Source organism: Ascaphus truei, chromosome 1, assembly GCF_040206685.1.
Source record: "Ascaphus truei isolate aAscTru1 chromosome 1, aAscTru1.hap1, whole genome shotgun sequence".
NCBI lineage: Eukaryota > Metazoa > Chordata > Amphibia > Anura > Ascaphidae > Ascaphus > Ascaphus truei.
This window is the reverse complement of record NC_134483.1, coordinates 168,703,989-168,776,077: the sequence shown is the minus strand read 5'-3', so window position 1 is coordinate 168,776,077 and position 72,089 is coordinate 168,703,989. Positions and strand designations below refer to the sequence as shown.

At 45.1% G+C, this 72,089-nt stretch overlaps 1 protein-coding gene across 2 annotated transcripts; it reads left to right on the top strand.

Annotated features, from left to right (window-relative positions):
- The first annotated feature begins 25,839 nt into the window (after positions 1-25,839).
- Positions 25,840-47,668, top strand: ZFAND5 (zinc finger AN1-type containing 5). 2 transcript variants are annotated; one of them, XM_075598055.1, is made up of 6 exons: positions 25,840-26,268; positions 35,090-35,246; positions 38,635-38,746; positions 39,529-39,632; positions 44,636-44,761; positions 45,119-47,014. In XM_075598055.1, the coding sequence occupies exons 2-6, from the start codon at positions 35,099-35,101 to the stop codon at positions 45,265-45,267; spliced, it is 639 nt and encodes a 212-aa protein (XP_075454170.1). In that variant the 5' UTR covers positions 25,840-26,268; positions 35,090-35,098; the 3' UTR covers positions 45,268-47,014. The 2 variants fall into 2 exon arrangements, with proteins under 2 accessions (XP_075454170.1, XP_075454179.1); XM_075598064.1 differs by lacking the exon at positions 25,840-26,268 and adding an exon at positions 27,214-27,426 and having other exon boundaries at positions 45,119-47,668.
- The last annotated feature ends 24,421 nt before the right edge of the window (positions 47,669-72,089 follow it).

Sequence of the window (72,089 nt, the reverse complement as noted above, 5' to 3'; positions counted from 1 at the left end):
TCTTCTCCCCTATCAGGGCTTCCCTTGGGCCGGACCTCCGCCCCTCCCTTTCCCCTGATAGGTTCCAGCCCACTATTTAGTCTCCCCTCACCATTACCACATTGCTCTGCATAGCTTCTGTACCTTGGTGCTGTCTGCTTCTGCTTGGCTCTCTTGTGTTGCAGTTCCTGTCCCTGGATGCTCTGCTGACCTCCCTGGATTTTGACCTTTGGCTTTGGATTTCGACCACGCTGCTCTCTGGACCCCCTTGGATTTGGCTTTTGACTCTCTACCTTGCTGTCTTCTATATCCCTTGGACTCGGCTTACGGACCCCTACAACGCTGCTCTCTCCGCTCCACGACCCAGGCTTACGGACACTCTACCACGCTGCTTGCCCTACACCTTGACCATTGGCTTACGGACTTTACCCTTCTACGCTGGAGTTGGCAAGTACTGAACTCTTTCTATTTTTGTCCCCTGGACCAGCTACGCTACTTCCACACTCCGGCCGTGCCCCCTTTTACTGTTAGGTGTGTGGTATTTCTCCTTTCCACCTCAGTCCCGGGGTCTCGTCTGCCTTGTGGGCAGGCCGAGCGTTACATTATGCAGAGCCCATCAGACCCAGACCACCCTGAGGTGGAAGATACCCTAACCACTATCTCCAAAAACTTCACCTTTTTGGACAACCAGGTTGCCGCTCTTAACCAACAGGTTGCTACCTTAACCTCTCAGATTTCCCAGGTTAATGTCTCCAGTTCCGCTATCCATCCCACTGTCTCCTGTGAAGGAACAGGCTCTTCAGAGTTGCGAATCCCTACGCCTAGTAAATACGCTGGAAACCTGCTTGCATGCCGTGGGTTTTTAAATCAGTGCGAGATACAATTTGAACTGTCGCCTTCTCGCTTCCCCACGGACCGAACCAAGGTAGCTCATGTTTTCTCCCTTCTCACCGGGGACGCCCTGGCCTGGGCTTCACCAATCTGGGAGCTAAAACCTGAACTCTCTTACAGCTTCCCCAATTTTAAAAGAGAATTTCGTTTAGTCTTTGATAGCCCTGGACGTAGTGATATGGCTGCTTCCTCCACATTTCACAGGGTCGGAGATCAGTGGCACGTTACGCTCTGGAGTTCTGGACAATCGCAGCTGAGACTGACTGGAACGATGGGACAATTTCCGCGGCTGTCTGGCAGGGACTTTCGGAATCCTTAAAGGACGAACTGGCAGCTCGTGAGAAGCCATCCTCATTGGAGGCCTTAATCGCCTTATGCATCAGGGTGGATCAACGACTTTTGGATAGGCGGCTGAACGTCAACGTCCTCGTATTTCTGTTTCTATGCCTTCTGCTTCCAGGTCTCCTGCTCCTGCTTTACCAGCATTGGACGCTCCTGAACCCATGCAACTGGGCAGCCATCAACTTTCTTCTACAGAGTGACTACGTCGGAGGAACGAGGACCTGTGCTTCTATTGCGGATCTCCTGGGCACATCTTGCCGCGTTGTCCCTTGAGGCCGGGAAAAGCCAACACCCAGTGAGGTATGAGGGGATCTCACTGGATACCATCTCTTCTTTCCCTTCTCCCGCACAGGATCTCCCCAAGCGCATCTTACTGCCTGTCCTCCTTAAGTAACCCCAGTGTTCAAACCCCTGCTCTGGCCTTCCTCGATTCTGGATCCGGAGGGAATTTCATGAAGCATGCTTTTGCTATCCAGTACAACATTCCTCTCCGGGAGAAAGCCATTCCGGTCGGGTTGGAGGCTATCGTTGGTCGACCTCTTCAGCCAGCCTTTATTTCCTTGGAGACACTTCCCATTGAACTTTCTATGAAGGATGGACATTTGGAACTCATGTCTTTTGATATCATCCATTCCCCTTCGGTTCAACTCATTCTGGGCTTACCATGGCTACAACTTCACAATCCCATTATCGATTGGACTGCCGAGTTCCCCGTTCAATGGAGATCACCCTATGGGGAATTGCCTCCTCCGTCCGCTGCGGTATTGGCCGTCTTGGAAACCTTTCCCCTGCAAGAAGCCACCCTACCGGACATTTATTCGGCGTTCCTGGACATCTTCAGTAAGACCAAATCCGAGGAGCTTCCCCTCATCGCCCTTTCGACTGCCCGATTGACTTAATTCCGGGTGCCCCTTTTCCTAAAGCCAGGTCTTATCCATTATCTTTACCTGAGACAGAGGCCATGGCCGAGTATATCGCAGAGAACCTTCAAAAAGGCTTCATCCAGAAATCCACCTCTCCCGCCGGAGCAGGATTCTTTTTTGTAAAAAAGAAGAAGGATGGGACGCTTTGCCTGTGCATCGATTTCCGTGGCCTAAATAAAATTACCATAAAAAATCGCTACCCTTTGCCTCTTATCCCCGAGCTCTTCGATAGGCTGCAAGGCTCAACGATTTTTTCTAAACTTGATTTAAGGGGCGCCGATAACCTGATTCGCATCCGCAGTGGCAACGAGTGGAAGACCGCGTTCAACACGCACAGTGGTCACTATGATTACCTGGTGATGCCGTTTGGGTTGTGCAATGCCCCTGCAGTCTTCCAAGACTTTATGAATGAGGTTTTTTGTGATCTATTCAATTCTTTTGTGATTATCTACTTGGATGATATCCTCATCTTTTCCAAGACCCTCAAGGAACACATTCTCCATACTAAGATGGTGCTCTCCCGTTTACGGGCTAACAAGCTCTACGCCAAGATGGAAAAGTGTGTCTTTCATCAATCCTCAACCACCTTCCTGGGATACATTGTCTCGGACCAGGGGTTCACCATGGATCCGGAGAAGCTCAATTCTATACTCGAATGGCCACAACCTAATTCCATGAAGGCGATTCAGTGTTTCCTTGGCTTCACAAATTATTATAGGAAATTTATTGCCGTATTTTCTAATTTGGTAGCACCCATTACGACGCTTACCAAAAAAGTGGCCGATCCTTCCTCTTGGCCATTGGAGGCCAGTCGTGCCTTTGAATCTCTTAAAAAAGCCTTTGTCTCGGCCCCCATTCTGCGACATCCCGTCCCCATCCTCCCCTTTATCTTGGAAGTTGACGCTTCCGACGTGGGAGTCGGTGCGATTCTCTCTCAAAGAACCACCCCGTGCATTTGTTCCAAAAAAAAATCCTGAGCAGAAAGACATTACGACGTGGGGAATAGGGAGTTGTTGGCCATGAAGATGGCATTACAAGAATGGAGACATCTTCTGGAAGGAACCCATTCTGATCCTGACGGACCACAAAAATCTTTCTTACTGTACATTGAGGGTGCCCGTCGTCTTGGGCCCCGTAAAGCCCATTGGGCATTGTACTTCTCAAGGTTTAACTTCACCATCTCTTATATTCCTGGGACAAAGAATATCAAAGCTGATGCATTGTCACATCAGTTCATCACTGAGGAGAAGTCATAGGACGTCCCGGAGAGAAATCTGCCCCCCCAATTGTTTATCTCTGCCGCCTCCTTTGACATAATGGATAAAATTTTGGAGTCTCAAGCACAGGTCCCCGAAGGACTGGAGGTCCCTGATGGACGTCTTTACGCACCCCCACGTTTTCATCTTAAAATTCTTCAATGGGATCAACTCATCCAGATCTGACAGCCATCCGGGTTTTAAGAAGACTACGATTCTGATTCGGCGAACGTTTTGGTGGCCCAATATGGTAAAGGACATTAGAGCTTTCACCTCCTCTTGCCCAGTCTGCACCCAAAATAAATACGTCACTCTACGCGTTTCCCCTTCTTTGGGTTCTCCTGAAGAGGAAATGCGTAGAGTGACGCAGACCATCCAGCCCTACAGCAGACCGGAACCTCGGAGTCCCGGTGACGTCACTTCCGGTATCGCCGAGACGCTGACACGCACCCGTGAAACGCACGCCTGACTACAGGGGAACCAGAGATCTGTCCGTTCCTGCTGCAGAGATCCGATTTATGAGATCTAAATGCTTGTTACCTCTTTTAATCATGTGAGTGCATTGGATTATACTTACTTTTTATACATTTTTATACAGTCTATGCTATGTTTGGTTCTCTTATCTGACATTAAGGTTACCAGAGCGTACATCTAGATTGAAAACTTCATTATCACCACTGAAAACTACAAAGCATCATCCAAAGATACCATTACGTGTATATATCCCATCTCACATTTGTGAGTATTCTATACATCGATTTAAAGATAAAGCCATCAGTTTATTACAACAATATTGCACTATCAGAATATATGTTCTTCTGTCTTCACATGTTTGCACTTCCCGACGAACGACTCCACATCTATCATACAAGGGATTGAGAAAGCAATCCCACATTGGGTTACAGCTGCATTCATCAAACGTGTTTGTATTTTGTATCACTGTTCAATCAGTACTGCACTTATTATTTATTGCACTTTGATAATTAGAGCGCCACCACTGATAAGTTCCTTTTTTCACTTGACTTAGGGAACATACCCTGTTATATATTAATAAAAGCAAATGATAATATTAATAGTAGCAATGAACATCATTCATAACAATAATAACAAATAATATAATTCCTAATTGTAAGAAGAAAACCAGTGCTGTACATATAATTCCTGCACTGTACTGTACCTTGTTGTATTTATTGTTTTTTTTTGGGAGGGGGGGAGTAGAGGGGGAATAAAGTGACTTGTCAAAGGTCACATTGAGATTTTAATCAAGCTCCATTGCAGTGTTATTGTTTGCAGAGTTAGTGCAAACACTACCCTCATAATCCATAAACCATAAACTGTGAGCTGTGGCCTAAACACCATACAGACATATGTAGCCTCGATAAATCTAATTCCAAAATAGAATTTAAAAAGAAATCCTACAGAGAGCGAAAGAAGAGGGAGAGAAGAATTGAGAGGGTAGCGGGAAAGAGAGTGAGAGAGCAAGAGAGAGAGGCGGGTGGAGGGAGAGAGAGGGAGAGAGGGGGAGAGAGAGAGGGGAAGGAGGGGAAGGTGACAAGGAAGTGGAATAGAACAGAATTGGGATTTTAGTGTTGATGAATGAATATTGTTCATAAATGTGGAGATGTTGGCGTGGTAGAGTATTTGTGTATCTGACTCTTGGAACTGTTTCAACCTCCTTATTCATTCTTCTCCACGGTAAGTATGCCGTATTAAATTAGACATTACGTTGGTTAAATGGACTGTTATTGTGTGTCCTGTAATTGCATGGTCAATGAACGATGTTTGTGTTCTCACTGTTCATATTTGTGAAAGTATAACATGTCACTTTGTTCAAGTGAATAACATGTATAAATGTAGTGTTTTCACTGCATGGTATACTACAATACAGGTAGTCCTCGCTACCCAACGTTTCACTTTACAACGAATGGCATATCCAACGCTTTACAATGCAACCCTATGGGCTGTTTTTCAACACCGGAATGCGTTATCCAACACTCACCACCACTGATTGACTCACTTTACAACGGTTTCACTATCCAATTCTACTTCCAGAACGGATTGCATTGGATAACCGAAGACTGCCTGTAATGGCTTAGAATTGATCATGTATGTAGATTTTAGTCATTTGTATTTTGTACTATATCTAAATATGAATAAATCTTTTAAGATGTTTTGAACACCAAATATAAGTGAGACTGTTTTTTTTTTAAAATTTAAAACTGTAAACATTTAAAATAACACTGTATAACTTTTTAGCAAGCCTTGCTTGGAGGCGATGTCTTCCGCGCTGCCTAGCTCGGCGAGATGTGGTTGATGTGGGGTTGTCTGGATGAGCTGCTGCCACCAGATACAGTGGTTGGCATTCTGGAGCCAGGATGCTGACCCCAGGGCCTCCTTACAGAGAACTGCTTTTTACAGTTTTCTGTGGGCCGTTGTGTGACATCCATGGACGAGACTGCATTGCATAGCTCCTGCCACAGACTTGCTTTCTCCATGCGTTTAGTCCTGGCTGCATACAAGAGAACAAATGCGGAGACACTGTTACTATAGGTTACTGTAGGTGTAGAGGGAGAAATTTTGAAGTAGTAGAAATGTGATAACTATTCTAACGTGTGTCAGTGTGGGCCATCCAAATAGTGTAAGTATCTGTGGCACATACACCAACAACATAGAGGTGGGAGGGGGAGCGAGGTTACATCCACCCCACTTATTATATTTAATAAGGGGGGTCTTCCTAAAATTTGGCATGACTCCAAAGTGTGAAAGCTTTGTGACTCCCTCACCCACTGAGTTACAGCATGTATGTAATTGTCATAGAAATGGGAGCGTGAAAATGTATGGTACATGTTATTGTTAATATTTATTTGTACAGTATATTTCATTGTTAATTGGGACCCTGTAATTCTGTTATTGGAATTTGTATGAGATATGCGCAGAGAGTAAAAAATTGAAGATGTTTTTAGGGCAAAATAAACATAGGCTTTATTAGCAAGCAGCTTTAAACAGAAAACAGCTTCCTATCAGCAAACAAAATAATAATAACCAGACCTTATCCCATGTAGGTGCAACAGGTGCTCACCACAAACTAGACGGGACAACGAGGCTGAGGTGGGGATGTTGATATCCACCGACCTACAACCGCGTAACCGCGCCCAGAGTGCAGAGTGGTAGACGTGTAGCTGGGTCAGGGTAGGAGAGGTCAGATTGGTCGTAATACTCGCTGTGGTCTAGGAAAGGAGAAGTCAGATAGTAATTGTGTGGTGCCGGAGTCCAGGAATATGGAAGGTAGGAGTCCAAATGCGAGCCGAGTTCAGGTATCAGAGAAGGCGGAGGTCCAGGTACAAGCCAGGTCCAACAGGAGCAAGAGAAGCAAGTCAAGGTAGAGCAGGGCAACTAGTGTTTGAGGCAAACACTAGTTACACAAACAGAAGTTTATGCTCAGCCAGTTAGCAGCAGGGCTGGCTGAGATTTTAAGGAACAGGCAGCCAATGGTAGAATAGCAGACAGCAGCATGGTAATGAATGAACATCGCCCATTAGACATATTCAGTCACTGATAGGCAGGGGCTGGGAGAAGTGCAGGTGAAGAATAATTATGGATGGAATTAACCCCTCGCGTACCCATGACAACGCGGCAGCTGCGCGTAGCTTGCGTGCGGTGCGCATCACCCGTGAAGTCACGGGGCAGAGCCTGAGCGTGGTCCGTGCTGTGTCTCCCAGCCTGGTAGCGCGGCATGCGTTGCGCGTCATGGGATGCGTCATGGGGCGGGGCTTAAGTGTGGTGCGTCTGTTGTCCCCCAGCATGGTAGTGAGGCGTGCGTCACCCGTCTCGTCGCGGGTCACTGAGGTGGGGCCGAAGGCCAATCCTCACAGTAGGGTACTAACTAACATTTCAGCAATCCCTATCTATGGGCTGGAAGGCTAAGGCTCTTGCCAACCTTTGACACAGTCTAAAGAGAGGTACCTGTAGGCAGGGTGCTCTCCACATCAGTCCAGGGTCTGTGGTGGTGTCTGTGGAGGGGACTCCCTCTGCGGGTTTCAGGGACCGATGTTGCCAGGAACAGTCTCTCTTCCCTTGGGATCTCTGTAGCAGCACAGACTCTTCTGTGCTAGAAATTCTTCCTGCAGTCAATGCTGCAGTCTTTTTAAAGGACTAAAGAGCCAGCTGATCAGGTTAATTAAGACAGTCTCCTCTGAATTAACCTGCTCATTGCTGGGCTCAACATCTAAACACAGGTTTTCCTGCAACACTAGTTCATCAGGGTAGGTACTCTGTTACAGTGTTCTTACCTGCTAAGCGGCCAAATAGTCAATCATAACGATGCCCCACCTGCTCCACCAGGACCTCATTCTCCTCAGTGGAAAAATGCATGTTGCGCACACCTTCAAGACGGTGCCTAGGGGCTGGAGGAGCTGCATCTTCTGCTGAAGCCTCTACCTCTGAGGCTTCAGAGGTCTACTGCTCTATTTCCCTCTCTCCATATTCACTCCTCCCTGAGCCCTGTTGCTGACCCTGAAGACCCTACTAAACTGCCTACCTCTACCCAACCACTAGGCCTCCTGATCTCCCCCACACCTCCACTCCCCACACCTCCCCTCACTCACACATCCACTCCCATGTCCACTCCTACTCCTCCCCTCCATGTCACTCACTCCCTCAAACACACACAGAAAACAGAGATCAAATTTAAAATACAAATATAAGAACAGAAGACTACTTACTACAAAACACATCACTGCGAAATGCTCAAAGAACTAGATTGGTCATCACTAGAGTCTAGGCGCAAAGTTCACCTTTCCTGTCTTGCATTTATATTCTTTATGGTTAAGCTACCCAGCTACCTGAACAAGCTCCTCACCTCTACCACATGCAGCACCTATCACCTGAGATCTGACTCCAAAAGACTGTTCATGGTCCCTAGACTCAACAAAGTATCCGGCCGTTCCTCCTTCTCTTACCGTGCACCCCAAAACTGGAACAACCTACCAGAGACTCTCACATCCACCACCAGTTTAAGTTCTTTCAAATCTAAGACTGTCTCACACTTTAATCTGGTCTGTAACTGTTACATACGCCCATAAGATATATTTTCTTTAACTGTGCATGCAATGTCTTGTATATAATGTATACCCTGCTCATTTATGTAACTGTATTTGTAACCACGTATTATTTGTCTTAACTCTGTGCCCAGGACATACTTGAAAACGAGAGGTAACTCTCAATGTATTACTTCCTGGTAAAATATTTTATAAATAAATAAATAAATACTCAAATCGCTCCAAATGCACACTCTCAAAAACCTCCAAACACCTAAGCCCAGTCTGATTCTCTCTCACTAAATTGTAAACAAATTGTACTTTGAATGAATTTTGTTGTTGGCAACATCAAGCCTCTCGCTGTCATTTATGAAATAACCATTACTAATATACATATACAGTAAGGTGTTCTCTTTTTCCTCTGTTTTTCAACTGACACTTTCCTCCCCATCTAAATGTATATACAGGAATACCCCGCATTAACGTACGCAATGGGTCCAGAGCATGTATGTAAAGCGAAAATATACTTAAAGTGAAGCACTACCCTTTTTCCCACGTATCAATGCTTCGATACAGGTAGGGAGCCGGTGTTGCTGTTCAGGACGTGCTGACAGGTGCATGCGCGAGTTGCCGTTTTCCTATTGGGCGAGAGGAATCAGCGCATCACTACTATGGCGGTCTGTAGGACAGAATAAGTGTCCGTACTCGCTAAGCGAGAGTACGGACACAGGCGTGTGGTGCTATTGAAAATATGTCTTTATTCCTGAGTGTACTTAAAGTGAGTGTCCTTAAACCGGGGTATGCCTGTACAACTATACATACTATGATAGTAATAAGAGATACAAGTCTAATCAAATACATTATTTGAGTTGTTTCAAATACACATATCATTATTATATAGATTTCATCTCCTTATTAATTTAAATTACATTTGAGTGTCTAAGTGTGATCTCATAGTGGTCAATACACTTAGTTACTGTTGCTCTCTTCCCCTTTTGGTGCACTGTATGTGCAAGATTTATTATATTTTGATTTGCTTAGACATTCATGTAGCAGTTGGTGGATTTTACCCTATGTCACTTACATATTAAATATTACAATAGCCATTAACAAAGTCTGGCAGTTTTCTGTGTGGGGGATGCTTTTCGGTATTTTTTGATGGCTCCTCTGTATACAGAAACACAGCTGTGAAATCGGGTTGATTCCTTTTATATTTATTCATCTTTTTTCATGTGATTGTGACACTGGGTCAGTTCAACGTCTCAGAATATTTACAACTAAGTTCTGTAAGTCTTGCATTACTTCTGTAAGAATATCAATTTGAGTTGTGTATTTATACATGTCATATTCATTCAATTTTTGGCATTTTGTTTTTGTTCTTGATCTTTGTGTTATAAGTTTGCTTTCAGCTTTAATAGACATCTGTGTTCATATGTGCTTAGTCGTGTTATATAGTCTTCCATCCAGAGGTAGTCACTGTCCATGACGAATCGTCGACCGCCTGGTCCATTTCCAGTTTCGGAGATGACACTACACCATGTGTGTCACTTCCGGTCATGGACTTTAGATATCTCGCAGACAGTAGATGGGGAATACACTCTTTGACAAAGCGCTGAGGTACCCCCACGCCGCCCTCCATGATGTGACCCACCCAATAAATTGTTTTTTAGCTATCAACTCTGTGCTTAGCCCCAATTTGTTGCCTGCTGTGCACCGCTTTTTTCCACCTCCGGATCCATTCCTCTACATTTTGCCAGCTGGAAGCATGCACCGGAGGACAGACCATACTACCTGTGAGTAGCATAAGGTGACCATTATTTGTACTCACTTGGATAAAGATCTATACATTAACATAAGCTCTAGGGGCTGTAGACCCGTACAATAGGAGGAGAACCAGCCATAACTGCCCATATAAGCAGCATTATCTCCTTCATTTCGGGTACACATACCTATCCCCATATTTGAACCATGAAGATGCAAGACAACCTTATATCAAGCCATACTTGCATCTATGGGTCTGCCCTCATCTAACCAACAAACAGCTGTATTCACATATGTTGTACTTGTTCATTACTCTGCAGCACTGGTTTTTGGAACTTTGTTCTATATCTTTCTCCCTCACTCCGAGTAGCACTGACACATGCTGTCTAAAATGGCTGTTTAATATAGTGTGTATGATGCATTGTCTCACGAGTATTCCACTCCTTTCAAAGTCAACAGAAAACAAACCCTACGGATTGGGGCTGTGCCATCTGACACTCAAATGTGACGTCACAGGCCTTATACAAGGCCTGCCCCGTATCATTTGACCTTAAGAAGCCGACAGGACAACATCCGCCGAATGGATTACAATGTACAAATTAAGATAAAGATGAAGATAAAGAAGAAGGACTTACCTGCTGTCGAGGAGCATTGTGTTGAGTGTCAAGAGGTTCCTGCTATTTGTTGCTGAACTTGGAATCGGAGGGTGAAGACGCCAAAAATAAGAAATACATTGATTGTATTTTTTTCATTTGTTTTTTTTGTTACTTGGTTTTTTTAATTGTGTATTTTTGATGCTTGATTTTTTTTTATTGCAACACTATACAGCAGGGGTCTCCAAACTCCAAACTCAGTCCTCAAGGGTCAAAGACTGAGCCACTGATTGAGCCACCTGTGCTGAAACAGGGATATCCATAAAAGCCGGCCTGGTGGCGACCCTTGGGAACTGAGTTTGGAGACCCCTGCGGTATAGTGATAGGCAGGGACGCAGCCCATAGCAGCTGTGGAATGTGATCCCGTTAACCCCTTGAGTGCCTGTGTCCGCATGGCATCTGCACATATTCCGCATGCGCTGTGCGCTATGCGCTGCCCCTGTTATGGAGGCGGGACATGGAGGCGGTGCCCACGGTGATAGTCTTGCTAGCGGGGCCTTGGCGCAGGTTGTGGCTGGCGCGCGTCATTGGTGACGGCGAGAGATGCGTGATGGGGGAGGGGCCTTGCACTGGTCCTCACACTTGTTTATTAAAAACTGAGTTATGAATAAAGGATTTTTACAAAAACATTTAGACCCTTTTTCAAAGTTTTTATAACAGACTAGCTTACTTCTATCTGTAAATTTGGCTTGTTCAAAAGCACTAGACACATCATCCTGTTGATAACCTCTTTGTTTAAATCTCTCACTTACCCGTATAGAATGTTCAAGAAAAGAATGATCCTCATAGCATAGTCTCATATACCGGAGAAATTGCCCTTTCAGGATTCCACGTACAACTGATCTCGGGTGGCTACTCTTGCGCTAAGGAATGAATTCTATAGATATCTGTTTGTATGATACTATACATATCTATATAGAATGTCACATCCAAATAATTAATGTGATTTACACTAACCATGGGTATTTCTGTTGATACTCTCTTCCCTCACAGAACACCTTACAAGCTGATCTATCGGCAGTAGATGTCTACTCTGCAGGTTCTTTTCTGATCCACATCCCTTTTCAGGCTTCGGTCGGTATTCAGGTAGACCCTTTAGTTTCCCTAGTACAACATTGGGCTCTGGACTCCAGCGGTAGGTTATTTTATGCTTGCCAGGTATACCCAGATTCCTGATAAGAACTCGGTCATGCACTTGCAATTCTCGGCCATGCACCAATTTGTCATACCTGTCTTTATTTCCCTGTTTAGTGTTGTCAGCTGCAGTAGTAGCCAATTTATATTTTACCTACCCAGAAATTACCCGGACCTAGCCCAGGAACACGGAACTAGGTACTGCAGCAGAAGAGGAGGAAAACAGCTGGCAATGGAAGGAGGACGTCAGCTGGTAGAGGACAACGGTGGGTGGTGGAGAGAAGGACGGCAGCCTCCAGAGGATGGCAGCAGACGGCTGTGGAGGCAGAGGAGGATGGCAGCCTGCCGAGGATAGCAGCAATGGTGGAGGGAGAGAAGGAGGAAGTCAGCCTGCAGAGGGCAGCAGCAGCGGTGGGAGAGAAGGACGGCAGCTGGTAGCGGTGGGAGAAGAGGAACATGTCAGCGGAGCAGGTGTGTCACAGGAGGACAGCTGGATTCCAAACAATTGAAATCGTGAAGTAAATACAGTATTTCCTGGCTAGGCACAAATGTATCTGTCAAAATGAATCGCCTGCCAAGAATAATGTACCTGTTTCGTACATTACCCATGCCGGTGGTGATTAAAGATCTGAAGAATCTCCAGTCGCATGTCTATCGATTTGTGTGGGGAGGGAAATGACCCAGGGTGAAGAGAACAGTTCTTTATAGACCAACGGACTATGGAGGCCTTGCCCTCCCAGACATTATAACATATAATAGGGGTTCTCAGTTTAGACAGATTCTCCTATGTAACTCTCAAAGGAACACGAAAGGTTGGTTTGACATAGAGCATTCAGAGCCCAGCTAATATTGAGTCCCTTTTTTGACTCTCAATACTTGGCAGGCCTCCTGGTGCCTCATCGCTCAAGTGATTAAGCACACTCTGGCCCTGTGGGATTGCCTAAAATTGAAGTTTAAGCTCATGACTAATAGTTTGGGAATCATTCCACTTTAATGGGTGTATGAAATGAAAGTAAGACACAGGTCAGCGCACTAGAGGAGCTAGTAGAGATAGCTGGCGTGGTAAGGTATGAATCATACAGCTAAAGACCCGACATGCTGCATGTTTCGTCACTTCCTGTGACTTCATCCGGGGTGGGCGTTGCTTGGTTCCCGGTCGCTTCTTTATACCCTGTAGTTGCCATAGCGATCATGGGACGCCAAATGCTGTAAAGTGGTGATGCATGAGTACTGCATCCTAAACTGACCTAAGTTATTGTATGTAATACAAGTAAGAATTAACTTTGCTGGATTTCAAAAAATTGGGTTGGTGGTGACAACACTAAAATGAGTTGAAATGTGACTGTGATCTGACATAGGTTCATAGGAAAGAGTTAAAGACAAAACCTTCGTTTAAGCCAGATGGATAGTGGGTATTGAGCAGATAAATCCACCTGGCCTCCCGTTGCAGGAGTTTCTTATCCCAATTCCCCCTGCGAATGCTGGGGGGAACATGGTCTATGCCTTGAAAGTTAAGCGTATCAAGTTTCCCTGCATGGTGGTCCCTAACATGACGGGAGACCGGGGTGTCCAAAGCATTCCTGATAGATCCTATATGTTCCAGGATGCGTCTCCGGAGTTCTCGCTTTGTCTTGCCAACATACTTTTTTCCACATAGACAAGTTATCAAATAGATGATTCCACTGCTCTTGCAGTTGATAAACTGTTTTATGGTGTATGTTTTATTGTTGTCAGTATTTGTAAAGGTCTTGCTTTCCTTAATATAGCCACAAGCTTTGCAGTGATGGCACTTATATGATCCTTTGACGCTCAACCAAGTTGTACTTTTTCTGTTGTTTCCCAGCGTAAAGTGGCTGTGCACCAACAAATCTTTAATATTTGGTGCCCTTCTCCAGACAATTGATGGATGGCTTCTAAGTACCTTCTTCAGATCTTCGTCGTTCGTCAGGATAGGCCAATGCTTGGTAAGTATCCTGTGGATATCTCTCCACTGATTGTGGTAAGTGGCTATGCATCTGATCTCACTCATTTTCTTGCTGTCATCCGGTGATGGAGATTTTAGTAAATCAATACGTGGTGTGTTGATTGCACGATGATACGCCGTCTTGAGTTGGCGATTAGAGTATCCCCTAGCTAGGAAGTTATCCCGCATTTTTGTGCTTTCTTCTTTAAATGCCATGATATCTGTGCAGTTGCGTCTGATGCGCAAGAATTGTCCTGTGGGGATACCTCGTATGAGGGGTTGAGGATGAAAACTGTCGGCTCTAAGGTAACTATTAGTGGCAGTCTCTTTCTTGTGGTTTGTTGTGGAGAGATAACCATCCTCATTGATAGTGATTCTTAAGTCCAAAAAGGTAATGCTGTTAGGGCTACTTTCCGATGTCAACTTAAGGTTGTGTTCGTTGAGGTTAAGTATTTGCAGAAAGATTTCCAAATCATTCCTTGTGCCCTTCCAAAGTAGTAGGATATCGTCTATGTAGCGTAGCCACAAATCTATGTGTTCTGTGTACATAGACATTCCTTCTGAAAAGACACTGATGGCCTCCCACCAGCCTAGGTATAAATTGGCGTAGGTGGGGGCACATGTTGTACCCATGGCTGTTCCTTGGATTTGTAAATAATATTTGGAATCAAATAAAAAGTAATTGTGTTCCAATACAAACTCTAAAAGCTCGACAATGAAGGCATTATGTTCAGTGTATACACAGCTACGTGATGATAAAAAGTATGCTACCGCCATGAGACCGAACTCGTGTTTTATGCTGGTATACAGTGACTCCACATCGAAGCTTACTTCTCTGTTAGTCTCGGTAGAGCCTATACCTACCAATATGTCATAGGGTTACAATAACCCATCTAGATTATTGACATTTAGAGCATCTGCCAAGATTTTCACACCTCAAGGGAGACAGAACTAATGGGAGCACAGTGAGACGCTTGACGGAGGTTGACATAGACCAACAGCAGTCTATTATTAGTCAGTGTATAGTACAGCACTATATACTGTTTTGTGTACACTATTACACTAATATTCAATAAAGTTTTTATTTATACACAAATATTTAATAAAGTTTTTTATTTATACACACCATATCCTACCCCTGACCGTCTTTATTTTCAGGTCTGCAGTGCGCCTATCCAAAGGGGATTCTTTGGTGTATCACTCTCGATACACATTTATTATCTATCTAGCCCATCCCCAGGCAGCACGCCTCTACCTTCTAGGGGTCTGAGCGAGGTCCCTTTCTATAGTTCTTTCTTATTTGGTATATCCCTGTATACCTTTCCTTTCTAAAAGGATGCCCAACCTTTTTTTGAACAAATCTATTGTATCTGCCATCACAGTCTCCAAGGGTAATGAATTGCGCATTTTAACTGTCCTTACTGTAATGAACCCTTTCCTTTGTTGCTGGTGAAATCTCCTTTCCTCCAACCTTAAGGGATGGCCCCGAGTCCTTTGTCCTGCCCGTGGGATGAATAGTTCTTTTGAAAGCTCCTTGTATTCTCCCCGAATATATTTGTATATAGTTATCATATCCCCTCTTAGACGCCTCTTTTGTAATGTAAATAAATCTAATTTAGCTATCCTCTCCTTATAAGTTAGATTGTCCATCCCCTTTATTAATTTGGTGGTTCTTCTCTGCACTCTCTCTAGTTCCATAATGTCTTTTCGTAGAATTGGTGCCCAAAATTGTACTCCATATTCAAGGTGTGGTCTTACTAATGCTTTGTAAAGGGGCATAATTATGTTTACTTCCCTTCCATCCATTGCCCGTTTAATGCAAGATACGATCTTGTTTGCCTTTGCAGCGTGACATTGGGCATTATTGCCAAGCCTGCTGTCTGCAAGCACTCCTAAATCCTTCTCCATCAAGGATTCCCCCAATTTATCCCCATTACATTTGTAAGTTGCCTTTTTATTCTTGCATGCCATATGCATAACCTTACATTTATCTGTATTAAACCTCATCTGCCATTAACCTGCCCACGTTTCCAGTCTCTCCAAGTCGTTCTGAAGAGAAATAACACCCTGCTCTGATTCTACTACCTTACACAATTTAGTATCATCAGCAAAGATGGATACTTTGCTCTCGATGTCAACCTCAAGGTCAATAATAAACAAGTTAAAAAGCAGGGGTCCTGCTGAAGTTCGGTTTCTGTGGTCCCTTCCTGGAGGGGGTTAGAACCCTCTGACAAAACCCAACAGCATATGTTAAAATTTCGGGTGGCTACTCTGACCCAATCACGATCAGAAACGGGACCAGACAGGGTTGCCCACTCTCCCCACTGCTATTCGCCCTAACAATCGAACCGCTAGCAGCAAAAATAAGAGAAGAAAAAAGCATTAAGGGGATTCAAATTGCCGAAAAAGAATACAAAATCTCTGTTTGCCGATGATGTGATTCTGACACTCGCGGGCCCCCATATCTCCCTCCCCAATCTTCAAAGATTATTGCATCAATTTGGCACGGTTTCTGACTACAGGCATACCCCGCATTAACGTACGCAATGGGACCGGAGCATGTACGTAAAGCGAAAATGTACTTAAAGTGAAGCACTACCTTTTTTCCACTTATCGATGCATGTTCTGTAATCGTCATATACATGCATAACTGATGTAAATAACATATTTGTAACAGGGTCTATAGTCTCCCTGCTTGCGCACAGCTTCGGTACAGCCAGTATTGCTGTTCGGGACGTGCTGACAGGCGCATGCACGAGCTGCCGTTTGCCTCTTGGGCGATATGTCCTTACTCGCGAGTGTACTTAAAGTGAGTGTCCTTAAACCGGGTTTGCCTGTATAAAGTTAACATGGATAAGTCAGAAGCCCTCAACGTATCCCTCCCAGATCCGGCGTGGAAACTCCTACAATCTAATTATAAATATAAGTGGAGTACCACTCACATTAAATACCTTGAAGTTAAAATCTCAAGCACCTACGGTTCCCTATACCAATACAACTATCCCCCCATTGTTTGACCAAATCAAAAAAGACCTGGAAACATGGAAAAAGCTCCAACTTTCCTGGTTCGGAAGAATAGCTTCAATTAAAATGAATGTCCTCCTGAGACTACTCTATTCCTTCCAAACCCTCCCTGTAATCGTCCCACTAGCAGCCCAGAAAAATATCCAGGCCCTTATGTTCCAATTTATCTGGAACGATAGGAGACCAAGGGTCCCAAGATCAGTGATGCTCTCCCCAAAAACAAGGGGAGGTCTGGGGGTACCTGACGTGGTCAGGTACAACCTTGCGGCTCAGCTGAAGCAGGCTGTAGTTTGGAATTACGACCCGGCCTCCACCTACTGGCTAGCAATTGAATCACATCATGCGGCTCCCACCCTCTCCAGGTTCAAATATGGTCCTCGGGAGGAAGGGAGGGAGGGCCGCGGAGGTTTGATCTAGGGGCAATGAGATGCACATGGGACGTCTGGCTCAAAAGCAAAGGGAAGTATGGCCTGTTAGCTACCCCATCCCAACTCACCCTTATATTTGGAAACCCACACTTCCCACCTGGGTGTTCTAAAAGACAATTTGACCAATTCCAAGGTAATGGTATAAGGCTGGTTGCCGATCTGCTGAAGAAAGAGGAGATTCTCTCCTTCCAGGAACTCCGAGACAAATACCAATCCCGAGATCTCCATTTGTTCAAGTTCCTGCAAATTAGGCACTTTCTACTATCACTCTCCTCAAATTCCAAATTCCCCTCATTAACCAGATTTGAGTCTCTATGCAGCAAACGTATCTATCAGAGAGGTCTGATTTCGGAGATCTATAGGGGATGGAGTCGGCAACCGACCCCCCGACCCACCACTATATGCAAAAATGGTCCGAGGACCTCAACATACCAATAGATATGGACGAGTGGGAGGATATCTGGGAGTTGGCCGCAAAGACTTCAATTTGTACAGTGACAAAAGAAAATATCTCTAAAATTTTATTTCAGTGGTACCTGACCCCGGTTAGGCTGAGCCATATCTTCCCCGGCACCCTAGACCTGTGCTGGAGGGGATGTGGTCAAAAGGGCGATATGGCGCACATTTGGTGGTCATGTCCAGAGATCCAGAGGTACTGGACTATGATCCAGACACTCCTTCAAGAGACCACGGGGCTTCTTTTCCCCCTGAACCCCCTGACCTTTGTGCTGAGCAGACCAATCGTTGACCTTCCCCCCCCTATGTGCAGACTGGTAACATCCATTCTAACTGCAGCCAGATGCTCAATTGCGGCGGCCTGGAAGCAGACTAAGGCCCCCGCGAGAAGCACGGTAATAAGAAGGATAGACGAAGTAATGTCTATGGAAAAACTCACAGCCATGCTCCACAAAAAAATGCCACAGTTCTGAAACACTTGGGATCCCTGGAGCAGGCCGCAAGATCTAGGCCTGAAGTAAGCAGACCCAGGCGGAGGAGAAGGTCGGAGGCCCCCCCTGAAATTCCTCCCCCTCCCCTTTCCCCCCCCCCCATGTTTGTCTGCCTCTCCCTCCCCCTGGTCCTTTCTCCCCCCTCCCCCCCTTTCTTTTTTCCTCCCCTCTTATTAACACATACTCTATTGGCCAACACCCTGTTAGAACCAGATAAGAAATGGTGTCATGTGCCAATGACACCACAGTATTCATGTTTGTATTTGTTGCTGCCAATAAAAAAAAGATTGATAAAAAAAAGCAGGGGTCCCAGTACTGATTCCTGAGGTACTCCACTCACGACTTTAGCCTAACCTGAAAAGGTTCCATTTATGACAACCCTCTGTTGTCTGTCCTTTAAGCAGTTTTCAATCCAGGTACATATATTATTGCTGAGTCCAATTTTCTTTATTTTGTACACCAACCTCGTGTGAAACCGTATCAAAAGCCTGTGCAAAATCTAAGTCGACCACATCAACTGCATTACCCTTGTCTAAATTCCTACTTACCTCCTGAAAGAAACAAATAAGGTTAGTTTGGCATGATCTATCCTTTATAAATCCATGCTGACTATTACTAATAATTTTGTTTTCCATTAGGCATTCCTGAATATTATCCCGTATTAAACCTTCAAGTATTTTCCCCACTATTGAAGTCAGGCTTACCGGTCTGTAATTCCCCGGTTGCGATCTAGCTCCCTTTTTAAATATAGGCACCACATCTGCTTTACACCAATCTTTTGGTACTGAGCCTGTGGAAATGGAGTCCTTGAATATTAAATATAATGGTTTGGCTATTACTGAGCTTAACTCCTTGAGAACTCTTGGATGTATGCCATCGGGGCCGAGTGCCTTATTTACTTTAATTTTTTCAAGCCGCTTATGAACTTCTTCCTCAGTTAACCAATTGTTCATTAATATGGAGGTTGTGGCTTCCTCCTGCGGCACTACTATTGAACCTGGTAAACACAGAGGCAAAGAACTTGTTTAATACCTCTGCGTTTTCCTTATCTCCAATAATCTGTGAAATCATACGAAAGTCTCCTTCCTAATCTACGTGCTTTGAATCATTGTTCAGAACTAGGTAAACAGATTAAACCTTTATCTCTATTTTATGCCACTCAAATTTGTCCTGATGCAAATAGTAAATGAACCTACATGCTTAAGTGTGAAGAGGAACTGGGTGAGTCATTAGATGATGAGGATTGGGGTGACATCTGCGAGGCAGCGGCTTAGAGCTCAATCTGTACTATCATCAAGAAAAATGGTTCTTTGTCACACATATGTTGGTTTTGCCCAGACATGGCATTGATGTTGGGTATACTGTAACATCAAAAGAGAAGCAAGGGGAAAATCATCTTCTGGAGGAGACGAGTGCGAGAAAGCAAGTGTTATATGCAAGCTGAAATATGCAGTGGACATGTCTGACAACTTCCTAAGGCTGCGCTTATAGAGCCAGCAACGGTGACGTGACCGTCGCGCCAAAACAAATGCATTGTCGCCGTCGTCGGCGCTTATAGTGCACACGATGGCGACGGCGCGACAGTGCTACCAAAAATCTGGTAGTTACTCAGGAGCTTCTCCGTCCCTCTGCCCTCCCCCTTTTCTGACGTCACTGGTCTTGTAGCCAGCGACGTCGCTTAAAATTTAAATTCAACTCTCGCAATAGCGACGGCGAACGTCATCGGTCGCGTCGCCGTCACTATAAGTGCGGCCTAAGGCTGTGACAAAAGGATCCTGAGGGGGGTTTCAGAGTTTGTGGTGCGTGCTCAGAGATCAGTAAGGGCTGAGAGCATTTGGGGAAATATCCATTCTGTGCAAAATTAGGAATATGGTATATTTGCTCTCCTGGAGAAGTAATCTAGTTACAAGCACCTGTCTTTCCCATCTAGTGCAATTGCTGATACATTAAGTCAGGAGATCTGTCCCTTGATTTGGAAAGTCATTTCTCCACCCTTATCAATTTGTGGAGCAAGCCTCAGTACATCCTGGACATATATGCCAGCTGTATTTGTAGGTCTCTAACAAACCCCTTAGACTTGATCATAAACAGTTGCTAGCAATACTCTGTGTTTTGCAACTGACATAAATACTGTAGTTGAACTCCAAAAATAGGGTTGCCAGGTGGCTTCTCCAAAAATACTGGATACAATGGTGAAAGATGTGGCGTGCTCGAGACACACACACCTAACCTTTCTCCAGTCCATGCTGTTTCCGCTTCTCCTTGGCCCCACCCCAGGCTCCTGATTAACTGCATTACCAGCAGCAGCCAATCAGGATGGAGGAAGCTTCCCAGCCTCTTAACAACTACCCTGCTTGAGGAAATCTCGCGGCCCCCCAAGCCGGTCAGGACACTATTTCCAGAGAGGTAATACCGGACACGTACATGTCCAGTATTACCTCATTTTTTACTGGACAGTGTCCAAATACAGGACAGTCCAGTTCAATCCCGGACACCTGGCAACTCCAACTCCAATGTGTACAAATGTGGAGATGAATCTGCCAAACCATATCTGTGCAAGTATTGGAAAGTTTGCACTTCCACTATTCCCTGTCATACAACTTGGAATTAGTCTCTGGCAGTTTAGATATTAGTTGAAGATCTGGGGCTGTGGGTGATGTGGTTTTTTTTTGGTGGGGGGGGGTAGGGGGGGAGGGAGCAAGGGGCTTCTTCCCTTAGGAGTAGTTCTTACAATAATGGAGGGAGCACCTGGGAAGAGAAGTCCCAGTTAGGGCCAAAGTTAAATGACAGTAATATGCTTAATGAGTTCAATGTTAGTCATTGATGCTTTAACCAAATCAAAGTATATAATTATTTTTAAAAACTTAAATGGTATCATATATAGCAGAACACTGAGGGAGACAGATTAATGTTTAGAGTCTCCCATCTCAATCACAACGCAATCAGAATCATCGATGCCCCCTCCCTAACAAAAAAAAACATTTATGAAACAGAAGAGGCAGAGGTGAAGGTTAACACACATTTATTTGCTGGTCATATAATCTTTTGAAGACCCAACGGAGGTACCCGGACAGGTTTCTTCTCAAACAGCATTTTCTTCACAATTAATTTGCTATAGCACAAAATGTTCAGGCCAAGGTACCAATGTCATTAGTGGGCCAGTCCGGAGAGCTGCACTGCATGAGTTCTAAGTGTCACATTGTCACTGACTGCCTAGGCCCCTATTGCTGTTCTGAGTATCTCTCTCTTTGTTGCGTATCTAATCTTTCCTTCCTTTGCTCTCCCAATGTTAGTGGATCATCCTTCCACGTGTACCCAGTCTCACTCAAGCACTGTAGATCCCTGCAACTACAGTAACGCATAGCTTTGGACGTTACATCACTGGCCTGTGTTTAGTACTAGGCTTCTGCACATTCTGATGCATTATGAACAGCAGCACTGGATAGGGAATTTGTTTTTAGTTTGTATGTTTTTTTTTTTTTTTACAACTGTATGTAATGTACTTCTTTAGATCGAGTTAATTTCCCCTAATGTCAAATTTGCACTTATTTGCTTTCAATGTTTCTATTGGGGGGTGGGGGGGGGGGGTGTGATTCAAAGGTTATCTGGTAATTATTGTTCTATCCCCTTAATCTCTTTAAATCAAATAATGCTGACAATTTGTCAAACAAAGCCTTAGAGGGGAATAACTCTAGATGAACAATCTCCCTGCATATGCAACAGTTTGCAAGCAGTATTATCACAAGAGAAATCAGGTAAAGATTACAAAAAGCATTTACTTAGAATTAAGAAATGAATAGTTTAATAAAATATTGAAAAACACTTGTGTAACCGGTTCCCCCCTGGCTCCCCTTAAGTCTCCGCTCACCCTTGCAGCAGCACGGGTAGTGCGGGTGCCTCTGGCAGGCGGAAGGAGCCGGCGAGGAGGGGAGAGAGTGGCGGTCAGAGAGGCGACCGAGTCGCCAGCGGCTCCCTTTGCAGGGCGTCGCCATTTTGGAAAAGATTGCGCATGCGCAGTAGTCGCACATTGCAGCGGCCATCTTGGTGCATTAGAGTGAGGGACACAGCCAGGACGCGGCTACATCCCGGCCTCAAGTGATCTGGAACCAGACACCTGCTACTACTACCACCAGACTGTTAAAGGTGGTACACTGCACGCGGGACCCACCCAACGTAGAGGCGTTGGCTTCGCGGGTACCGTCGCTGGATCCGTGGATCCCATCTTCTTCATCTGCGCGCCGGGTGTGGACACACCTGGCAGGTACCTCATCAAGTGCACCAACAGTACACTTGGGTGGGTGTTTGACTCTGTGGACACCAAGGTGGTTAGGTGCCATGGGGCACCTCAGTAATTGGGGCAAACCCTACAGGGGTGTGGACAGGGTGTTGGGAAAGCACGGTGAGAGGTTACGGCCCTGTGAGGCCTGGGAGATTCGGTTGTGTTATTAGTACCATATCTTGTTCAGTAAAAGCAGTTATATCATACTGGTATGTGTTTATTATATTGTCTTGCACGGGGTTATCCCACATTGTTAGGATCCCACGCAGGTGGAGGCGCTATCACCAAATGGATCAGGCACACACCAGGCTCCCAGGGCGGAGGCCTCCTGTGAGCTGCAGGTAACACACCACATACACTGTAGCTGCCATATCTCCCAGGGGGTTGGGGAAAGTACACTTGTTTAATTTGTAAATAAATGGCAATCATTTAACGTATGGAACATGCCACTGCCATTGACTCACTACAGCCCTACCATGGACTGTCAAAGACAGAAGACATCCTGATTAACATCTCACTAGTCTATGCTTACATTGGTTACAATATAAATATTTCCAAGACAATATATATATATAAATATATATATTTTAACATACTATTTTTTGTAAATATAAAAAGATATCAATTACCAAGGGACCTTTCACTACTATTAGTTCATTTTGGTCCCAAGTGGCACAGCCTTAAGAGCTCAGCGTATAATTGTTTATTAGTTCAATATCTCCCTGCTGAGGGAAAGAAATTGGCAGTTTCTCAAGGCTAGGGTGACCAGATTTCCAAAAGTAAAAACCGGGACACAATAAAAATAGATATCGAAAACAAATTACATGGCGTCAAAATAAATATTATGAATGGTATTTGTCCAATAGCGTCGCCATTTATACAGTTTTATTAATTTCTCTCTCCCCCCTCCACATCTTTTCCCTCTCTCCTCACCTCCTCCACTATCTCTCACACACACAGACTCCATCACTCCCCCCAGTCTGTTTGTCTCTCCCATACAGGTAGCTTTTGTCTCAGGAAGGGGCTGTGCCCCCAAAACGTTCCTGTAGCTCTTCCTGTTACTATGCAGTAAAACTTAGAAAATGTTTGCAGTAAGAACAAATATATCTCTCCCCCCAGGTCTGTGTGTGTGTGTGTCTCTCTCTCTCTCTCTCCTAGGTGTGTGTGTGTATATCTCTCCCCCCCCAGGCCTGTCTGTGTGTTTGTGTGTTTCTCTCTCCCCCAAGTGTGTGTGTGTGTGTGTGTGTGTGTGTGTGTGTGTGTGTGTGTGTGTGTGTGTGTGTGTGTGTGTGTGTGTGTGTGTGTGTGTAAAAAACGGACATTTCCAGGTATGTCGGCCCACCAGGACACATCACAAAAAAACGGGACTGTCCCGGCTAAACCAGGAAGTCTGGTCACCCTACTCAAGGCCAAAGTTGACCAATCCTTTTTCCTCTCTCTCCCATTTTCCCTTTCCTATTCTTTTGGAACAAGAATATAGACACTCTGCAATGAATAAACAAAAACAACAATAAAAGAAAATGCAACTTAAAATGTAAAACTCCAATTTAGTGTAACAGTTCCCCCCCCCCCTCTCTGGAAGATTGTACTACTGGTTAGTGCTGTTTGTGGTGCGGTCATACCTGTGAGGGTCCAGGAGAGCTGAGTGGTCCACGAGTGTGGGGAAGAGGACAGGCTTTTGGTGATCTTTAATCTTCACTCATGGTGTCAGCGCCTCCAGCTCCAGTATTTCCAGAGTCAGTACCCCACTTGGGCAGATTCCTTTCATACCCCTACACAATAGACCGAGAGCTCATGCAGGGATATATAAAACACAAGGCTTTATTTGGGCTGTCACTACAGATGGTATACAGCGGGTGCAGTTGGATGTCAGAGGGTCCCAGGCCTCTGGATGGTGCTGAGCTCTCTGGTAGTCTTGAGGCCTCTGATCTCTCTTTTACCAGCCAGACCAGTAGCGACTGGCATGTCTCACTCCTAGCCGGGAGGAGCAGCACACACCTCCTCTCCCTAGGCGGTGTGGAAGATAACTCTTCATAATTTGGCCCTTCCTCTGAGACTCCAGAACGGGAGGGCACAAAATCTGTACCATGATTGGCTGTACACGGACCCTGAGTCACCACCACTTCTGTCACTCAGAAAGTCAGCATGAGGGGTGTCAATGCCCCTAGGATAGCCTGCCACAGCAGAGAGGCAGTCTGGACAAGCCATGCTACAAGAGCATAGGCCCCCATTTTAAGGTGCAATCCCACATAGTGGGTTAGTTCAATTTGCCTCTGAATGGGGAAGTGCCCTTATCAAAGAACCAATAAAGATAAGGGGAGGGAGTGTAAGGGGACTCTGGCTGTAGAAACTCTTGCTGATCTCACAGTGACATCATACAAAAGGGAGCAGCCAGAGGGAATCCAACCTCTCCCAAGTCTAACTTTAAAAAAAAAATACATTGCAAATACTTTAAGGTGTTAGATTTGAATAAAAAAAAGGCAATCATTACACAGCTAAAGAGGTAACTGGAATGAGTTTACTTTGGTCCTAGAGAAATTGATCCTTTAATACACTGTAAAGCAGTCTACTCTTTGCTGGGGAAGAGTTCCTTCCATTCTATTCAAATGAATGGGGCTCAAATAAAAACAACTTTAAAGCACATTAAACGAGAACCTCCAAAATAAAGTTTTTTTTTTCTCACCTCCTAATGAAATCAAAAACATTAAACTAATACAGATTGTGCATTTGTATTTTTTCATCAGAGATTTAAGAAACAAAACTGTCTTTTTTTATGGACAAAAACAGAGCAACAGACAACAAATGTCTGCTTCCTATCACGTTGAGTAAGTTACCAATAGCAGACAATTATGTTAACAAAATAATAATGTTTTTAGGTGAATGTACCTTGACCCTGGAGAATAAAAGAAATTCCAAATTTCTCTAATCTGACACTAAATGGATTCATATGATAAGGATACTTTCAGCAGATACTACAAACTAGGCGGATATGTATGATTACAGTTCAGCTAAGTATCATTCCCCCCCAATAAGTATGGAGGCAGAGAGTTAGCCACCATGACTAAGCCCTACTGTAGAAACGTGTTATATGAGGCCCTGCGCCCCTGAGGCACAGCAGTCTGCAATCACACACAGCACAGAGAGCGCCTGCCCCGGATTGGCTGCGGGCACATCACGGGTTATTATAGTTGCTGTGTTGCACACACAGACACAGCCTTCTGGGGGTTTCGCCTTCGTCAGCAGCACAGTCCCTGCCCCTCCCTCTGTGACTGTAATAGCAGAGCCGCGCATACAGGCGCACAGCACACAGCGAGCCAGGCAGCAGCTGGGCGCCCAGGAGCAGCGACAAGAGGGGCGAGGGGGACACGACAAGAACAACAACAAGCACAAGGGGGACAGGACAAGAGCAAGGAGGAGGAGGCGGCCAATAAAGCACAAGGTTTTCGGAGGGCAAGCATCTGATAGAAACGCCAGCAGCAGCGGGTCTTTGTCTGTTGGGGGGGGGGGAAAAGCAGCTCAAGCTGTGACCACCATTTCCAGGCAGGAGGAGAAGTCTTGTTTCACTCGGCAAACAAAGGAGGACACAGCAGATCCGAAGTGAAACACCCCCACTCCGCAGCCCGCCCGTCTGTTGTTGGGAGTGCTTTAATCTGTAAGTTTTGTTGTTTTTTTGTTACGGGAGGGGGGCTGTTTGATGCACAACATGGACTTTTTTTTTTCTTTCCTTCTGATGGAGACGAGGGAGGAGGGGGGGTTTGGATTTTAAATACAGGAAACGGTCCCCGATGTTTGAGCTTTATGGCTGGAGCCGTTAAATCCGGAGTGAACTTCATCTTTTACAGGACGTGTCGTGCCTTCTCCCACCACCCCAATCCTCATTGTAACCCACATGGGCATTGTGTATTAGGTCTGCGTTCCTTACAGGGCCCGTGGCAGTGCAGGGGTTAAGTGGATGTTTTTCACGGGGAGCGCCTTATATGGAGAGTGCCTCGGCAGAGGAAGGGGGGAGGGTTACACACAATGAATAAATAATACACACGTCCAGCTCCCCCAGAAGGACTTGACTGTGACATTTTATTAAGGGGGGGGGGGAGGTAATGTAACTACAGAAGTGATCTGGCTGGTTCCCTCTGGGTAGATGTGGGATAGGTCTCCGGGTGGCAGCTTGTTTTCTTCCCTGGCAGAGAGAGAGAGAGAGCTGTATCCGAGAGGGCAGTCAGACCAATGCACAAAGGCGAAGCTGGAATGTATTATTGTGTGACCCCCCTCGGTGTGTTTGGGATTCCGCTGGTACATGGCCCCCTTTGTGCTGTGCTTGCATGTTATTTCAGTGGTGGGGTGGAAGTGGCGTGCTCTGCTTCTTCCTCTGCTGGTTACAATGACTCAGTGCTTTTCTGAAGGCCTATCTATGCAAGTTCTTCCAGGCCTTGGTGTCTGGGGGGGGGGGGGGAGGGGAAATGAAACAGCCAACTGGGGGGAGGCGGGATCTAGGAGGGGGGCAGGATCTTGTAATGCTGCCAATTGCTGAGGAATACACGGTGGTGGTTTTTTTTGTTAATTCCCTACCATTTGTCCTTCTTTGCACTGGAGCTTCCTGTCTCCATGGTGGAACAAGGTCTGCCTCCTTTGTCTCCAGCACACCAGCTCTAAGCTCCGCCTTCCTCTTTGTGTTGGAGGACACATCATGCTTCTTCTCCAGGACATGTCCTGGGCATTCAGTCTTATTATTGTTTGTTGGTAAAGCGGCAACATGTTCCACAGAGGGATATAGATTACATGATCAGAATTCATCTACAAATAAACACAGACGGTAATCCGGGTCCTGCACCCCGCATGACACCTTTTTATTTTGAGACACACTTTTCGTGTATTCTGTTTACTTGCCATGCTGTGCATGGGTTGTTGGTAGTACAGTACTCCAGTTGCTTGGTACTTTGGCTTATGTCCATTTTTTAACATGGCTGCTGTTACCTCAATTGAAAGTAATAATAATGCGAAGCATGTGCCATTCAGGATTTTATTATTTTTAGCTCTATTTAGGGAGTAAGACGTTGAATGTGCCACTGATCTGAATGGGTTATCCTTTACTTTTCCTATTGAGATATTAATATATCTCTCAATCTATTTTAATTATTTAATTCGGCATTGCTGAATACAGCTGCCCTGGGGCTCCTTGCGTAACCTCTGCTGCCTTCGCATTCCCAACACATTGGTGTAGTGTTTGCTCGGGTCAGGAAACCACCTGTGATAAAGTTTTTACCTTATCAAAGCTAGATCAATCCAGTTTTACTTGTGGCTTTGCGTAGGCCTGTTAACTTTTTTTTTTTTTTTCCTGCATGTAACTCAACAACCAGTTTTAGATGCCTGTTTAAAGGTCATGGAGGTTGTTGGGAGAAATGGTAGCTGATGTCTGGCACCATAAACCCAAGTAAAACAGTGCTTTGAGCTTCTTCCAAGCTGCCTGTTTCAGTTAAAAAAAAAAAAAAAAAGACTGTCATCAAAGTCCCATGTTAATAAGGCAAATGTAGACAGTCCTAGAGATGGGGTATTTGATGCATGTTGCAAATACACTTCCCCTGTAAACTCAGAACCAAAACCCACCAACCGTTTGTGGGTATAGTAGTGTTGGGACTTGCAAAAAAGAGGGGCTACCTTGGTGTGGTTTGTAAGGTACAAAAAATCCTTTGGCCAAAGAATTTAACTAAATGACCCTCGCTTATGAAAAACAGATGGGTATTCAACTGAGGCTTTTTGTCTTTAGATTTTCATGTTGGTTTTTACAGCAATGCACTGTATGTACAAGCCTAGTTTTTAATTGGTTACAACTCTTTAACATCCAAATATGTCAGGGTTTCCAGTGTATAAAACTAATCACATGCTGAAGTTCCTACTTTTTTTTTTTTTTTAATCGATCAAGCTTCTGGTTGCCATTCTTGATTAGTATTAACATCGCCCTAGTTCATGATCTCTTTAAAAAAACAAACAAAAAAAAAAATCTGCGCTGTAATAATTATCCCCAAGACCCATCATTAAAATGATTGTAACCTCTATTGACAATCTGTGGTACAGTGCCTGTGTGCCGTGTTGCTTATTCTTGCTATGTAGGAGTTAGCAGCCTCTGAGTTATAAATAGAAGCTGATTTCAGAGGCCCCTGTTGACGAGGTTTTGTGTGTCTGAGCCTACAGATCAGCCTGTCACATTGCAGCCTTGTGACAGGCGGAATCTAATGCACTTACCCACGTGACCTAAGCTTCTGAGAAATATATTAAGGCAAGCAGGACACGTTATGTTATTACAAGCTGCTTTCCATTGAGGGGGAAGGAACTGACCACATAGGATGCAGTGGATGGCTCTTTTAGTCGGCCTAATCTCTTAACAGAGTATCATTGGTATTTTGCAGGCCAAAAACAGATTGTTATAAGACCCAGGCCGACAACGGTTTCCACATGTCTTGTTCATCTTCATGGTTTTTTTTTAATTTATTTTTTTTTGTTTTTTTTTTGGATTATGGATTCTTATCCTTAATAATGGAATTCTGCAAAAAAAAACCCACCCTTTTCTTTTGACTGCAAACACAGATGTTGTAACAACAACAAAATGTCCCTCCATAAACAAATGCAGATTTCTTTTTCAGGCAATGAGACACAGAATAATACTTGCAGATTAATAATGCTGTTTTTTTCGAGCGTCTGAAGCTATTTTGCAATACTATAATCATGACTGCTGCAGGAAGTGATGTTTTACTGAATTGCAGAGAGATGCCTAATTTTTTAACCAGGCAATTTTTCCCAGAGTGCTCCTGGAGGTACTGTAACTTTCATGGCTGCAACATTAGGGAAAAGCTTGATCTGGAATACATTAGGTTGACAGTTTGTATGGATTTTAAATATTGTCTGGGTTGGAGATTAGCCAAGAATTTTCCTGAAGAGCGTCAATACCAACACAGACCCTCCTTAGCCACTCTGCCCAGAATGGATGACTGTATGTGTACATAATGTATATTACTGCATACATACCTTATCTGCTATGATGATGGCACACTGGCATCACAATTTTTTTTCCCTGATGGCATTTGCAGGAGGTTGGAACAGTACCAGGTGCCATTTAGCTCCACGTGTTCACTCTTGCATACCTGGTATCATTTTAATTTATCTTTTTTACAATTGACACCAGTCTGTAAAGTAAAATAGTCTATGCTTTCTTAAATTGAGAAGGGGATGGGAGCCAAAACAGGGATTTGCGCGGGCCACTTTTAAAATATGCATATACATACATCTAGATAAGAACCACTTGGTCCATCTAATCTGCTCATGCTATCCACGGTGAAACCGCAGACCCTATTAGATACTTTGGTTACATTTCCCATTTCTGATTCTGAAGCCTGCACGGTTTGAATCTATCCTGTATTTCTAGAGCCAGTTAACATGCTGAGGTAGCATCAGAGATCTGATACACAACTTTAAGAGGTTAAAGTTGAAACTGAAGCTAGTAATGTGCCAGATTGCTGTCGAGCAAGCTGTTATTTCACGTCCAGCCTTGAGCTGATTGGAGCAAACACAACTATTTAAAGTAACATGCACTGCTGAAGCTTAGGAAGCATGCTATAGGTGAATGTTTATATGGCGGGGGTAATTTGGCAAAGACTCTTTGCTGGCACGTGTGTGTGCGCTAAAATTCAACTAAATGTGTTTTTTTCCTCCCCTGATTTTAAAGTCTAAAAGTAGGCTGGTAATGAAATGATCTTTCGCATAGTAAATGGCAGCCACGTCCCAATCTCTTTCCGAGCTGTGTGGATATTAACATCAATGTGTGGATTAAAATCTTTGCTTGCTATAAATTGAGGGCACCTGGCTTCATTTGCAAGCGTAAATTGTTCTAATTTTAACTATTCTGAGCCCATTCTAGGTGATGGCCTGTCCAGTTAAATGTCTCTGCTCAATGTCTACAGTAAATCGCCTCACACGAGGTAATGTTACCTGCTCTAGTTGGAGGCCATTATTTGTGGTGTATTTTAGTACCTCGCTGCAAATCCTAGGCTGAGTCCGTAGGACAGTCAGCGCTGAGCTGTGCGGGCGCTCTGCGATGAGCCCCGTCATCCTCAATGAGGATGTCTTGATAGGGGGCGTGCTGAGGCGCAGGGATTTTCAGCCGACAGCAGAACCTGTTTCTGAGCGCGCTGTCGGCTGAAAATCTCCAATCGGAGTGAAGCAGCGGGTTATTGGCCCAGTGACGTCAGTGCCCCGCCTCCCAATCGCGCACGCTGGCTCGTCTGCTAGTTAATGCAATCGCTCCTGATTGCGCATACGAGCCTCAGCGTCAGCGCGGCTCACCCCTCTATGGACGCAGCCTTAGGCTGTGTCCATAGAGCCTCAGCCCGGGCTCCTCTGCGCTGACGCTCGCCTGCCCGGTCAGCAGCGATCCCATGGACTGACAGGCGAGCCAGCGTGTGCATTCGGGAGGCGGGGCAGTGACGTCGCTGGGCCAATGGCCCGCGACGCACCAACGTCACGGCACCGTGACGTTTACCCTGCTTTGCTGTGATTGGAGGTTTTCAGCCGACAGCGCGCTGAAAAACAGCATTGGCTGTCGGCTGAAAAACCCAACTCCTCAGCATGCCTGCGGACGCTCGCGTGAGCCCCCTCTCAAGACATCCTCATTGAGTATGCTGGGGCTCAGCGGGGACCGTCCACGGGGCTCAGCGCTGTCTGTCCTTCCATGGACGCAGCCTAAGAGACAATCCAAGCCGCCCCCCCACCCCATCTCTATTTTTTTTAAATATATAAATACATGATTTGAAGCAGTAGGACTTGGAGTAGTGGTTACCGTTGGCCACTCCAGGGTTCACATTATGGCTGATTTGAAAGCTCCCGGGCCAATAGGAAGCTGAGACGTCATCCGGTGCGGCTTCCTAGTGGCCCATGTGACAGGGGCTGGAAATTGCAGAGATACCTACCTCCGAAGGGGGTGCCAGTGTCTGTGGAAGCAGGAGATCACCTGAGCTGAAATTAATGGGATTCAGCGCTTGAGACCCCCTGCTTCAATCCTGCATTAAAAAAGGGAAGGGGGGAATGCTTGGATTGCTCCTTCAAGTCTTGCTGCACATGAGAAACTACCCAGCTTTTGTGATGTGAGTGTGCCTAGCATACAGATTGGTGGGATATGTCTCAAATTGGATTCTCTTAAATGTCATAAGCAAACAGGAGTCTGCAATCAACGCAGACTTCTTGATAAGCTCTAATTAATTTTTTTCCTGCCAATTATTGCATAATTTTAAGCTGCATTTCATCCAAAATCCTGCGGTGGTTTTTTTTTCTTTCCCTTCTCAGTTGTGTAGTATTTGATAATGCATACTGCCTTTTTTTTTTTTTTAAAAGATGTATTAAGCATCCTTGGGTTGCTATGGCATCCATTTAAGAAGCTACATCACTTCCTCTTTCGACATAGGCAGCCATATTGCATTCTCTGGGAAGCAGCATCTTGATTGTTTGGCAGCTTAGCTAATTGCATTGCCTTAAAGGTATGAAACTGCTGTATTTATTAAAAAAAAAAAAACGGGCCAGAGGAAATGCGCCGTTTATACGTTTTGTGATTTAGCAGATTACTTATTTTGGAAAAGTATATAAAATACTGCTTTTTATTTATTTTCCTTAAGTGTTAATGCTGTCATAGCATTCTAATCTGTATTAACATGGAACCGGAGGAGCCAAACATAAGCTGCACTTGGAAAGCTACCGTCCTTTTTCAAGCAGCAGTGTGAATCGAGGAAGGTTAGACTCACCAGGCTAAATATTCAACCTTGATTGCCTTTCATAAACATTGAATGTTAAACCTTCCCATTTATTAAACACTTAACGGTTTTCACTTTTTTTTTTTTTTAAATCAAACCGCTACATGAATCAGATTATGCATGACCCCTTCCTGCTTAAAAAAAATAAATGAAAAAGATAGGTGTAGAAATGGAAAGAGAACACGCAGAGAACATCAAAAGGCAGCTTGTAAGAGAACAAAAAAAGTTTATATTTCTGACAACTTTTAAAATGTTCTTTAAATACCCCTTTCCCTAAGCTCTAGGTTAGTTAATAAGTATGGACTTGTACTAGTTCCGGTGAAGAGAGATAATGGAAGCCTTTTGGTCTTGCACATTTTATTTAGTCCAGACGGATTTTTAATGGAAATAGTTGGAGCATAGATGTGCCCCTTTCTCCATTCCAGTGGTGGGCTGACAGCTGATCTGATTCAACAGTTGTTGCTACAGTAGCTTGCAGTTTTGTGGCTCATTGTTCTGATTCATTGGTTCTGTTTGATTTTAAACCACAAACTGTTCCTGTTAGTTTAACAATTGAAGGGAGAGGTCATTATGGCAAATAGCAAATCCTATTTCGTCACTTCCTCACTTTCTGTATTGCTACTATACATTTTAGGGGTTAATGGTTCTTGTAACTTTTGGCAACATAGACCTCAACTATGGCTAGTATTAAAGTGTGCAATACCTTGATGAATCTCACCCAGCCTATGCCATCTAATAAAATGCTAGTACATTTCTTGGATTAAAGGGGCAGTACTAGCCTTGTCAAAAGTGAGCTAAGCACAGTCGTGTTTTTAATAGCTTAGGCTGGTGATATGGTGAAGGCACTCGCATGCGTGCGCCTATGATAATTGCCAGTCTTACTGTGACAGTGCAACTAGTGCGCGCACACAGCAGAGCGCGATGGCGCGGCCGCAAATTGAAAATACAACATTTTGTCATTTCAAGAGTGGGCGTGTGGCGCCACGTGAAGCGGTTCGGCCATTGAGGGTGAACCAGCTTTGTGACACGTCAGCCACGCCTCCCCAATCTCCTGCGAGGATAACCACTAATTGCTGGGGCTGCAGGAGTGTGCCAGGCTGTACGTGCGCGCACCAGCACTATACTACCGGCTTTAAATGTAGTTGTATAAAACCTTTGAAAAATCTACTTTTTTTTTATTTTATTTTTTTACTTAACATTTTACAAAAGCTTTTAAACTGCTTTCATTACTTTTTGGTAATAAAACTGTCTTCCAAGCTGTAACTATGGTGCCTTCATAACCTATAGTTAATCTATTAACCATGGCACTTCTGTTTGGTGTAGGAGGAGCTGATCCTTAATTTTTTTTTTTTTTTTTCCCCCTAATATAAATGTTTTGCTTCATATTTCTCATTTGACATGTTGCTGTGACTCTTTTGACCAAACACTTTTAGTATATGGGACATTGAGATCTTGTGGATGACGCATCTTGTAGCTGGTCACATGACCCCACTGTGCTCTAATTGTAACCGTGTCCTTGGATACGAAGGTCTTGGTTCCAATATCCGGCTCTGTATTAGGCTTCTTGTTACAGCAAGTGAAGGTGTCCTTACTGTGTTGCCAGTTTTTATTACTTTTCAGTGCACATTGCAGTTTCAGTAACCAGATCTAGGAGGACATTTTATGTTTTTTACATTCTTAATAAAATTTTGTGTGATTTATATAACATTTTTGAACGTGAATCAGTCAAACTGTATAATCTGAATTACAGGTGCAACTCGCTGTTGCATTTGGCCAATGACTAGCTACATTTGTTCCAATGACGATCTGGCGCGTGACTGGTTTTTATTTTTTGGGTGAGGTGCGTGGTACCAGTCCTGCTACTTTTCTCAGAATACATTTTCTTAAAGCAACTGTCGAAATGTGACGGCCAAGGCACATATATTTAGGATCTTTTGAGTGATCATGCCTCTTATCTAATCTTTTCTGCCCTGAAAATATTGTAATTATACCTCAGTCCTGTTTCAGACCCCAAAGAGCTGCTTTTTCTGTGTTCAGTTGTCCTTTCTTAGAAGTCCCTTTTCACAGAAGAGAGATTTTGTTCATTCTAAGTGGGTGGTTGTCATACACTGGAGTCAGAAGCTAGTAAACTAGATGCTGTATAACACAGGGGTCTCTAAAATCAGTCCTCCAAGGGCCGCCAACAAGCCGGTTTTTATGGATATCCTTGTTTCAGCACAGGTGGCTCAGTAAAAGACCGAGCCACTGATTGAGCCACCTGTGCTGGAACATGGATGTCCATAAAAGCCGGCCGGTTGGCGGCCCTTGAGGGCTGACTTTGGAGACCCCTGGTATAGAGGATAGTGGTGTGTTTGTTTTTGGCTGCTACTGCCCCCCCCCCATGGTCAACCTACATGTAAAAAGTTTCAGACCGTTAGAAGTATTTTTAGTATTGATAGAACATTTTGCTAATGAAGGTGTTGCAATCTTGTTTTTAAACCATTCTGTCCTAGTGGGAAAAGAGAATCACGGAAACCATTTTTAAAGATGCAATGTTTAATGCTTAATTGGTCGCTCAGATTTATAACATTTACGACCTGATTTTTATCTTGAAAACTGAGACAAATATCATTATTTTAGATCTACAATTGACTTTTGGCAACATTTCATTTTCTAATGCGGCATGTCTTCTGGTTTTGTTCATAGCATTGAGAAATGGCTCAGGAGACCAACCAAACTCCGGGACCTATGCTTTGCAATACGGGATGTGGCTTTTATGGGAACCCTCGGACAAATGGAATGTGTTCGGTGTGCTACAAAGAACATCTTCAGAGGCAGAACAGTGGCAGAATCAGCCCAATGGGTAAGCTCCTAAAAAAAAAAAAAAAAAAAAAAAAAGTGTGTACTGAAAAATTGTGCTGTTGTGAATGCACAATGGTTTTGACATATACAATTACAGAAACAAGTAAAGTCTCCTACAAAATGTTGCCGTTGAAAACCTTTTTGTATATAACGTATCATTGGAAGGATGGGTGTAATTACATTTGACAGGAAACTGTCATGTAAAGGTTCAGTACTATAGTACTGCAATGTTTCTTTTTAAGGGGTGGGGGAGAGAGAATCTTGTCAGGCAGCAGTTGGTGACTGAGGTGGGTCCCACCTGACAAGTAAGCTAATGGGGTTAATGTTTTATGGATTCAATGTTGATATTTAATGACTTTCAAAATGAGACCAGCAAAATACTTTTTAACATATTAAATGGTCAGTCATGATTGTGTGTTTTTTATATAATGTTTTTTTGTAAATCTTTCGCTCCTAGAGGAGCCTGTGATGCAATGCGTTGCAGGCCCCCCTGGCAGCAAAAAGGTTGAATTTGATGTCAATGTGACATTGTGACTGGCTTATGAATAAGCAAATGCACTGATTCTCAAACCTGTCCCTGGTCACACCAGGTTTTTGGAGTAACCAATGCACTTGCACCTAAGTAAATGTACATCATTTTGCATGAATAGAATGGGTGGTTGCATCAGAAACTTGGTCTGTCTCAAGGCTACATTGTGTCCTTATCAGAGCGCTAATAAGGTGATAGGGGTGGTGGCTGATCTTGTTTGCAGGACACCGTAAACTCGGACAACCTGGGAGCAGCCAGAGGAAATCATGGCCCTCAAACGTCTTGTGTAACAATGTCTACACAAAAAGTGATGCCTTTTTTAACCCTTTTGTGTGCCCCAGGAATTGCTACTATGTCATGGATTCTGGCACCCTGGGTGCCCCATGATGTAGTAGCTACTGTGCAAATGCTTGTTTTCTTGGGCGATCTAAACTGATAGCAAAAGGAAGGTGGATTACTCTCGTTACATCATCCATGACGTAATCGGAGAAGTGGTTGACCCCTCTTGCACTCGAGGTTTCATGGCTATCTTGTGGTTAGAGGGCAAGCTTGCAGCACCACAACGGTTGCTTCAGGCAGTGTTTATATACCTAACTTTTATTTGTTGTTCTATGGACTAAAACCATACAATCCTCTGTGTTCACACAATAACGTGAAAAAATATTTAGAAATAACTAGAGCTGTCAGATTTGTTACGGAAGGCCCAAATTAGGCAGATTTAACCCCTTGAACATGTCATGGTCTTCAGTGTACTAGGATAGACTAATCCCTTTTTAAGAACCTGACCTTCACATGTGATAATTATAAATGAGATCCTACTTGGCTGCACATGACACTTCTATTGGTAGGAGTTGAAGAGTTGCTGAAACGGGCAGTGCCTTAATATTTTCCAGATGAGGAAGCCCCTATATTTCAACAATTTTTTTTCCCAAAGGTGGTTTCCTGTTTTCAGGTTAGCCAGGAAGACATCGCCCTCATTTCTGAATCTAAAGGATCGTAAGGAAGCAGGGCTATATAACCAGAAGTGTAACGCAGTACCACAATGAGGTAGTCTGGCTGCAACATGGTTAAGGAAGTCAGACTAGTTTGGTCCTGTTTCAAGGCAGAGACTTGTAGTCTAAACAGTTCGAGAAATTCTATAGCCGCTATTTCTGTAGCATTTGATGGCTCTACTCTAGCCATTGGTTGCAAAGTATTCTATTTTTTTCCCCATGTGTTTTGAATCCTTGTGGGGGATTCAATGCAAAATGTACAAGACCGGAAACCCCTTCTGCTTTCCTCTTATGGCCCCCTGTGGTATATCTCTGCATATGCCATGGATGACTTCTGCATGTTGTAAAGCAGGTGTGGGCAATTTTGGCTGGCGGGCCACTTCACAAGCTTTGGTAAGCTTCACGGAGCCACACACTACTTGTTCTGTTATAACCTGGAAAGTCTACAGGATTGGCATATGCACTTTTTATTGTTCCTTTTACCATGTTTTGGAACCACGAGGAACTGCTCACAAGATATTTATTTTTTCCTTGTCTATTTTTGCTTGTTAATGAACACAAGCTAGTTCTACTTAATGTTTAACTGAAATGTAAAATTAGCTTTTTCCTTGTTTACATTTGGGGATACCAAATATTAAATTGACATTTTGAAATTCATTTATGTGGAGATTTAGACTTCCGAAGATATACCTTGCACAAACAAAACATTGCAACTATCTGCTCCTCTAACACAACTCTTTATGGTGCAAATACTGTACTCTTAAATCTGGAATTTCTATTTTAACTTCTCTATTAAATTCCAACAAGCAGTCATTGGGGAGGGGGGAAACAATGTCACTTGGACCTTTTGAGACTCCTGAACTAATGGTTGGACAAGTTCAATCTATTTGACGCATTAAACACACAATACATGATTTTATTTTGTTGAAACTTTTCCGGGGTGTGTCGTTTTTAGCTCCTCCCCTTTGTTTACACATCAATAATGTTTTTGCACCACAAACAATGGGCTGTGTAATTACCATTTGTTCAATAGTCTGGGCTATATTTACAAAGTAGAGCTAAGACACCTTACAGTGTGCTAGTCCTTCTTGCCTTCTGATTGCCCCTCTGGAAGAATGCCATTGGCCAGTCAGTGTCAGTATATTAACTGTCTTGTTTTAATGTCATGAAATTGGCATGCGGCTTGTGTTGTGGTCCCTGTTCTTTCCATATAAATAGAGGGCAACAAACTAACCAGGTGTTCAGGGTTAAACCGTTAACCTAGATCTCCTTTTCAGGTAGCTTGCTTAGATATTTGTTGCCCAGAAAACCTGGTCCATTCCTTGCTCTAGAGAGATGAACTTAGGGAGCCAAGCTCGAACCCAAGGTATTTGGCAAATCCTAAACATGAGCACCAGTTTTGCGCTATGTAAATGTATCTGGAATTACATGTTTTTCAGATCCTCTCTTTGCAATGAAACACAACCGTTCTCTCTTCCAATGTAATGTGTAGTCCGAATTGCTAATATCACTAGGGTGACCCTATTGTTAAATATGGTCTTTAATGGTTGTGCATACATAATGTAATGAGTCTGACTTTTGTCAGTGAAAAGACACAAGCTGTTGTGTGTACTGTAAATGGAGCTTGTGTTCTGGAGAGGGCGATATTCATTTGAATACAGAAGGGAAATTAAAAGCCCAAACAGTGCATAGCAATGCAGGAATTTGTTTGAATAAACCCCTGTGTACACTAGACACTTCTATCTGTTGTCTTTATAGCTTTCAATCAAACCTGTAATTCAGAAACTGCTAATGTCCTTTCAAAGCATTCTGTATTGAAAACATACTTTATTTTTTTTTCTGCTTTTTCTTTTTTTATTTTATTTTAGGAGCTCCCAGTGGTTCAAATAGTCCTTCTGCAGAATGTGCATCTGTACAGAGAGGAGAAACAACCTTAAACAACTGTGAAGGTGCTGCTGGCAGCCCATCCGACAAATCAAGGTAAATCTGAAAATTAAGTGTGTACGTATAAAATGTGTTCCAGTTTAAATAAATATACTGTGTAAGACTGGGTAATGACAGGGCTTGAAAAATACCATTGAGTCACCAATTCAGTAACTCTTTCACCACATGTAGGGCCCAGCGAAGGAAAGGCTGCACATGCAGCCTAACCACATTGGTGAAGAGTTGTGAATTGCAGCTCTGCTTCCTGACCTCGCACTCTACCTGGCCAAACACTATTGTGGGTGTAAGGTGTTGCGGGTTTGGAAAGCAGAGGTGGTAATGGACACAAGAGCAACCAAATAGGTTCTCCGCGTGGTCACTCATAATTCTTAATCCCTAAACGGGTGGGGTTTTTTCAAGCCCTGTTAATATTAAATATTCCCACGAGGAGCAACATGACATGTCTTTAAAATGCCTAAGGTATGCTTAATGCTACACCTTGAAGAAGGGTGCTCTTCACGGATTCCTAGTTGGCCAAATGCCCAGCTGCTAATAACTACTTTTAGATTCTCCTCTTGATATTTCTGATGAGGCTTAAAATTAGAGCGTTTTGGGAAGCAAGTTCTCAGAATGAAAGACTTGGCATTGCCTTCCAGTCTTCCAGTTTATTGGGTGACCAGAATCTGGGATCTTCCAGAAGGAAAAAGATGTAGTGTACAGATGGTAACCGCAGGGAATTGACATGAAGAGAACAATGCCCAGAACTCGTATTTCTATTTTCAATCCTGCACTTGTGAGTGACAAAATCAGGTGAAGCGTTCACTAACTTTGCTTTTTAGAAATGTACCCGTGGCTGCCTTGCCTGTAACTCAGCAAATGACAGAAATGAGCATTTCAAGAGAAGAAAACATCACCTCCCCAAAAACAGAAACATCAGAACCAGGTATACTTTTTTTTCCAAGTAATTTAAAAAAAAAAAAGAGAGAGAGCTACTTGATGAAGCCGCAGCTCATGTGTATATATTTATCTAGGGTGTGCACTTTTACTAGAGTGTGTTTTTTATTTTTATTTTTTTGTTTTTTTTGTGTTTTTTTTTTTTTTTTTTAATCTCTAAAATCTATATAAAAAAAATGTTACTGTTGACTTTGGATCTAAAAAAAAAAAATGTGGGTTTTGCCAGAGCCTTGTTTAGTTATTTATCAAATTATGGAGGGAAAAGGCATACAATAATTTAAGCATGCTTTATTATGGCAAGTTTTATATCTCAAAAACAATTGGGGAAACTAATAATATAACAAACTTAAAATGATTAAAAAAAGATATGGCAAGAAACACTTGGAGATGGACACTTAGCCTGATTTTTTTTATTTTTTATTTGAAGGGTATTGTATTTGGTTTTAAAATGTAAGGTTCTGATTTCATTCACCCGGCAGGTTCCCCTGGCATTGAGGAAAATATGTATGTGTTTATATATTTATTTTGCCACAGCTAAAGGGGAGCTTGGTTACATATATGCATGCTTCGGCTTCTTCAAGGGGCGTTCTTTATTGGTTTTGTGCCTCAGCTTGAGTGGAGATTCCTTAAGCCTATGGCTGCCTGAGAAGCATGCATTGTAAGGGCTGGGGCACACACCGCGCTACACGACGTGCGTGCGCGCTTTTGTCACCGACCCCTGGCGGCCAATGGTAGTGCTCATTGTTGAAACTACCATTGGCTGCAAAGCACGGCGTCGCCGCTCCTGGAGTCTTTCCAAACTGTGATCTCCGGCTGCAGCAGCGTGACGTCCGTTTCAGCAGCCAATCAATGTCCAGACGTTTTCATTGATTGGCTGCTGAAATTGCTTGGGGACGGGTGACGGGGGGGATGGGTGACAGGGTTTATTTTATTATTTATTCTCACATATTTTATTATTATATTATTACATTTATTTATCCGTCGCCCGCTCGCGGATCATTCTGTCTGCTGGGGATGATCACACATCGCCCAGCAGACGGAGGCGTTGACGCGCGCATGCAGCCACACAGCGTCGTGAAGCCCCATGTGTGCTCGAGCCCTAAGGCATCACAGGCCCCTGGCAGTCAAAGGGTTATTCATACATAAGTGTGGCAACAAACAGTTTCCTTTCAGTGCTCAGTCTTCATTGCTAGCCAGCTCTTCGTTTAACTCAACTTTATCCAGGAAATAGGAATAAAACAACTTGATTTTGGTCTCTGCTTACAAACTTTGGCATGGGAAACCAGCAATACGTCGCAGCCGAAACAATGAGAATTGGAATTTCCCCAACACAGAATGCATTGCACTTAGAGGATGGGCTTGATGCTTTTGGGTAGCATGTATACTGTATGAATTCACTAGTAAGATGTGTTACACGAGGAAGGAAACTTATTATAGTGCATCTGAGATCAGATGCATTGTAAGGAACCCCAACCCTCTCTAATAGTGTCCTGAGATCAGATGCATTGTAAGGAACCCCAACCCTCTCTAATAGTGTCCTGAGATCAGATGCATTGTAAATTCTTCTGTAATTTGCACAATTGTCAAATGACTTGAAAGCTGCAATGAACCCTTTAGTGATGAACCCAAGGATTCCTAGGGGCCCCTGTTGAAAATTTGTTTCCGTGCAAGGTGTAAACGTAATCTTGTTTTGTTGATGGACTTTAAAGTAAAGATGAAATACAGAGGAAAGACGGCACTCTTTCCAGGTTGAAAGTGACACTCAAAACTCTCAGAAGAATCTCCGGCTTCACTTTAAGCGGCACACATGATTAATGGTGAAAAAGTTGCCTTTTATTGAAAAGGAACATACCACACAGCAAAGCAACGTTTTAGGCCTGTGCACGGCCTTTCATCAGGTCTTCGTGTGCTGCTTGATGTGAATCCGGAGATTCTTCTGCGAATTGTGAGTTATTTTCATGCTCTCGCTCTGTGTTTCATATGTACTTTTTAAGTGTGACATACTTAAAGGGACAAGCACCTTCCCTACCAAGACTGCTTTGACTCGACATTGGGGTATTTTGGGACTTTGTTCCCTTATAGTCTCTGTATAAAGTAAAGACAAATTATTGCGGGGCAGTGTAACATCCTTGCTGAATACAACATACTAGATGTTGACTTGTCAGTGTTTTGTATTATCCCATGTCTACCAAACTGTTACGAAAGGCTTCCATCTATATCTATATACAGTCCGAGAACCTTCCCTAGAGATGATAGAATGTCACACTTACTTAAAACAGTTTAATAATTCTCACTGTTTGCAAGTATGATAATCTTGAGACCCCTAATGAAAACAATTAAAATACTAGCCAAACGCAATCGACACACTAAATTTGTTATGGATGTTGGTTGCTTATATATTGCCTTATTTGCACACCTCCCTTGTTCTAGTTACAAATCTCGCTGTGCGCGTTTTTTTGTGTGTTTGTCTATTATTGTATTATCCTATGTAAGCACTGACAAAGCTACTTTGATCATTCATAGTGCTATTATTTATTTCAGCTCAAAACAGCGGTTACATTGTTTTGTCCCGACCACCTTTCAGAGATGTCCAGGAACCAAATGGGGGATTGAGCTTTAGGCCAAAACTGAAATTTGTATTAAAAAAAAATATTATTATTATAGCTCCTTAGGAACAAGAAACCTCCTACTATAGATTATAAAAAAAATAATAATAAGAGACTTGATAAGTGAGACTTGACTGACATTCAGTGACATTACAGATCTGCATTATTGTAGGACAAAGCTTGCTGCACCACCAATGTATCATAGGTGTGTTTGTCACATGCCCAAAAGTATCATGCATCTTTTTGTCTTTCGCTTGTTAAATAATTGGAATATTCCTCCGCTATTATTATTGTACATGTGGCCTTTGTCCTTTTTCTGTTGGAAACCCCTGGACCAGAATATTTTTTCCCACCGTGGGCAGTCAAGCTTTGGGTGTAAAATATAACGTTCCTATTGTGCATTTATGCCATAGCTCAGTGAGCAAAACACTACATCATTATTGTATCCTTGCACAGCTGTGTTGCACATTCAGTAGATTGTTTCTGCCACACAATGTACAAGTGTTTTTGAGTTCAAGGTTTCCAAATGTAGTCAAACAAGTATGACGTTAAAGAGGTCAAGCTCCATAATGGGGTTGAATATAGTGATGCTGTTTCTAAGCTGCTATGTAATCTATATAATTATCAAATGTATATCAAATCATCAAACCTATCAAAGTGTTAATCCTTCTCTGTAGCTGTGCATGAAATGTTGTGTGTTGCTGTTCTACATCAAAAAATATATATATTTTTTATACTATGTAATTTCTGGGCAGACTTACAAAGGCTGCCAATAATTTGTCTCCCACCATACACATGAATATTTAAACAATAGTTGTGTGTTATTTTTTTAACCACTTCACTACTAGAGACCTGCAACGCCCTATACACAATATAAATATGTATGTATATGTGTTGCATATTTAATTGAAAAGTTTTCCAGTTACAATTTAATGATAATGCACCAACATTATCCACTGCTTGGAACAATTGAGGTGTAAAGGGCATAACAACTAAGAGTACAGCATTTGATCTACATTGGTAAAGTAGGCAATAAGAGTCCTGCTTCAAGGGGCATGCAGCCTAAGAAAGGGGAAGTAAGGTTATAGTGTGTGGATGGAAGAGGCTGGTGTTATTTGTATAAAGCGAGTAGTTGGGGTGCAGTTTTCAAGAGATGAAAGATATTGCATATGAACTAGTTATAATTATCAGGAGCATTTATTTATTTTGTGGTGGGGGAGAAAATGCCGATGTGTGTTTTCAGTTGCTGAACAGCATTTTTGTTTCATTCTATTGAGTTCTGGGAGATTGCAGGTCCATTGCTAATAAGATGTGAAAACGGTGGCATTGTGCTGACAGATTCTAAGAAGTTAAGAGAGAAATGGAGGATTGTGGAGAAAAAGTAATAGAATAGCCAGGATGAAATGATGTGGACTAAACATAGAGTGGAAATTCTATGCTGTAGGGGGCTTTTGGAAGTAATTTTGACATTGGCCTTTTTAAGCTTGAATGCTTTTACTTGTAAAACCGGCTTTTAATAGACTACTCTTGTATGACTAGCTTTTGTGAGTACTCTATCTTGTATAAATTCATAAAATACTGGCGGCCTATTATTTAAAGCATTGAATAAATGCAATACAGTACTTGGAGCACTGCATATAAGCAATAAAACTACTTGCATTCATGATCACCTTTTTGAGTAGGTCTTGGGATCAAGGCTCTGTTATTTACCACAAACACCAACAGTAAAGCATAAATGTGTCTCCAAACACATGAATGCAAATTACTAAGCATTGATTTTCAGTAATTGAGGGCAGTGGAGGCATCATTTGCTATATATGCATTTGTTCAGCCAAATCTGAAGAATGAATTGCTTTGCCAGGTTTGTGGGCTGTGGCCATATACTATTGAAGCATTTAGTCTTGTGTATTGGCTTGATTGTGGAAACTTGAGGGATGTTGATCAAACTGCATTTGTGCCGATCGGGGCATTATCGCACTGAAACTTCAATTGGGGATTCTGTGCGATAGGGCCCTGATTGACACTATTGCAGTTTAATGGACAATCACCAAAATATCTGGGAAATATGAAGAGCTTACTTTTAAGATGTTTTACGATTAGGCATTCTAGTTTAGCATTAACCTCCAAGGGGGAAAAAAAACATTAACTTTTTCTCACTGATTTAGTCTCAACTGTTGAAAGCCGTGGTTTTAGATTACATATTAATTCTGTCTATTTTGTCACCCAAAATGACCGACCCAGTGAAATAAAAAATATTCCTCAACCAAGATCCTCTACATAAATCTCTGCAAAAGATCAAAATGGATTCTTTAAGGTTTTTTTTGTTTTGTTTTTTCCAATATGCTTTTAATAGGATCATTAATCCTTTTTTAATTGTTATTTTCAGTCGTGACTCAGCCAAGTCCGTCAGTATCTCAGCCCAGCACCTCTCAAAATGAGGACAAAGAACCAGAACTACCAAAACCAAAGAAGAACAGATGCTTCATGTGCAGGAAGAAGATTGGCCTTACAGGTAAATGTTCTGGATAGTCTGCTAGTATTACACATCAAACCGTAGAAGCTCTCTTTTTGTGTTTAATAAATAATTCATACTATTTCATTTGTAACGGTGTGTAAAGTGTATCTGTGAGCCATTGCTAGTGACCTGCAATACACACAGCAAAGGGCCAAAGAAATCTGCAATGTATTGTCATGGCAAATAGTTTTGTATTCCCACCACTTCAATAAACATCTCATCTCGAACTGCTTCTAATAGCAGAATGTCTGGTGTGATTACAAATTCTCCTCTTCCCTGCTGATGCTGATATAATCACTTTATTAAAAAAAAAAAATTGTTTTCTTAAATGTTATTTGTTTTTATTCTGTGCAGGATTTGACTGCCGTTGTGGGAATCTGTTTTGTGGACTTCACCGTTACTCCGACAAGCACAACTGTCCTTACGATTACAAAGCGGAGGCTGCAGCAAAAATAAGAAAAGAGAACCCCGTCGTTGTGGCAGAAAAAATTCAGAGAATATAAACAATATACAATTTGTGAAGACTTTACTTTTTTTTTTTTTTTTCTTCTGATTTTAATATATCTTAGGGAAACATTAAAGAGCAGATGCATGTCCATTTTCCTTTTTGGTGTTATCCAGAGTTTTACTTTTGTGATGTCTGTTTTGAATTTTAGGATGTTTGGGTGATTAACAGGCAGAATTGGATGGATAGATACAGCCCTTTTCCAACTTACCTACGCCCTGAGAACATGGACTGATTGGTAGCAGCCTACACACATTACTTCAATGCATATCTGTTGGTGAAATGTTAAAACTAGTGAATGTGCCAAAAAGAGAGTAGGCTTAAAATCTGCATGCCTGCAACAGATGTCCTGCTTGTACTAACCAACATGTATAACGATTGGCTAGTGACGTGTCTACACGAGGAAGAACTGATGCACCAGAAAGAGACTGTCGTGTGAACCATAATCGCACCTTGTTCTGTTTTTAGGTTTTAACATTTGATCATTTTGAACTCTGTCGGTAGGTCACTATCTTATTGCTCTGCAGTGTCGTGCTGGCATACTTGCACGATCTAGGTCAAAGCAGAATGTAATATGCAGATCATTTTGCATGCTGAAAGGAATATCCAAGTGGCTTTGATTTGCGTACCTTGGCAGACTGACATATGGCGCTGAAAAGGCGTGTCATCGTGGATTGGTTCTATTGTTGCAGGCCAAAAGTTTCATTGTTTAACTTTATTCTGTACATTCTCTTTACAACAGTAAAAAAAAAAAATGGCATGTTGTGGTCTGGTACACTCACAGCTGGGCAATCAGTATGCAACTCTTGTAGCGAGGTCATATGCTTCTCTCTCTCATCTCTGAAGTCTTTTATTTATTTATTTTTTATTTTGTGGTACTTTAAATTGTGGTTCTCTGCAGTGACAAACCTGAGACATTGTGCGGACTTATATTGGTAAAAACACAGTTTTTGATTTGCTGTGTTGAGATTTATTGGATCAACATAAGTTATTGTATATTGAGCTTTTAATACTACAAGCCTTATTCTATAAAGTGCACTGCCACACTTTATTGAATAAGGTCTTAAAGGTTTTTGTTCAAGTAATTTTTATATTCTCCTACAGAAAAACTGCTATGCAGGACTTTAAATGTTGGTTGAATAAAAAGTATAGCAACCTGACCTACATTGAGGTGATGCATGTGGCTTTTTATGGCCTCACGAAGCAGAATTAGCCATTGTCCTCTATGCCAAATTCAAAGCAGTGGACTTGGCACAAGTCTGTACAGCTGTGTAATGGTTAATATATTACACTTGTATGGGTGCCATCAGCCTAGGATCTCAATCTGGCAATAAACAATACACCCTCCTTAGTGACAGTCTCAGGGTTAACCCCACCCTGTCGTGCCTTTGCCACTACAACATGCTACACTTGATAGTCTAGTTCATGGATGTGTTTAAGGTTTTCATCCCAGATCTTAAGCCAAACGTGCTGCAGCAGCAGTGGCTTACAAGTCACATTGGATAAGGGGCGTTACTGATGATCCATCTCCTGCAGGGAGCCACAGTTGCAGTCCAGAAGGGACAAGGGCTTCAGTTTTGTTTTTCCTAAACTTTAACCATAGCTTATTTTTATTTTTTTTGTTTTTGTTTCTACTAACACATGAGCCCAATGTATCGAAGTTGAAAATGTTGTTTCTTTATTTTTTTTTTCTCTAATCCTTTTAGTAAGGTAATCTAGAAAATGGTTTTCCTGTTTAATGGAGGTTTTACAATGTGATTCAATTGCACAGTTTTGCATGGAAAAACCATACCTTACTTGGCTGCTGTAGATCCCTTTTTTTGTTTTTGTTTTTTTTTTCTTCATGAGTGGTACCAGGAACCACGCGGAGGGCTGCTCAACTCATTCTTTTTAATTGTACTTGGGTGTAGGACTGTAGTGTTCTTGGTTGTATTGCATGGGCTGCATTATCTACAGCTTTGTACAAAAACAACTCTAGAGAAGGCTTACTTCACTGATGCTTGTCTGGTAATATCACTTCTGTGTTATAATGGAAGGTTTTCTTGTAATGTATGGAACGTGTTTTTTTTTTTTTTTTTTTAATTTTTAATTTCTATTCATTTTTGTTAAGCAAGTACAATTTTGAGTAGTGTTGTGGTAATGCCTGTTCTCATCTGTAAATAGTTACGTATGTTCACTCAACCTCACCTTTAAGATTTTACTTTGTGTGTTCTGTCCCTAGTTTATTCTTCACTTTCCAAGCATCAGGATTTTTGCTTTAAACCTTGTGTTTCTGTTCTGAGTTATTAGATATGCAAATGTGTACAGATAGTTAATATTTATGTATTGCACATAATCATGCTATTCAGCATTTATGCTATATTGTATTATGTAAATAATAAAATTATGTACAGAGGGAATCCATTTTGTGATGGTGTTATTGAATTATGTTTTGAAGATGCATTCTGTTTTAAGGGAAAGGATATGTTTGTCTTGCAATATTATGTATATTTAAACCTTCACTATTTCTCTTACATAGTAGGGGCACACCTTTTTGTATCTGTTTAACCCATCATTGTAACTGGCACATTTTAGAAATATTCAATCACCCTTCAAGTACCAGTCTTCTAACTTTTTTTGTGAAAAAGAAAATGTGTATCACTTATTGTCTGGATTCAACACTGATTTCAAGTATATTAGCTACTTTGTCTTATTTATTAATGGTAACTAACTACTTCCAAACAAAAACACCTAGGCTAACAAATTGCATTACTATCCAACAGTCTTGGCACAAAAAGATTGTAAATCTCATTCAAAGCATTTCCTTACCATGTGAATGCTTATGTATTTTAACTTACCTGTCCTTGACTTTTTCATTTAATCGGCCACAATTAAGCTCTTAAACATGCCACTCATTAGTCCACTTTTGCTGTAGCCAGGACTGCTCACTAAAGAGTTGTTAACAAGTAGCTGTCACAGTTCTCTATTTTAATAGAATATTTATTTGGAACATGTGCAGCCCATTTTTGTTTTAATATTAATAAAGGTGAGTTCATTCCCATTTTGTATGGTTTTGAGAATACATTTATAAACGTCATTTTTTTGCTTTAAGAAGCGATAACTCTCAATGCACTAACCCAAAGATTATGGGGTATAAACTAAATGGATTTAAAAAACAATATAGCTGAACAATGCGGCTAATTTATAAGAGCCTTGTGTTTTTTTACAAACCAATGTAAATCAATTACAATTTCCTAACATGCATTATTTTGAGATTCAGTCAGTATGTGAACTTGAAGTATAAGGCACAGTTGTGCACCATTGGTTACAGGGATTAAATCTGCTGAATGATTTAAAAATGAAGAGAACTAATTTTTCAAAAAGTATTCGACAAACCTGGTAGGTTTTTCACCACAACCAGTTTTACCAGAGGGGAAAAACCTGATGCAGGTGATATGGTACTCCTGATTTCACGGCATGATATAAGAATTGGCCACCACAGCTCATCCAGGGAGGGACTGTTCTGGATTATTGTAACATTGATTGTTATTTCCATGGCTTGCCAGCAGCATTCACTGAACAAGCCAAGAAATTGGAGATTCATATCTGTTACAACTGAGCTTTCTAGTTGGAAATATGTGCGGTGCTCTGCTCCCAGGATTGCTCTAGTCTATAGTTATATTTCTTTGTATGGTGCCAACATGCTACAGCACAGTGATATGTTGGAGGGTAGACCATAACATTGTATGATAGGAGTGTATCTCTGAGACCATAGGAAGGTGGTCAACGCCATAAGGCACTTGTAATCTAGGAGAGTCGGGTAAACTTCATTGTCTTAGTGATGTAATTGGACTTTAAAGAACATTTTCCCGTGCAATTTGGCATAAAACAACATACCTGATGGAAGTGTTTGTGGTTGTCATGAAAACCCTGCCTGGTGGGATGGAGGCATTTAGAACAAACGGTGGGAGGTGTCCTGTGAACATTTCTCTGCAGGCTTAGGGCCTTAAACTGGTAATGTGTGTTAATCACCTTTACATTACTCTAATGATTTCCATTATATGAAGGAATTCTATACGTAGCTATCAATTCCTGTTTTCTGCATCATTTTTCTCATCTTCACCAGTAAAATATCTTCACGGCTAATACAGGATTGACTGAGGTGCACGGTGAAGCAAAAGAGCTGACATTTTGTGTGATTTGTAGTGTAGTAATGGAACAATTCATGCTTTTATGTTAAATCTGCTTTATTCCCCTTGCTTTGTTTAATAGGAACCGGTGGAAAGGTAGGTAAATGACACGTTAGTGGCGGCAAATGGAAAAACAGTCTCTAAACTGCAAAGTGAGTTGTTCGGGGGGTGGGAGAGGACCTCTGATATGGCATGTCTCCAACAAAGGGAAGTGTGAACAGTAGGTGGGACAATGTGAATGTTGGCCACCTTCCATTTCAAGTCACGAGCAGGAAGTGGTCCAGCCCCTGTACGATGCTCTGGTCACGTCAGCTCTAGATGATGTAGTCTGCCGCTGCTGGCTTTCATACTGTAGAATACATAGTTGGAATTGTGCAAAGATAAGTGACTGCAATGCCCTTTTAATTTGGATTAACAACATATTTTGAAAACGAACTTAAGAGGAGAGATAGTGTTGCTGAATGACCAGATAATGAACGAGATATGCTAAGCAACTGATTAAGGTCAAATGATAATGGTGTGGGATATTTAGAATCATAAGAGGGTAAAGGCTAAAAACACAGTAATAAGTAAGGACTTAAAAGAAGCATGTTTCAATTAGTATGGAATCCTTGTCTGCCTTGGTTACCATGGAATGTGGAAGAGGCAAGTTCAGTATTGGGCAATACCATTTTTGTTTGTTTTTTTTTAATTATAATTTTGACTAAATTGATATTTTGGGACACGGTTTCGAGAACTGTCCTCTTTTCCTCAAGTCGAGCAATACTGATTTATAAAGTTTCTGAGTTTAACATAAATGCAAAGAAAAATAAATATATATCTCACGGAATGGCAGAGTGACAGAAGTTCATACAGGCCAATAAATGTATGAAAGGGACAGTGAGAGGTATAGGACCAAGCACCTAACAGCAATTAGGAGAGGGTCAAGTGTCAAATCATTTTTCCTCCCTGTCTAATACTCAAGTTTTGTTTTTTGTTTAATATAGTGTCAAAGAGCATGATCATTTTAAGTTTTTGTTTTCTTATTAGAGAGAGAGGTTATTTGTTAAAATGAATAAACCTAAAGGAATGTATAATGAAGGTATATGTATTTCTACCTTTGCCGTGTCCGATTAAGCAATAGCAGTTTTGGGGGGGGTGTAGAGTTTTCTCCACAGATGTAATTTGATTTTGTTTTTAGTCACAGGTATTCAATGTTGTGTGCAATGAGCAGGTAGTTTTTCTCTTATTGAGGAGCTGTCCAGGCTGGTCTACAGGTTAAAAAAAGAGAGAGGAAAAAATACAAACCATGTTCGTGTGTTTTTTTTTTTTAATAATACAACATGTTCACCGCACTAGAAGTTTTAGATTTAGTATTCATATAATTAAAGAAAAATGGGTCATGCCAGTCTATGGTTATTACTTTAGGCTATGTCTTGAGTATGCAAATTGCTAATAATTAGACGCTCCATGGTAACATAAAAATTATATTTATAGCGTTATGTTTTACATAAGCAGAACATTTCATATGTTTTCTGAGAGTACCATACCAACTTTTTTTTGCATATGTTTTTAATAGAGTGAAAAGTGTATACTGTTAATGCAGTGACAGTAACAATTATATATTTAAAAAAAAAAATCCTTGTAACAATACTAAAACAAATACAGTTATCTCCAAGTTACTTGAAGGTTTTCTATCAATAAGTAAAAAATAATGCCGTGGATGCAACATTGTGTAATGAGACACTCCAATGCCAACATGACTGAGTACAGTGCATGTACATGGTAGTGTGTGTAATGCTTGTGAGTGCCTGGCTCTCTACATGAAATCAGCCCACTCTTTCTGGGTGTGGGTCAGCAATACAATCATTTATTCTCTTGACCTCAACATTCCATCAGGCAACATAAAGGATTCCCCGGTTTCCATCCAAGTAGAACCAAGACTCCCTACAGGGCTAGACCCTGTAGTAAGTGAGCAGGCTTTCCTCATTTTGTTGATGCCGCTATCATTGAGGTATAAGATTGCCATCAAACATCATCCTCCCCAGATTCGACCAGAATGGAGTGTTCATGAATTAAAAGGGGCAGTCCATGCTAGTATAAATGCAAACTATGGACAATGGGAATTTTTAGTAGGTTTAATGTAGTAGATCAAAGAAGAAATGCATTAGGGGGAAAAAAATGACCTCCACTGGAATAAACTGGGTTGTTATTGTTTCCAATTAAAGGTGCTTGACTTCACAAATGGGACTGAGAGAGTCAGTATAATGGGAGCGTGGTCCGACCAAGTGATCCGGCCAATATCCGTTCTAGAGAGGCCTCTACTACATTTTTGGTTGTGAAAAAGTAGTCTGCGAGAATAGGGTTGGTGAGGGGCGGAGTAGAACGTGTAATCCCTTTGGCCCTGATGTTGGGTTCTCCAAATGTCTATTAGTGAAAACTCTGGCAACCTTCCTGAATTTTTTCCCTGTTTTTTGTGAGAGTGCCGTATGAGCCCGGCTCTGGGGAAGCGATTTATCTTCCTCAGGGTTTAAGGCCATGTTCAGATCTCCCCCCACTATCATTGAGGATAGATAGGCGGGGTCAACCTTGTGCAGGACAATTTTCAGGAACTCCGACTGATTTTCATTGGGCGCGTATAGGTTGATCAAGGCGATCGCTGTACCAGCTAGTGAGCCATATACCACTAGAAATCTACCCCCTGGGTCTGAGATGGTTTTGACTAGATTAAATGGGGTTCCCTGACGTAGTAGAATAGCGACTCCTCGCTTCTTGCTACTGAAGGATGAATAGAACCCCATTGGAAATGCGTTACTAAATGTTTTGGGCGGATCACGATCTGTGAAGTGTGTCTCCTGGAGAAATACTATGTCCCCTCCGGATTTTTTCAGCTGCACATGGGAGGGTGCACGCAGTAAACGTGAGCGCTGTATTGAGGCATTAGGCCACCCGCTCGATTTCAGATGGGCCAAGAGCAGGGGGGAGTAGGGAGTAGAGAGGGGGGATGCATATAGTTAGAACATCATTGGCATGAGAGTGTCAGTGAACCTGTCCATTCTTTTGGAGTAAAGGAGGAAAGCCTTGGTTCTTATAACATAATACAATCAAACATTTGGGTGCTTTCCCTGCCTTTAAGTGACCGGAAATCCTGATGCTTTTCTAGTAAGCACTATAGACCAACAGACAAATTGGCATCCCTGTCCTAAGGTACATATATACGTTTGAACTTTGTAACATACAGTTTAAAACATTTTAACCGAATCCGATCAATTGAACATATTCATTGGGTGGGCCGCACGGGGGGGTGGGGGAGTTATGGGGGGAGGGAGGAGGAAGGGGGAGGGGATGGTGGGGGAGGGGGGGTATCAGGAACGGTGAGGGTGGCAATGACGGTTTTGCTTAGCTGCTAACCAGTCAAACAAACCATTGATCAGACAGTCGTATGCACATCTATTTAATGAACGTACATTATAAGCTGAGTGATGGCGTGGGAGCATTGCTCTGTGCCCCCTATAGGCTCTGAACCCTTGAAGCCTGCGATTGATAGCGTTGGCGCAATTGGTCGTGCTCACATGAAGGTACCAAAGTTCATTCCACGGGGGGGGTATAAGGATGTGGATGGGGGGGTTATGGGAGGGGAGATGGGAGGAGGGCAAGGGAAGGAACAGATAGGGGGTAAGAGTGGCATTAAAGGGCAAATAAAGCTGTCTAACAGGTCAGCAAGCCATTGGTCAGACAAACGCCATTTTGGCAACATTATACGGAATACATAATAAACAGAGTAAAACATGATTCTATGCTACCATCAAACACTTGAGCCCTGTAATTTGCGTTTTGAGTTTGCTCGTAGCTTCGGAGCAACTGAACACTTTACTGTGGAGGGATGGGGTCGATACCTCAGGGGGGGGGCAAGGTGGGGAGGGGGGCAAGGTAGGGGGGATAAACTTCAAGGGGTTCAGTCTCCCATGGATCAAGCAGGTCATGATGAAATTGGGGCATATATAGTTATCTTCTGCCCCGCAAACAAACTCTGCACTGGGTTACACCGCCAACTCTGAGGGACCAGCTTCAGATAGGGCCCTATCATGAAAGCCGTTAGTTTCTCAAAATTGTCATACATGGTGGGGGTATGGGGTGAGGGGCGGCGGGGGGGTAGGGTGGGAAGAGCAGGTGCCGAGGGGGGGGAAGGTAAATACTTGTAAGGCTACACATGCGTGATTTTAGGGATCCGTTCGCTCCCAAAGTATATACATTAAGCGGTGAGCTTCCCTCTCACAGCGGGGGAAGTGTAGCCCCACCGGGGTGAACAATAAGTTAACCTTTAACACACGGTTAACACGCGCGGCTATCCGTATGTCCAGCGAGTAAACTAACAAGCAGGGCCGTGTAAATTGGGGGAGGGGAAGGCCGGCAGCGACTGGGATGAGGGATAAACTGGACCGGGCCTTCTGATTTTAACAAGGTATTGGCATGGCGGCAATCAGGGGCTTAAGATGTTTAGCCTATATATCCGGAGCGGTCCTGAAGGTCCAGAGTGGTCCACCACGGCAGAAAGTTCTGCATTGTCTGCAGTATGTGGTGGTTTTTAGGCACCATTGTTTCCGCAAATATGCTATGCGGCCAGAGTCTCCCACCTCCCCCCCCACCCGCTACAGACCATTTGTAGGAGCGAACTCGCCGCTCAAGATCGATCCACCCTCCTCTTTTCTTCCGAGGGGTCTGCGGCACCAGAGGGGGGGGGGCAGCCAAGGTGGATCCAACCAGCCCAAACCACTTCCCCTCCCGCCGACAGGTAGCTGCCCGCGGAACACCGGGAAACAGATTCCAGGCTCCTCACAGCGTTGGCTGGAGAGGGCCAGCCTCAGGATCAGCGTTGGAACAGCGGCCTGGTGGGACCTGGAACTCGGAGTCTTGTCGACCGTCTTCATGGTAGAGCTGGGGTCGAGTAGATCAGCTGGCGCTCCTTCTCCATCAACGGCGATGGTGGGTTGGAGTCTTCATCAAAGCTTAGGTGAGTGGCAACGGCCAACTTGGAGTATTGGGCTCGGTTGAGTTTTTTGAGGTCTGACTCCCTCACTTATCTCTTGTTTGAGCCTGCACTGCGATTCTGCGTGAGGATCTGACTGTTCTGTGTCTTTCTTCGGCATCCCGTGCAGGCCGATCTTCGTCTGCCCATGCAAGTGGGGGGGAAAGTCCCAAAGCTTTAGCAAATGAGGACATTTCCTTGGGGCGCCTTTGTGCTAGGTATTTCCTGTTTCTGTTGGCAATGAGTTTGAATGGGAAACCCCATCGATACCTCACCCCATTCTCGCGAAGGAAAAGGGTTAGTGGCTCGAGCTCTCTTCTTTTGTTGATCGTGATTTTGGATAAATCATTAAAAACTTGAAGAGCCTCATCCTGGAAATTTATCGTATCCCTTTCACGGCAGGCAGCCAGGATCTTCTCTTTAGCAGAGTAGCTGTGGAAGCGGATAATTAGATCTCTCCGCCGGTTACGGTCATCTGACCGCGGCCCGAGGGCTCGATGTGCCCGATCAATCTCCAGATCGCGGCCTTCTAGGTCTGGGCAGATGGAGGAGAACAATTTCGCTAGGTGGGGTCGGAGGAGGTCAGGAAGAACCGATTCTGGGACTTTACGTATACGTAGATTTTGTCTTCTGTCCCGGTTTTCCTGATCCTCCATCCCTTCTTTGAGGCCCGCTACCTCTTCTCCCAGTCGGAAGATCTCGTCCTCAGCTTCTGTATGCCTTTTATGGGAATCCCTTAGTTTGATTTCCAGTTCGGTTGTCTGATCCGTAAGGCCTGAAATTTCTTGCCTAAGCTCCGACACTGCCGCTTTGAGATCATTCTGCAGTGAAGTGTATAATTTTGTGTGTAAGGAGACCATAAGATCTTCTAGGTAGGCTCTCGTGATCGGGTCCTCAGGGCTTAGGTTGTCCCTAGCTCGCGCTTGCCTAATCGAGGTAACTGGTGAGCCTCGTGCGCCACCGCCATCTTGGATTTCAGCCGCTGCTTCAGGGCTCCGCTGCGCCGGGGGAAAATGCTTAGTTATTCCCTGATTTTTGGTCATTTTAGCCCTCGCTTGCATTGCTGCACCACTCACACTCCTTGGGGTGATTGCGAGGGGAGCGAAAATTCAGGGGGGAAGGTGCCTGATATTGCCGTTATAAGCATGGGTCCACGGAGCTCCCTCAACACGCGACCATACCGGATGACGTCACCGGAAGCCCCACTGGGTTGTTGTGTAACAAAATTCATGAATACTGTGGCAAAACTAATCTAACGCATTGGATATAACTGCTTTGTTCAGATTAATTAAAAATTGAGATGTGTCTGGGATGCAGTTTTTATTTATACTGTACCGGCTGAAAAGGGAAATCCAATTTAGATGATAAAACAAGGCATTTTGTAAATAAATGACACTTCCTTCGACAAATGTACTTATGCAAAGAGAATGTGAATTCTTTGGCTTCTTTGCAAATTAAGAACGATTTTCTCTTTAATGTGAATGGGAGTTTATATGATCATGCAGTGTTTACTCATTTTCCTAATTGGTTCCATGAACATGACAGGGTTTAAAGGAAACGTGTATTCTGCACACTACTCCGTGACATCACATACTGCAAAGTCCCTATTCTTGATTTCTCTTTTTTGCACATTTTTTTTTTTTTTTTTAAATTTTAGGAAATGGATGAGCCAGCTGGACTACAGCAAGCCAATTGAAAGACTCAAAATCATTGGCACCATGATGATATCATCACTTTCTGTTGATTGACCCTAACATTGATTTTTATTCACTGCTACATACAAATATTCATATCTTGGTATTTTAGGATTCCTGGAGAGCAGAATTATGTTTCTGTTCTAGTGGGTCACATGGTTCATAATATAAAAATAGACAAAATAGAGGGTGCTGCTGTTTAATAAATTATTTAAAAATTCCTTTTGTTACACAAAACACAAAGGCGAGAATACTATAACGGTGCTCCCACTCCTGTACTTTGTTTTACTCATTTGTTTTTTCAATCCACCTAGCAACCATCCTTTATCAGGAGCCATTTTATGTAAGCGTTTTGGACAATCATTCTTGCTCTGTCTCAAGCACTTTATAACATATGCTTATCTTCTTTGCTAAACGCCATTTTGTAACTGCATTTGATGAGGTCATCATGCCATCACTGTCACGGGAGACCAGGCATTTACACCTTTATACCGGGATCATATCACTGAGTGTCACGGTAGCTAGTGATAGGTTATAATAATACACACCCAAATATCTGGGTTGAATTGAACACGACTTAGATATAATAAATAGAGTTTATTCCTTAAAGAAGGTGAACACAAGATATACAAATAACAGGCAAAATATAGACGCTTGCTCAAGAATGGGGATGATGAAGTAATCAGGAAACAGGATTAGCAATTAATCCATCAAATAGTTGGTAAACTTGAAGTCACGAAAACACGAACAACTCAAGCATAGGACTGACACTGGTTTATATGTAATTCCAGTCCTATACGTTATCATTGAGTGCAGGTCACTGGAGAACAATTACCTGCACCCAATCTCTCCTTGCCACCTCACCTGAGGGGCACCGTAATACCTGCCCACTGGGTGGGTATTATTCTAATCGGGCTTATTTCCCTAGCCCCCCGCCCACAAACCCGGCGCCTGAATGTCTACCTGGGCCAGGAAACCCTTTGTCCTAGTGTGTGACTTATAACACATCCTCAAGTACCTGCATCCTGCTTTCTGTTGTGCTTGCATATACAAGAAGGGTGGGGGAGTCTTTGATCAGGGGTTTTATTGTAGACCATTTGTCTCCCTCCCTGAGCATTAACATAACATATGGGCTCTGAGTTTTTATACCAGACCCAAAATACAATTCCTTCTTTAATATCTTCACATATTAAAATACTCCGTTCTGTGGATCTGAGCGGGCTGAAATTTGCCAGGTCCTCATGCGGAGGTCCTTTGCAATAGGGGCCAAGTTTCAGCCTACCACGACCCCCAGAACCAGAGATACAAAAAACAAGTTAAAATCCCCTATTAACTTTAATGCAGGATTCTCCGCCATAGCTAAAATAAATCTCTGCTTTTCACGCTCCCATTGAAATCAACGGGCTCCGCCGCTATAGGCTTTCAATGGAGCAACTCCGCCGTTGAAGTCAATGGGCTCCGCTGCTATAGTCTTTCAATGGATCAACTCCACCATTGAAGTCTATAGGGAAAACCACAATTCTTTACATTGGCCCATACTCCGTCTGGTTGATCGGAGAGGTCTGGAAATGGCTATGCAGTCATGCCGGAACAGTGACTACATGCGACCTAAATCCCAGCCCTGTACTCCTCATAGAACCGGAGATATGGGCTTACACATTTTACACTTTCGGACTTAGCCGTTTTAACGCCACGCGGCTTTCCCCCATTGGAAACATCATGGCGGCAGCGCCGCCATAGGAAATGCATGGGCCAGCGCTGCCATGGGATTCAATGGGACCTCTGCTCCACCATTAGAGTCAATGGCGATACCCCCGTGGCAAGCTCGACCCTTTACAGGGGTCCCTCATTCTCGGACCTGGTGGTGGTCGAGTGTGGGGTTTCCTGGGATCTAGGGGCAAAATGAATTTTATTCCTGGGTGCCCTAGAACCTAAGTTTCCCACGCCAATTGTGTTTGACCTTGAACTAGTGTGATAAAAGCTCTTTTTAAGAAAATGTATCCGCTTCTGCGGTCTGCGGTTTGGATGGCTGCCAACCCGTTCCTGGAGGTCGGCGTCGTGGAATTCCCTTTGAAATGAATGGCTCCATTGACTTACAATGGGGAACCGCCACTCCTCCTCTCGGGCGCCACCTGCAGGTCTTCTACCGAAACGGGCCCAAATCGCCGGAATCTCCATGAGGTTGCATTGGGCTGCAATGGCGACCTATGGAGAGCTGCAAAATGGAGCCTGAAAAGGCGGGAAAATGGAACAAAGGGCACTAAACACTGAATTAACATTAACCCTTTCCCTCCCGCATCAATCCCAGTGTATGTGTTGGTGCAAACACTGGAATGCGAACAGTACACATTTACAGGGGAATATACATTGGGTTGCTGAAGCAGCGTAAAAACACTTTACTGGACCGCAAGTGAGCGCTTCCCAAGTGAGAGTAGGGGGTGGCCAAATGGGGTGTAACCCCTTTAATACCGGGCCAAACCCCTCTCCCATGACACTGAGCAAAACCAAATAGTAAAACAAATTGTAATTTATTCCATGGGAACAGACGTACACACAGTGGATTACAAAATACAAGAGAAGACACACTTACTGGGGGTCTGGGCTTCAAAACTAGCCTTTCATAGGTGAAACAGTCCATAAAACAAAGTATTTAGGTTGACGGTGACTTAGCCCAAAAAGTCCTGGAATGCAAATCGGCATGAAGTTCCTGACACCACCGCTGTATCTGCTCCAGAGCTGCCGAAATCCCTTGACGGGAAGATAGTACCAAACGTCCTTGTACTCTTTTCGGCTTGCACTTCCGGCCGCGACCGCTACGTTATCTTCTTAGAACTTGGCCCCGAAAAGTGGGACTTAGAAAATGTTTGCCTTGAAATTTCTGAAGCCGGCTCCTGCTATTTCTCCGAGAACATCTTTTGGTGATTTTGAATTTTCCTCTGCGGTCTTTGCGCTTAGAATCTCAGAGAATCCCACGTCTTGATTTGCTGCTGGGTTTCTTATAGTATTTCAACTTTATTCATGAAATATAACAAGAGACAGGGGGTGCCCAATGCTGCATCCAATTGACAAAACATATAAAGTAAAATACTTCAATAATAATAATTGGTTATTTAGTTAACCCTTTGGCCAAAGGTGTCATAAGCCTGCATACCAACGTCAAGGTATAACCAAAATAATGCAGGTCCTACACTACACTGTGAACACTTCCTTTTACCTCTGTGAGAGGGCCTATTTTGATCTGGTTTGAAACTGATTGGCCGGCAAAGCCGGCCAATTCAGTTGAACAGCAATTCTACTTGTTACCAAGTAGAACAAAGATAAACCAGTCAAACAAAAATTAAATGAGCCCAACAAGTGCACTGCACTTAAAACAGAAGGGTTAAATCTGAAGAACCCTGATTGGTGGATACCGAGCAAAGCACCCCGCCTAACGCCCACTGGGAGGCAAACTCTGAAACCGTCCCAGTAGACTCGGCGTACGAGTACTCTGCCCGAATACGGGAGTGCACCAGCGCCCGGAACATGACCACGATGTTTGTCGGGAACCCCCCCTCCAAACACTGCTTCTGGTTTTACAAATGGCTACCTTAGCCAATGCCAGGAGCAGGTTAACCAGGAGATCCCTAGGCTTATTGTCCCGGGACACTGGGCACCCAAAAAATAAAAAGATGAGGTGAGAAGTGCAACCAGAACAGCAGGAGTAAGCTCCTCAAGAAGGAAAAGAGGGGCTGCAGTCTGGCACAACTCGAATAAATGTGATATACGGACTCCCACTCGCCACAGAAGGGACAGGTGGCGGGGGAGTCCGTGAAGTGTGCCAAATACTCTCCTGTGCTCAGTGCTCCGTGGAGGACTCTCCAACTCAAATCCCCGGCGGGACGGGGAACCAAAGATGAATAGAGTTCCCTCCACCGGGGTCTCTCATCCTCTTTCGCTGGGAATACCCGCCTCCAGATGGTGTCTGGGCGGGTGACAAGGGCGAGGTAGTGCACTATATGGAGCACCAGAGAATACAGGACTTTCCTCTGCATGCCGCGGAAACATGCCGTGGACATTTCCCCCAACTTGCTGAGGTTGGGGGAGAGAAGAACCCGAGGGGGTTGCCGTGACCTTGGTTCTACGCAAAGATCCGGAGAGCCGAAGTTGATAGGATGACAAGGCTTTCCGGTCTGCAATACCCCCTCAATGAAGGTGCGGGAGTCGGGGTGTATGGCATCTTTAATCTCCTGGATCAAACGACGAGGGACGCGGGCAGAACGCAGATCCATACGGGGCGCGAGCACCTCTGCTCCTACCCAATCCCGCCACTCATAGTCCAGGAGATCCCCGACTCTGGTCACCTGCGCCAGGATTAGCCGGCGGCAAATAGAGGGTGAATCCAACATCCGAGCCCCCACTGCCGGATTATACAGCAGAGGCTCGGCGAGGAAATCAATCCCCACCGCCTGTTTCTTCCTGGTCGCGGAGACCAGTTTCCAGGCCTTCAGTAAGTCCCGGTAGTATGCCGGCAGCTCCGAGAGGTTTCTACCTAAACCCTCGGGCCTGATGAAAAAGAGTTGCCGGTCATACCTCATATTGCGCAGCTGGCGAAAGAAAAAGGTTGCCAGCTGGCACCACTGCGGAGACGGATCTGCGAATAGGTATCTCTGCAGGTATTGGAGGCGGAAAGTGTGTAACTGGGAGCGGACACACACCACTCCCTGTCCACCCTCCTCCAAAGGGAGACACGCAACTCCCACAGAGACCCAATGCTTCCCCATCCAGAGAAAATCCATCAACTTCCTCTGGATCTTGTTGATAAATTCGGGGGTCGGACCCATGGCTATCAGCCGGTGCCAAAGCTGACTGGCCACCAGCTGATTGATTACCAGGGTTCTTCCCCTAAGGGAAAGCATCCTCGACAGATACACCCAAGACCCCAGACGAGCAATGACTCGTTCCTCAAGATCACTGAAGTTTTCTGGGGCTGGGTCTTCCGCAGCAGACAGGTAGACTCCCAGATATTTGAGAGTATCGCTCCCCCACGAGATATTACGAAACGCGGGGGGCAAAGAGTCCACCTGTAAGGGACCCACCAAGATGCCGGAGCACTTGGACCAGTTGATCCGAGCAGAAGAGGCCGCGATGTAGACCTCTTGGCACTCCTGTGCCCGCTCTAGATCATCTAGGTCCTGGGCCACGAGGAGCACATCATCGGCATAAGCCGACAGGACTACCCGCATGTCGGGCTCCCGCAGCACCAGCCCGGTAAGCCTCTTCCTCAGTAGGCAGAGGAAGGGCTCAATGGCCAGCGCGTACAGTTGCCCAGACAGGGGGCACCCTTGACGCACTCCCAGACCAAACACAGAAGGTGCCGTCAGGGACCAGTTAATCTTCACCAGACACTCTGCAGAAGCGTACAGCATCTGGAGAAAGCCCACAAATTGTGGGCCGAAGCCAAACGCCCGCAGGGTCTGTATAAGGTAACGGTGATCCACTCTGTCAAATGCCTTCTCCTGATCTAGGGACAGGAAGGCGAGTGATAGACCAGTCCTCTGCGCGTAGTGCATCAGGTCCCGGACCAGAAAAATGTTATCATGAATGCTCCGGCCCGGGACAGTATAGGACTGGTCGGGGTGAATCACCTCTGCCAGCACGGACTTGAGCCTCAGCGAAAGCGCTTTGGCTACGATCTTATAGTCCGTGCTGAGCAGTGAGACCGGTCGCCAATTAGAGATCTGACGGAGATCCCCCTTCTTCGGCAGTAAAGACAGTATTGCCCGCCGACACGAAAGTGGCATCTCACCGATCTCCAGGGCTTCGGCTAGGACCTCGGTGAAATCAGGTCCCAGCATCTCCCAGAAAAACCGGAAGAACTCCACAGTCAGCCCGTCTAGCCCAGGTGCTTTTCCGCGGGACATGAGACTGAGGGCTTCAGAGAGCTCGGCCAGAGTCAAAGGTAACTCAAGCCGCTCCCTTCCATCCTCACCGACCGTGGGAAGCCCCTCCCATAAGACCCTGCATTTATCTGGCTGGATGGACTCCGGAGAGAAAAGATCTACATAGAATCTTCGGGTTCTGTCCCGGATGCTCTCCGGGTCAGTCAGAGGGGTACCGTCCTCTGCCAACAGGCATGTGATATGTCTACGGTTTCCCCTCTTTTTCTCCAGTGTGTAGAAGAGGTGCGACCCGCGATCCATCTCTCGAAGGAAGTTGATGCGGGATCGCACATACGCCCCCCGAGCTCTCCGATCTTCCAAGTCCCGGAGAGCGCACTTCCTCTCCACGTACATACTCTGCAGGTATTGGTCTCCCGCCACAGACAGCCGCTTCTCGAGATCGAGCACCTCCTCCCTGAGGGCCTCGATCTCAGCATTGCGCCGCCCGCTGGCACCTCTGGTGTACTCCTGACATACGAGGCGCAGATGAACCTTGCCCACGTCCCACCACTGCTCTAACGTGGCAAAGTCTGACCTGCAACCTCTCCAGGCCATCCAAAAGTCTCGGACTGACGTCGCAAACCCCTTGTCCTCCAACAACGTATTGTTGAAATGCCAATAAGCGGCCGAAGGTGCTGCAGGTAGCAGCATCACCGTCACGGACGCACAATTGTGGTCCGAAAACGGCGCCAGCCTAATGGCACTGGACTGGGCTCGCGACAGGCTGTGGCTGGAAATATACAGCCTGTCGATCCGGGACCAGGACATCCGTTCACCCCTAACCACCCTAACATGGGTGAACTCAGTGGATGCCTCAGGATGTTGTTCTCGCAAGACGTCTACCAAGGAGTAGCGGGTGATGACCTCCCGCAAGGCCGACGCAGAACACGGGTGTGGCTCCTGACCATTCCGGTCCTTCCGAGCCTCGAGGGTACAGTTAAAATCACCCCGAGCACCACGTATTCGTCCGCGTCGACTGTCTCCAGGTATTCAGACATTCTGACGAAGAACTGCCTTCTCAGGGGTCCAGTGGCAGGAGCATACACGTTCAGGAAATTAAACGTGTGGTCCTCGTGTTGGACCCTGATATGCAACAGGCGACCTGGAACAACAGCTTTGGCAAGCAGCAGCTCTGGTTGAAAAGACTCAGAGAACAGGGTCACCACCCCACTAGATGTTGAAGTGAGATGGCTGAAGAAGACACTGCCTCGCCACTCCAAATGCCAGCTGGCTTCAGCCTCTGGAGTGGTATGGGTTTCCTGCAGGAAACTCACAGAATACTTCCCCTTCTGCAAAAAGGAGAGTACCTGGAACCTGCGAAACCCATCCTTACAGCCGTTAACATTTAGCGTACCGATGCTTAACGCCATTGGTAATCAGGAGTTTTTTGGTTTCCCACAGGTGCTCAGGGTACTTTACCCCGAGAAGCCTTTACGTGGTCTCGCACCACTTTTTCAAACTTCAGGACACGAATATGGATAGCCCCGGAGATTTTGGCCTTGTGATTGGCCCTGATGTAAGCTCCAAGAGAATGGAGAATGACCGAGGCATCTTTCCACTTCTCAAGGGCCAACTTCACCTTCAAGTTTTTTTGCTTGTGGAGGGTATCCTCTAGGAAAGCATCTAGCTCCTGGGCAGGGATAACAGGGGTCAAAGAATCCACCGACTTCACGGTGCCAGAAGACTCCTCACTGAGCCCCAACTCCCTAAGCTCCTCTTGACTGAAAGGCTCAAGACCCTCACCCTCCCCTGCGGGGGTCTCTCTCAGTCCTAGAGTGGGTTCCCCCTTCGGTGTTTCCACGAGGGGGTCCACTAAAACCTCCACTTCCAACCCCGGGGTAGGATGTTCAGGGGTAACTGGTGGCGGCATGGCAGAGGCAGTGGTTTCTGGAGTGACCTTTTGAGCAAAAAAGGTACCCATTACCCTCCTGGTCTCCTCTATCGCCGTGTAAGTAAACGGAATGTTTGAGGCGGATGCCCCTATCACGGGAGGGCACTCTTCTGTAGGCACCCCAAGGAGAGAGTCTAGCCTGGCAGTCATCTTTGACAAAGACCAAAACTCCCCACTAAGAGGGCTCACGTCAGATAGCCTCCAGTTGAAATCCGAAGTGCTCACTAAAGCATCCCTACCTACACCTGCCTCCCCCTCTCCATCCTCAACCATGGGGGTCAGCCCTAGCCCATCCCCTACTTCTGGTGACGCAAAACCTGACTCCGCCTCAGGTGCGACACTCGAAGGCGGTACAGCCGGAGGGGGATCTTGGCTGGCTCCAAAGATAGGTGCATTCGGCAAGGCAAATTCACTGAAGCACAATTCTCCTGGGGATGCTCTCCAACCGGGAGGGGCGTTGAGAGGCACCCCAACGTCTATATCTATGGGCAAGGCCTCATGCTGCTGAGCATTTTGGCCTTCCACCCCAGAGACGCCGGGTACCTTCAGTTGTATTCCCTCCAGAAATTCGAGGGGGGGGGGGCTGTACGTGTGTAGGATCCGGTTTACACTGGCTAATCGTAACCAGTGGGCCGGACAGGACCACCTTTTGCGGAACTGATGTTACGTTCCGCTTCAGAGACTTCAGAAGGTAAACGTAATATGGTTCACCCTCCTCTACCTCCTCAATCACCCTCTTATTTGTTTTAAATTTCCTCTTTCTGGGAATTGATTCCCCAGGAGAGAGTGCCGCTACCTCCATAACTGGAGCTTCCTCCTGCTCCCCCACACTCTGTACGGTGCTTAAATTGGGGGTAAGGTGTTCTTGGGGGGGGACAGCGACAACAGAGGGTGACTGTTGTGGGGTGACTTTTCCTTTCTCCCTCTTTGTAGGGGGGAGAGGTTCAGATGTCACTGTTTGAGTTGAGGCAGTGACATCTTCTGTGATCCCAGTGGGGACCTGGGCCCTTGAGGTCTTTTCCTTCTCCCTCTGTTCTTTGGGGAGAGGTTCAGATGTCACTGTTTGAGATGGGCCAGTGACATCTTCTGTGGACCCAGGGGAGGGCTGGGCCCTCAAGGGCTCCGCCGCGGTGGGCGCAGCGGCACAGGGTATTTCCCCTCGGGGGGAGACAGTGATAACAGAGGGTGGTCGCTCCAGGGTGACCCCCTCTCCTTCTCTCCGCTCTCCAGGGAGAGGTGCAGAAGCTACTGTTCCAGATGGGACAGCGACATCTCCTGTGGTCCTTGGAGGGACCTGGGCCCCCGAGGGCTCCGCTGCGGTGGGCGCAGCGGCACAGGGTATTTCCCCTCGGGGGGAGACAGTGATAACAGAGGGTGGTCGCTCCAGGGCGACCCCCTCTCCTTCTCTCCGCTCTCCAGGGAGAGGTGCAGAAGTCACTGTTCCAGATGGGACAGCAACATCTCTTGTGGTCCCTGGAGGGACCTGGGCCCCTGAGGGCCCTGCTGTGGTGGACACAGCGGTACGGGGTGTCTTGGCAGAGGGAGGGGCGGGTGTAGGAGTTGGGATAGGTCCTCTGTTCCCTTTGGGGCAACTCCTACGAGTGTGCCCCAGCTCCTTGCACAGATAACATCTGATTCCCTCCGTGCCATAGAACACTGTGTACATTATGCCCTCGTAGGGCACCCTAAAAGAACCCTCCACAGATTCTGTGTTCCCCGGCAACAGCACTTGTACCTGCCGCCTAAATGAGAGCACGTGCCTCAGCGCTCTATCCCTGCAGCCCAGTGGAATTTTTGTTATGGGAGACTTAATGTCTCCCAGGACTTGCAGGTGCAGCCGCATGAGGCTATCTGGGATGAAGGGGGGCACATTGGAGAGAATAATTCTAGTGCCTAACCCCTCCATGGGTTCTACAGGGATGTAGGTCCCCCCTACACTGATGCCTTTCTGCACCAGGGTGTGCTTGGCAGCCAGCGTACGGAGGAAGAAAACGCCTCTCCCGTACATCTTGCTGGCCGCCACCACAGCAGAGGGACCCACAACGTCTGCCACAGCCCTAACATAAATCTCCATGCTAAGGCCAGGTGACATTGGGCACCTCACCCCAAGCTTCCTGCTCAGACAGGGCGTGGCCCCAGCATTGTTATTACTGGGGTCAACGCCTGCAGCTGCCACCTGCGCCCAAATTGGAACTGGGACTGCAGGGGTTAAACTGACAACAGGAGCTGGGGGAGGTGTAGCCAGGGCACTGGAAGTACCAGGCCGAGGGCTGTGGTTATTGCTCCTAGGGGCCCCAGTTTTTGGAGTCCGATGTCCAGGTGTGGCCCCTGTTGCTGCACTAGTCCTATTCCCCCCAGGCATGATGAAATAAGCCTCTAAGTAAGGGGATGAAATAGTGCTTAGGGAGAGAGATGCAGAGAGGTAACCGTCTTTTTAAGAACCAATTAACTATCTCTCTGCACAGGGAGGGAAAAGAAAACAGCTTTTAAAACCTGCTGTAATCTTCTCTTTCTCCCCTTAATTATTTAACTCTCTCTCTCTTACAAGAAACCACACACAAAAAAGAAGGTTTTAAAGTAAGACACAGAGCTCTCAATTGCAAATGAAAAAGAAAGAAATCAGGCTTTAAATTAAAGTGAAAACTGGAAGTAAAAAACAACCAGAGGTGGGGGAGGGGAGAGGTGTTGAGACTGCAATTCCTGCCAGCCAAATTGCAGCTTTGCTGGGTTGAAATACAGCAGCCTCTAGGTGAAAACAAAAACGGGTTTTAAACCTGAAAAAACCACCCAAACCCTCTACAAAAACCACTGTATACTCACAGTATACTCCCCCACAGATCCACACCAAAGTATACCAAAAAATAAAGAATAAAAGAAAAAAAAGAAAGAATACAACCTGATTCTTCAACAATTGCCTGGGAGCTCTGAGTGGAAGAGAAGCAGGCTCCAGCACAGCTACACACAGGAAAACAGGACCATGCAGAACCCTTCCTTTACCTCTGTGAGAGGGCCTATTTTGATCTGGTTTGAAACTGATTGGCCGGCGAAGCCGGCCAATTCAGTTGAACAGCAATTCTACTTGTTACCAAGTAGAACAAAGATAAACCAGATAAACCAGTCAAACAAAAATTAAATGAACCCAACAAGTGCACTGATGAAGTGCACTTAAAACAGAAGGGTTAAATCTGAAGAACCCTGATTGGTGGATACCGAGCAAAGCACCCCGCCTAACGCCCACTGGGAGGCAAACTCTGAAACCGTCCCAGTAGACTCGAATACGGGAGTGCACCAGCGCCCGGAACATGACCACGATGTTTGTCGGGACCCCCCCCTCCAAACACTGCTTCCTGGTTTTACAAATGGCTACCTTAGCCAATGCCAGGAGCAGGTTGACCAGGAGATCCCTAGGCTTATTGTCCCGGGACACTGGGCCCCCAAAAATAAAAAGATGAGGTGAGAAGTGCAACCAGAACAGCAGGAGTAAGCTCCTCAAGAAGGAAAAGAGGGGCTGCAGTCTGGCACAACTCGAATAAATGTGATATACGGACTCCCGCTCGCCACAGAAGGGACAGGTGGCGGGGGAGTCCGTGAAGTGTGCCAAATACTCTCCTGTGCTCAGTGCTCCGTGGAGGACTCTCCAACTCAAATCCCCGGCGGGACGGGGAACCAAAGATGAATAGAGTTCCCTCCACCGGGGTCTCTCATCCTCTTTCGCTGGGAATACCCGCCTCCAGATGGTGTCTGGGCGGGTGACAAGGGCGAGGTAGTGCACTATATGGAGCACCAGAAAATACAGGACTTTCCTCGGCATGCCGCGGAAACATGCCGGGGACATTTCCCCCAACTTGCTGAGGTTGGGGGAGAGAAGAACCCGAGGGGGTTGCCGTGACCTTGGTTCTACGCAAAGATCCGGAGAGCCGAAGTTGATAGGATGACAAGGCTTTCCGGTCTGCAATACCCCCTCAATGAAGGTGCGGGAGTCGGGGTGTATGGCATCTTTAATCTCCTGGATCAAACGACGAGGGACGCGGGCAGAACGCAGATCCATACGGGGCGCGAGTACCTCTGCCCCTACCCAATCCCGCCGCTCATAGTCCAGGAGATCCCCGACTCTGGTCACCTGCGCCAGGATTAGCCGGCGGCAAATAGAGGGTGAATCCAACATCCGAGCCCCCACTGCCGGATTATACAGCAGGGGCTCGGCGAGGAAATCAATCCCCACCGCCTGTTTCTTCCTGGTCGCGGAGACCAGTTTCCAGGCCTTCAGTAAGTCCCGGTAGTATGCCGGCAGCTCCGAGAGGTTTCTACCTAAACCCTCGGGCCTGATGAAAAAGAGTTGCCGGTCATACCTCATATTGCGCAGCTGGCGAAAGAAAAAGGTTGCCAGCTGGCACCACTGCGGAGACGGATCTGCGAATAGGTATCTCTGCAGGTATTGGAGGCGGAAAGTGTGTAACTGGGAGCGGACACACACCACTCCCTGTCCACCCTCCTCCAAAGGGAGACACGCAACTCCCACAGAGACCCAATGCTTCCCTATCCAGAGAAAATCCATCAACTTCCTCTGGATCTTGTTGATAAATTCGGGGGTCGGACCCATGGCTATCAGCCGGTGCCAAAGCTGACTGGCCACCAGCTGATTGATTACCAGGGTTCTTCCCCTAAGGGAAAGCATCCTCGACAGATACACCCAAGACCCCAGACGAGCAATGACTCGTTCCTCAAGATCACTGAAGTTTTCTGGGGCTGGGTCTTCCGCAGCAGACAGGTAGACTCCCAGATATTTGAGAGTATCGCTCCCCCACGAGATATTTGCGAAACGCGGGGGGCAAAGAGTCCACCTGTATGGGACCCACCAAGATGCCGGAGCACTTAGACCAGTTGATCCGAGCAGAAGAGGCCGCGGTGTAGACCTCTTGGCACTCCTGTGCCCTCTCTAGATCATCTAGGTCCTGGGCCACGAGGAGCACATCATCGGCATAAGCCGACAGGACTACCCGCATGTCGGGCTCCCGCAGCACCAGCCCGGTAAGCCTCTTCCTCAGTAGGCAGAGGAAGGGCTCAATGGCCAGCGCGTACAGTTGCCCATACAGGGGGCACCCTTGACGCACTCCCCGACCAAACACAAAAGGTGCCGTCAGGGACCAGTTAATCTTCACCAGACACTCTGCAGAAGCGTACAGCATCTGGAGAAAGCCCACAAATTGTGGGCCGAAGCCAAACGCCCGCAGGGTCTGTATAAGGTAACGGTGATCCACTCTGTCAAACGCCTTCTCCTGATCTAGGGACAGGAAGGCGAGTGATAGACCAGTCCTCTGCGCGTAGTGCATCAGGTCCCGGACCAGAAAAATGTTATCATGAATGCTCCGGCCCGGGACAGTATAGGACTGGTCGGGGTGAATCACCTCTGCCAGCACGGACTTGAGCCTCAGCGAAAGTGCTTTGGCTACGATCTTATAGTCCGTGCTGAGCAGTGAGACAGGTCGCCAATTAGAGATCTGACGGAGATCCCCCTTCTTCGGCAGTAAAGACAGTATTGCCCGCCGACACGAAAGTGGCATCTCACCGATCTCCAGGGCTTCGGCTAGGACCTCGGTGAAATCAGGTCCCAGCATCTCCCAGAAAAACCGGAAGAACTCCACAGTCAGCCCGTCTAGCCCAGGCGCTTTTCCGCGGGACATGAGACTGAGGGCTTCAGAGAGCTCGGCCAGAGTCAAAGGTAACTCAAGCCGCTCCCTTCCATCCTCACCGACCGTGGGAAGCCCCTCCCATAAGACCCTGCATTTATCTGGCTGGATGGACTCCGGAGAGAAAAGATCTACATAGAATCTCCGGGTTCTGTCCCGGATGCTCTCCGGGTCAGTCAGAGGGGTACCGTCCTCTGCCAACAGGCATGTGATATGTCTACGGTTTCCCCTCTTTTTCTCCAGTGTGTAGAAGAGGCGCGACCCGCGATCCATCTCTCGAAGGAAGTTGATGCGGGATCGCACATACGCCCCCCGAGCTCTCCGATCTTCCAAATCCCGGAGAGCGCACTTCCTCTCCACGTACATACTCTGCAGGTATTGGTCTCCCGCCACAGACAGCCGCTTCTCGAGATCGAGCACCTCCTCCCTGAGGGCCTCGATCTCAGCATTGCGCCGCCCGCTGGCACCTCTGGTGTACTCCTGACATACGAGGCGCAGATGAACCTTGCCCACGTCCCACCACTGCTCTAACGTGGCAAAGTCTGACCTGCAACCTCTCCAGGCCATCCAAAAGTCTCGGACTGACGTCGCAAACCCCTTGTCCTCCAACAACGTATTGTTGAAATGCCAATAAGCGGCCGAAGGTGCTGCAGGTAGCAGCATCACCGTCACGGACGCACAATTGTGGTCCGAAAACGGCGCCAGCCTAATGGCACTGGACTGGGCTCGCGACAGGCTGTGGCTGGAAATATACAGCCTGTCGATCCGGGACCAGGACATCCGTTCATCCCTAACCAACCTAACATGGGTGAACTCAGTGGATGCCTCAGGATGTTGTTCTCGCCAGACGTCTACCAAGGAGTAGCGGGTGATGACCTCCCGCAAGGCCGACGCAGAACACGGGTGTGGCTCCTGACCATTCCGGTCCTTCCGAGCCTCGAGGGTACAGTTAAAATCACCCCCGAGCACCACGTATTCGTCCGCGTCGACTGTCTCCAGGTATTCAGACATTCTGACGAAGAACTGCCTTCTCAGGGGTCCGGTGGCAGGAGCATACACGTTCAGGAAATTAAACGTGTGGTCCTCGTGTTGGACCCTGATATGCAACAGGCGACCTGGAACAACAGCTTTGGCAAGCAGCAGCTCTGGTTGAAAAGACTCAGAGAACAGGGTCACCACCCCACTAGATGTTGAAGTGAGATGGCTGAAGAAGACACTGCCTCGCCACTCCAAATGCCAGCTGGCTTCAGCCTCTGGAGTGGTATGGGTTTCCTGCAGGAAACTCACAGAATACTTCCCCTTCTGCAAAAAGGAGAGTACCTGGAACCTGCGAAACCCATCCTTACAGCCGTTAACATTTAGCGTACCGATGCTTAACGCCATTGGTAATCAGGAGTTTTTTTGGTTCCCCACAGGTGCTCAGGGTACTATACCCCGAGAAGCCTTTACGTGGTCTCGCACCACTTTTTCAAACTTCAGGACACGAATATGGATAGCCCCGGAGATTTTGGCCTTTTGATTGGCCCTGATGTAAGCTCCAAGAGAATGGAGAATGACCGAGGCATCTTTCCACTTCTCAAGGGCCAACTTCACCTTCAAGTTTTTTTGCTTGTGGAGGGTATCCTCTAGGAAAGCATCTAGCTCCTGGGCAGGGATAACAGGGGTCAAAGAGTCCACCGACTCCACGGTGCCAGAAGACTCCTCACTGAGCCCCAACTCCCTAAGCTCCTCTTGACTGAAAGGCTCAAGACCCTCACCCTCCCCTGCGGGGGTCTCTCTCAGTCCTAGAGTGGGTTCCCCCTTCGGTGTTTCCACGAGGGGGTCCACTAAAACCTCCACTTCCAACCCCGGGGTAGGATGTTCAGGGGTATCTGGTGGCGGCATGGCAGAGGCAGCGGTATCTGGAGTGACCTTTTGAACAAAAAAGGTACCCATTACCCTCCTGGTCTCCTCTATCGCCGTGTAAGTAAACGGAATGTTAGGGGCATCCGCCTCAATCACGGGAGGGCACTCTTCTGTAGGCACCCCAAGGAGAGAGTCTAGCCTGGCAGTCATCTTTGACAAAGACCAAAACTCCCCACTAAGAGGGCTCACGTCAGATAGCCTCCAGTTGAAATCCGAAGTGCTCACTAAAGCATCCCTACCTACACCTGCCTCCCCCTCTCCATCCTCAACCATGGGGGTCAGCCCTAGCCCATCCCCTACTTCTGGTGACGCAAAACCTGACTCCGCCTCAGGTGCGACACTCGAAGGCGGTACAGCCGGAGGGGGATCTTGGCTGGCTCCAAAGATAGGTGCATTCGGCAAGGCAAATTCACCGAAGCACAATTCTCCTGGGGATGCTCTCCAACCGGGAGGGGCGTTGAGAGGCACCCCAACGTCTATATCTATGGGCAAGGCCTCATGCTGCTGAGCATTTTGGCCTTCCACCCCAGAGACGCCGGGTACCTTCAGTT

Bases quoted from the DNA above. Each gene is read 5' to 3' on its own strand.
- ZFAND5 (XM_075598064.1), top strand. From the start codon at position 35,099: ATGGCTCAGGAGACCAACCAAACTCCGGGACCTATGCTTTGCAATACG. The intron at 35,247-38,634 runs GTAAGCTCCTAA...ATTTTATTTTAG, and splicing joins TGGCAGAATCAGCCCAATGG to GAGCTCCCAGTGGTTCAAAT. The intron at 44,762-45,118 runs GTAAATGTTCTG...TATTCTGTGCAG, and splicing joins GAAGAAGATTGGCCTTACAG to GATTTGACTGCCGTTGTGGG.